The 72,089-nt window shown below is 41.3% G+C and overlaps 1 protein-coding gene and 1 pseudogene across 1 annotated transcript; both read left to right on the forward strand.

Moving 5' to 3' along the window:
• The first annotated feature begins 1,806 nt into the window (after positions 1 to 1,806).
• LOC141287954 (NACHT, LRR and PYD domains-containing protein 3-like) lies at positions 1,807 to 56,978 on the forward strand (annotated as a pseudogene).
• Positions 13,599 to 19,724, forward strand: LOC141287955 (zinc finger BED domain-containing protein 4-like). The gene is made up of 4 exons (XM_073820072.1): positions 13,599 to 16,711; positions 16,876 to 17,387; positions 17,505 to 17,626; positions 17,929 to 19,724. The coding sequence occupies exons 1-4, from the start codon at positions 15,936 to 15,938 to the stop codon at positions 18,436 to 18,438; spliced, it is 1,920 nt and encodes a 639-aa protein (XP_073676173.1). The 5' UTR covers positions 13,599 to 15,935; the 3' UTR covers positions 18,439 to 19,724.
• Positions 56,979 to 72,089: the final 15,111 nt, after the last annotated feature.

The following is a 72,089-nucleotide window of genomic DNA, read 5'->3' on the forward strand; positions in this document are numbered from 1 at the left end:
TTTAGCACCAGCCGCCACTGCTTTTGAGCACCCCTCTCTTTGAAATGATATGGAAATCCTTTGGAGCAAGTAAAATTTATAAGGTTTCTTGGAGTTTGGTTCGATGAAAAACTTACACGGAAAATTCATCTGGATAAAATTAAGAACAAGTGCAAAAATATTATTAATATTCTTCTGTGCTTATCAGGACGGGAGCGGGGAGCTAGTAGGGCATCCCTACAGAGTATATACTGGGCACTTATGAGATCTGTATTTGATTATGGATGCATTGCCTATATGTCAGCAGCAGAAACAAACCTCAAACAATTAGATGTAGTGCAAGCACAAGCCCTAAGAATCTGCAGTGGATCATTTAAATCATCGCCGGTATCAGCTATGCAGGTGGAGATGGGAGAAATGCCGTTAGGTATAAGACGAATGAAGTTAATGTTGCCATATTGGGTTAATATCCAGGCACAAAGTGTTTCACATCCTGTAAAAAGTGTACTGACAGACTGTTGGGAACATAATGAAACAAATTTGATGAGTTTTGGGTGGATAGGTGATGCAAAGGCGAGGAATATAGGACTAAGTCAAGTACAGTATAGCAACGCAGTCTCAATATCCTCCATACCTCCCTGGTTATTCCCCTTTCCAACTGTTGACCTCAGTATACAACAGGAAATAAAGGATCAATCCAAACAATCTCTAGTGTGGTAGTGCGGAATTATATTGAGAGGCATTTGCAAGATTCAGTGTTTTTATTTACGGATGGATCAAAAGACCCAAAGACAGGATATGCCAGTGCAGCCGTGTATATTCCAGTGAATGATTCCTGCATTAAGAAAAGAGTTTCTAATCATTTATCAGTTTATGCTACATAACTATTGGCAGTTTTTAATGGCCCTGCAGTGGACAGAAGAAAAGCGAATGAATAACATGTTATTGCATCTGATAGCTACTCTGCACTAGACAGCATACAATCTGGCAGATCATCTTTTAGGATGAATATAATTAATGAAATATCCCATAAATTGTATAATATAAAGCATATGGGTGCATCAATTCAATTTATTTGGGTTCCTGCTCATGTTGGTGTAGTAGGGAATGAGAAGGTAGATGTTTTGGCTAAACAATCTTTAAAATTAAAGCAGATAGATTTACAAGTTCCATTAAGTAAAGCAGAAGCTAAAGTGTTGATTAGGAAATATGCACAATCGGTATGGCAGGTACACTGGGATGGTATTGAAACAGGAAGACACTTATATAATATTCAGCAACAAGTTGGTCCTGGGAGGAGAGAGAGCAGGAACAGAAATGAAGAGAATATTATAACCCGTCTGAGAATAGGTCACGCAGGATTGAATAGTAGGCCTACATTGTTTAAAATTGGCAAGCACCCAACAGGGGAATGTAATCACTGTAGTCAGCAAGAGACAGCTGAACATGTAATACTTGACTGCAGGAAATACAACAATGAAAGACGGCATTTTATTTAGTCAATTAAAGCTGAGCATAAAGATTTTTCTATAATAGGTATAGTAAAGGAAAAAGCTATATATGATATTATTTTTAAGTTTATTAAAGAAACGGAATTAAGTAAAATAATTTACTCGTTTTTTTTATTTTATTTTTCTCTTGAATTCTCATACGTATTATGTTAATCCTATAAGCATGTTTCCTGTCCTCAGTCCAGTCCAGTCCAGTCTGTGGCAGTAATGCACCTACAAGTTGGTTTGCCAACCGCCAATAAACTCCAAAGAAGAAGGAGAAGAAGGAATGTTGCCTTCGCTTAGTGGACTTATGTAAGGGCTCTCCGTGAAGGGATCAAGTTGCTCACTTTCGTTTGGAATTGGCCCTGAATGTCCAGAGCGTTTCGCCTTTTGAACAGCCAGAAACGGTCCTCTACAATACGAGTTTCAGTAAGTGTTTCTTAAGAACATTTATAAAAGCTAAGCCATTAATCTCGTAGATACTTGAGGTCAAAGACTGCGGTCACGCCAGCCGCGTCTTAAAAACACACGGTCACGCCGGCCGCACTTTTTTTTGGTATGCGCGTCTAATCGAGCACTTACGGTATGGGAGCTGAGAGCGGTCAAAATGGATGTAAAGACGCTGTCAGAACGTTTCCTTTTAACTTTAGCTGATATACACAAACGCATGCGTGTGTGTGTGTGTGTGTGTGTGTGTGTGTATATATATATATATATATATATATATATATATATATATATATATATATATATATAATATATATAATTTATTTCTGGTATTTTATGGATGAAATTGTAGCATCTTTACTCCAGTCTTTAACGTCACCTGATCCTTCAGAAATCATTCTAATATAGCCTACTGATTTGCTGCTCCAAAAAACATTTATTATTATTATGTTGAAAAAAGCTGCGTAGTTTTTTTTTTTTCAGGTTTCTTTGTTGAATAGAAAGTTCATATGGACAACATTTTTTTAAATAGAAATCTTTTGTAACATTATAAATGCCTTTATCATCAATTTTGATTAATTAAAAAAAAAACACAACTCCAAGCTTTTGAATGGTATAGTGTATAATGTTACAAAAACTTTTATTCCAGATAAAGGTTGATCTTTGGATCTTTCTATTCATCAAAGAATCCTGACAAAAATACTCCACTTTTTTAAATATTGATCATAATAATACAAATAAAATTAGCATATTAAAATGATTTCTGAAGGATCTTGTGACAGAGAAGACTGGAGTAATGATGCTAAAAAAATAGTTTGATCACAAAAAATACATTTTAAAATATATTCAAAATCAGTTATTTTAAATAGTAAAAATATTTCAAAATATTACTGCTTTTGCTGTATGTTGGACTGTTGGAGAAAATAAATGGCAAATCATCCAAAAAAAAAAAAAAACACCATTTCCCATTTCTTTTTCCATCATAGGTTTTCATTTTCAGTGAAATTGAAAAGTCATTTTCAAGTGATTTTACTGCATAGTTTTGGAGAAAATAAATGGCAAATTAGCCCAAAAACTAAGCATTTACACCATTTCCCATTTTCAGACATTCATAAAAGTTTTCCTTTATAGGTTTGCTCATTTTCTCAATTGATTCTTGTTCACAGTCTATTACTGTATTAATTTTCAAGTCATTTTACTGTATAGTTTTGGAGAGAGAAAAAAGGCAAATTCACCCAAGCATCCTTGCACTTTTACATCATGTCCCATTTTCAAGTAATTAATGTTATAGTTTTGCAAGAAATTAAGAGAATATCAATCCAAAGTTTAAAGTATATTCTTTCACTTAATGTGCAAAATCATATTTATTACTGAAAACGTTTGGTTGGTCTGTTACAGGGAAACAAAAAAATGACTTTGTTTCATTTTGCAAGAACATAAATATATACACATGCATGCGTTTGTTTATATCAGCTAAAGTAAAAAGGAAACGTTCCGACAGCGTCTTTACATCCATTTTGACCGCTCTCAGCTCCCATACCGTAAGTGCGCGATTACACGCTCATACCAAAAAAAGTGTGGCTGGCGTGACCGCAGTCAAAGTTGGAGGATTTTCTGAATCTGAAAATAAGTGATCGAGCTCCTGAGACACTACAGGTGCCTGACGCATTTATGTTTTCTCTGAAGGACGTGTATTTTTAATATGAGTTTGACATTTAACATTCTTAGACAAGTTAACTTTTTATTAGGTTTAATCAGGGGCGCCGCTCGCAATTTTGGGCCCTATGACAAAATATGAGTTTGGGCCCCCCCTACCACACCAAAGCAGATCTCTGGGGGCCCCTAAAGGGCACGGGCCCTTAGAATCGTCCTAACTTAGCCCCCCTTAGCGGCGCCCCTGGGTTTAATTACCGTTTCGTGCTGTCTGTGGTTTATTTGATCATTTGTTAATACACGACTATCATTGTGTATTTGAGTGAACGCCGCTCTTCATTCTGTTTCCGGATCCGTTCAGCTGAATTATTGTGTTTGTTTGTCATTTCCATTCAGAGTCAGTGCTGGAGATCAGATTCTGGTTCATTATGGATGACACACAAACATCCAGAGATGAAGATGTTTCTCCAGGATGCAGGTACTTTGAATAAACATTGTATTAAATCTCCTTCAATGATACTAGATGCGAGTCTCCATCGGGCTTTTTGTGTCTGTTTTTATGATAAAACTTAAATGTTATTCAAACAAAAGGACCATAAAGCCTCCTCGTGAAGTGCTCTTTGATGAAAACATGTAATTCATGATTATCATCAGACTAAATCTGTTTTGTTATAGTTCATTTCAGCAGAAGCCCAGCTGTGTGTCTCTGAGGAGTGAAGCGTCTATGGGTAATCCATTGAATTTTAAGAGTGGAGATACACAGCCTGAACTCAGGTATCATATTTTGTATAAACATATGATTATGGCATTTTATATCATCAGAATAGTGTTCATAGTATTTTCTGCAATGTGAGAAATTATTTTCGGACATTGTTTATAGGTTTTTTTAAATCTATGTCTGATATTTTAACATATATAATGTTGGTCACACAGAGACACATTTGTGAAAGCACTCAGTGGACTATATGCACTAGAGATGCTCCGATCAGCATTTTTGGGACCGATTACCGATCACAGAATGGCAGGGGAATGGGAATCTTTTATCTATAATCGAGCAGAGTTTGCACCATTTGTAGAAATGAAACTAACCCTAATTTAACTATATTGAAAAAAAAAACTGTAGAAATAGGCTACAGTTAAGATCTTGAAGAACCACCAAGTTAGGGTTGTAGACGATAGTATCGTGTATCGACGATAGTTAGAGATATCGCCAGTTGCTGATGCCTTTGACGATAGCAAGACGATTATTATTATTATCCGTCAAAAAGGCGCCTAACTTTAGCGATGCAGTGCAGAGAGTCGGTTCTAGGATGCTTCAGAAACTTGCCGCTGTATAAACACACGCATAGAGTGGCCACATCGCCTTAACGTGCCGCATGGGGAAGAGATTTATTCATCATACAGTGTAGATAGATAAACTGATTATAACAGGAGGGTTTTTTAAAGTGCACCTCACACTAGAATAGGCTACACTAGTTAGTGATGAAGTTCTTTGATAATGTAAATGATCTTTGCTTGTTATTTGTAGCTGCTTTTTAAGATGATGTAAGGATTATATTATCCAGCATTGCACAGTCATTAGGATAAAGGTAGTAAAATGTGGAGTGAAATAAATACGATATATCAGAATCCGTCTGTATATAGGAAACATAAACATTCACCTCAGTAACATCTTTATACGTTAATTAGATTATGATGTGATAAAATGGCGCTAAACATACGCACATGAATTACACTCGCACCGTTTCTCCTCATTCTATATGAATTGAACTACAACATGAACTGATGACAGCAATCAGACATACAGCGGTAACATTATTGCAATATGACGGGTATAGAAAGATACATTCATTTACATTAAAGCACGCACATTTACCACTCATTGAAGATAGCAGAGAATGAAACCGAAAGTAAAAAGGCAAAACTACAGTCAGCGCTCTGTACACGCACAACTTAGTCACATGCCCAATAACAAGACTACCCTTACTGTACAAAACGAATAAGGAATTTAGTACATAGAGATTATTAAATAACTTAGCACGATAGTGTTGTGTATGGGTGATCTCACAGGCTAACGATAGAACGATATGAAAATTGAGCATATCTCCCCACACTAGTCTTTATCGGTTAGTTTGAAAAACTTCCAGACAGGAGAAATCATGTTGCCACTGGTAAGCTCCGCTCTGCTGTTGTTTACCTGTGTTGCGTGCATGAAAAAGTCGCGCGAGTAATTTACGTCAAGTGATCGGCTTTTTTGATCGGCGCTTTTGGGGTTCGCCGATCAAGCCATTTTTAGCCAATATCGGACGATCAATCGCAGCATCACTAATAGAAAGATACATTCATTTAGGGGAGCGCGGAGCACAACCGAACACTTTTTGAATTTCGCGGTTTATGTAACTCCACGTGGGGTTCAGAGTACAGTTTTTATCCACATTATTTTCACTCGTCTAGTACAAATATATCGCTTTGTTTCATATTTACAGTGTATATGTTTTTCTTTATTTACCTCAAAAGAAAGGAAGTGAAACGTGACAACATGCCCCGTAGGTGGGGTACATTGTAACATCTGAGGGGCATGTTGTAACACGACCATATGACAGCTTAAAATGTTATCTGATCGAATGAAAAAAAATATACACAACAAACTAAAATATTTTGTCAATAAAATACATGCGTTAACTTTTTCAAATAAAGTGATGACGTTTTAAAAAATAAATAAATAATAATAATCTAATTTTGGAGTTTGACAATAAACACATCGCAACAATGCTTTGAACGGCCCTGATCACAACACACAGCTGTACAGTAGTTCAAAACAATGTGGACAAATAGATGAAACACATTTAGACATTCAGAAGAACACTCCACTCCTCCACACACAGCTCTCACAGAACACCACACACATAAACCAGCCAAAATACTTTACATTTCTAGAAATGATAACTTCTGAACATTATACATTGATTGTCAGCCTTTATTCACCTGTTTCTTGTGGTTTCTTATTAAAATCCTTAGAAGTAAGTAGTGTAAATTGCATGGCTAATGTCATAGAATAGCATAGTTTAATTACAGCAGGGCATATTGTCACACAGTGTTACAATGTTCCCCATCTGCGCGACTGGAGTTTAAAGGAGGTAAGTGTCTTCTGCTGGTTTGCGAAGCATTAATAAACTATCTAAAGTGATAAATAACAAATTGGAGATTAAAATAATAGCAGATTTGTCTAATTTTAAATGAATACTAAAAACTGAAATTAAAAGTTTACTTCAGCCATAAAAGTACTTTTACTATGGTAAAATACATATTCAGCGATATCTTCAAAAGACTTTTGAATTTTGGCACTCTTTTTTCTCTGCATAGTGTTGCTATGGCAACTAGTAAATGTAGTAAATTTGGTTATGCTAGCATGTGTGGAAATATTTGAACCACGTGTGTTACAATTAATTTTATTATTTAATGTTTTATTTCAAGCAAATAGCAAATAGTATGACAGCAGCAGAAGTGATAATCACTTATCACTTATCACTTATACTTGAAATGGAGTGGGGAAAAGTAAAACTTATTGAACCCCACCTCAGTCTGTCAAAGAATACAAACAAACAAAATAGCTGCTTCCTTTTTCAACTATCTCTAAAATTATTTATATATACAATAAATAATAGTAATAATTATACCTCATTAAGAAACAGTATTATAGTTGCACATATGCAAAACCACACATACACACTATACATATCCATACAGATATTACCTCGGGTAACAATGAATATCGAATACCACAATGGTAGATGGAATACCACAAGGGTACATAACTAATCCAACACTCCACACAACATGAATACAATCAAACCTCATAATCATTATAATGAGACCAGACCTTTTGTTTGTAAAGACGTTTGAAAATGTGAATGCCTTGACATTGCTTAAATTCAAGCCCCAAATTATTCCACAAAGTAACCCCACATACAGACATAGAAAAACTCCTCCTGGTGGAACCCGCCAATGGGACCACAAAGTTCCCAAAACCTCTCAAACTGTACGACTGCTCTTTAAGAGAAAACATGTTTAGAATGTTCACAGGTAATAAACAGTGATATACTTTAAACATGAACTGTGCATTATATAATTTTACGAGGTCCTGTATTTTTAATAACTTTGATTTAAGAAAGAGAGGATTTGTGTGTTCAAAATAAGCAGCCTTGTGTATAATTCGTACAGCCCTTTTCTGTAGCAAAAAAAGTGGTTGTATTACATTTTTATAATTATTACCCCATACCTCTACACAGTAGATTAAATATGGCTGAATTAAAGAACAATACAAGGTATGGAGTGCATTTTGATCAAGGATATGTTTAACTCTACTAATTATAGCAAGGCTTTTGGAGACTTTAGTAGTTATATGTCTAATGTGGGCATTCCAACTTAACTTCTGGTCTATCGTTACACCTAAAAATTTTATTTCCTGAACATTTTCAATTTGAACTCCATCTATCTCAACCAATTTCTGTGAAATGGCTTGATACTTTCCAAAAAACATCACTTTAGATTTGTCTAGGTTTAAGGATAATTTGTTACTTTCCATCCATTTTTTTAATTTACTTAATTCTTTGTTTATAACGCTAATGAGTCGTTCCAAACTGACATTACTGTAGAAAATATTTGTGTCATCAGCAAACAATACACATTTAACCAACTGAGAAACATTAAAAATATCATTAATATACAGATTAAACAATTTGGGGCCCAATACAGACCCCTGGGGAACACCACAAGCAATGTCAAGACATCCAGAAGAAAGCTCACCCATTTGCACATACTGTACTCTGTCGCTCAAATAGCTTTTCACCCATTTCCCAGCCACCCCCCGTATTCTATATCGCTCTAATTTCTTAAGTAGTATATCATGGTTAATGGTATCAAACGCATTTTTAAAATCAATAAAAATTCCTATTGCATGTTTTTTATTTGTTAATGCCTTCGATATTTCTTCTGTAGCATCAATTATGGCCATTGAAGTGGATCTATTGGGTCTAAACCCATATTGTCCTTCATTAATTAGCTTATGCTTATGTATGAAATTTTCTAACCGTTTGTCAGAAACCTTTTCAAGGATTTTTGAAAATTGGGGAAGGAGTGAAATGGGTCTATAATTAGTAAAGTGATTCCTATTTCCATTTTTGAACAATGGTATAATCTTGGCAATTTTAATTTTTCTTGGCACACAGCCATTTTTAAGCGACAGGTTACAGATATATGTTAGAGGCTTTATAATGCTTGTAATTATCTTTTTTATTAGTACCATACTGATCGAGTGACAGTCTGTGGATAACTTGTTTTTTAATTTTTGCACGATATTCATTATTTCACACTCACTGACAGAAGAGAGGAAAATAGTATGGTCGTTTCTTTCAAAGTTCAGCTCCAATTCTTGATTTGGAATTTTAGCTGCTAAATCAGGACCAATATTTACAAAAAAATTATTGAAATCATTTACTAATGTATTTATGTCATAGTTTTCTCCATTAGAGTCAACAACATATTCCGGGTAATCCGTTTTATTAAATCCTTGCTTAATGATACTATTTAATACTGCCCAGGTTCTTTTTATGTTTGATTTATTAGCTACTAATAGTTTTCCATAATATTGTTTTTTCGCCATTCTCATTACAGCTGTCAATTTATTTTTGTACAGTTTGTATCTATTCTCAGCTTCTTTGGTTTTCGATTTAACAAACAATTTATAAAGATTATTTTTCTTCTTACATGCATTCAGCAGGCCTTTGGAAATCCAAGGGCATTTTAAATTTCTTTTCGGTTTACTAAATACTCTGATGGGACAGTGCTTGTTATACAAGGAAATAATTATTTCTATAAAATTATTGTAAGCCACATCAGTCTGCATCTCTCCATAAATAGTGTTCCAATCATGTGACCTTAATTCTTCATTAAACCCATTAATAGCTTCCTCAGTTTGTATTCGTCTATAATTCACATTACAGGTTTTATTACATTTACTAACATTACAGTCATATATAGTAAAGACTGGTAAATGGTCAGTGATATCACAGATCAATAGACCATTAACAGTATTGTTTAAAAAGTTGTTAGTAAAGATGTTATCAATTAACGTTGCACTGTGAAAGGTGATCCTGCTGGGCTTTGTGATTGATGGAAATGGGGACATACTGTACATCCTATCCACAAATTCACAGGTAGGTTTGTGTTTGTTTGATTTCAAAAGGTCAATATTGAAATCCCCACATAAAAATAAGGGCTTATTTGTAACTTCACAAAACAGTTTCTCCATGCATTCATTAAATAAGTCTACACTTGATCCAGGTGACCTGTAGACACAACTTATGATAATATTCTTTTGCTTTTCATTTTTTAGTTCAATAGTTACACATTCCATCACATTGTCAAGTGCTATTGACAAACTATTTACTATTGAAGACTGCATTGTTTTGTGGACATACAATGCTACACCACCACCTGTTTTGTTTTGTCTATTGATGTAGTTTAGGTCATAGTCATTTATTTCGAAATTGATTCCTTTGTCATCATTAAACCACGTTTCAGATATTGCTATGACACTAAAAGGATGAACAAATGACTCTAGATAATCACGTATTTCACTATAATTGGAGTACATACTTCGACTATTAAAATGGATAATAGACAGTTTACCCTTTGTAGTCAAGTTTGTATTATACTGTGCATTAGTATAATACTTACAGTTAATATTAGCAAAAGAAAGAAAATTATTGTCCGGGTCAATGTCTGTCTCTGTGTCATGATTATTGTATTCTGTATATCTAAACATATTCAGGTCCAGCAGTTGGAGTTCATGGATTCTCTGCAATAGTTCAGTATTATTGTCCTTTAAATTGGACATACTGTTATTATCATAGATCAACTAAGTCAGAGGTTACCTTGATGTATACACGTCGGAATATGCGTTGACTCTTTACGTTCATTGATACTCGTCCAGTTCTTCCAAATGTCTCACGGTGAGAATCTTGGCCTCCTTCGCTGAGCCATTCAACTTAATACAAATTTTACAGTTGTTTACCCATGTGTGTTGGATTTTATGTTGTTTCTTGAGGTCTCTTGCTTTCCAGGCTATTTCAGCATTCTTCTTTGTCAAGTGCTCGTTCAGGTAAACATTTGTTCCCTTGAGTTTGCGTCCTTGCTTCAATAATGCTGTTTTATTCTTCCTATTGACAAATCGAATGATGACTGCGGGTTTCTTGTTGCTCTTCCTGGGTAGAGGGTGGCATGCTTCGATGTAATCCAAGTTTAGCTCCACTCCTTTACTTTGGAGAAAGCTTTCTAGCTGTTGCTCCACTGAGTGCATCTCCAGCTCTGGCTCTTCACCATTGTCCCCAACCACCTTGCGTGCATACGAGCGTGGTTTGATCGGTAGACCGGTGATGACCAGGTCGTTCATACTGGAGTATTGCTCGCGCTCGTTCACCCTCTGCTCCAAATCCACAATCCGTTTGTCTTTGACTTCTATTTGGATGCGTAACATTTTCACCTCCTCCACTAGGGCCAGGAGGTGTTCCTGCTGCCTCCGGACAGCAGTTACTTCTTCGAACAAAAGATCGATGGACTTTTTTACGTCCTCGTTGTTTTCTGACGCGTTTTTCCTATGCCGACTCATACTGTGAATAAGGCGTTTGAATTTGGGATCCGTAAATCATCAAATTTACGCCAGTAAAATGAGTCCAAATGCAATTTACAACCAACACTCAACGCCGTGTAAACACGCGGCCTGACAGGAAGCAGGAAGCGGGAAGTCAACTAACCCTGTGTTAGTTTGTGCGTCGCTCTACCCTACATTCAAGCACGCACATTTACCACTCACGGAAGATAGCAGAGGATGAAGAGCTGATTAGTAGTAAATCTCCATCACCTGCGTTCAGCTGGAGCGGCAATTAAAACACCCCGCCGTAAATCACTGACAAGTGATTTATGGCTCTGTGTATTAATTGCCGCTCCAGCTGAACGCAGGTGAACGCACGTGATGGAGATTTACTACTAATCAAAGTAGCGGCTTCATTTACTAAACGCGCCTCGCAACATCGTGCGATTAATCGTGCAGCCCTACTCTGTACACGCACAACTTGGTCACATGCCCAATAACAAGACTACCTTTACAAAACGAATAAGGAATTTAGTACATAGAGATTATTAAAGAACACTGAGACAACGTTGGAAAATTGAACGTAAATTTTATTCCAAAATAGAACTTATTAGACTATTGTGCCAGTCCCTTCAGTACAGTGCACTTCTTCCAGCTCTCTACACTTTCTTCTTCTTCCTTGCTATCACCAATGCCTCCAGGGCCTTGCGTCTAGCTGCATTTTTCTGCTTTGCCACATGTCTCAGGTGTGCCTGCATTTCTTCTGCTTGAGCAGTGGTCTTGGCCCTCTCAGCACTTCTGCAGGAAGCTCTACAGCCATACTCTGCCTGCCTCTTCTTCCTTTCCTCAATTCTCTTCTCTCTGTAGGATTTATCCTTTTTCCCTGCAGCCCTGATGTTGCGGCAGACAGTTTTGTCCACTGGCTCAAGTTTCACATCTTCCCTCTTGAACATGGTGATTCCTGTCCGCCGCCTTGATCTTAGGGTGTATTTAACTGTTTGCACAGAATTAAAGGTAGAGATCCTCATGTTGGCACTTTTCTTGTCAAACACATCACCCATTAGGCTAAAAGAGGACTCTACTAGTGGCCCATGGAAGATGGAGAAGGCACCTCTGATGACCTGCGTGAGGGCTGGATACTTTCCCACACTTATGACATGGGTCCACCACTTCACAATGTCATCTCCGTCTTCATAGTTGGCCAGGTGGGGGTCCACATTGTACCTTAGGATCTCCATGCTGGGGTCACTCTCTGTGGGCACCAAGTGCTTCATGATAATAGCCAACTCCTTCAGCTGGATAACAGCCTGTGAATGGCCCCTCACCACAGGATCGATGGAGGACATGGCCTGCAGGGTTTTACTTTTCAGGGGTAGTTTGGCCTGCATGTACTTGCCACAATTGATGTACGCCTTGGTAACATTTTCAATAAAATCCATGATTACCTGCAACACATATTATATAAAACACACATTTATATCGGCAATATCATTGTTGCAGTACAATGACAAGATTTAATACTGCTTTTCTCCCAAATGAAATCAGGATTCTGACCTAACCACCATTAAAGAAATGTTTAAATCAGTCCATGACATGAAATGGGTGATTACATTACATATTCATATTTGTCCCATATAATGTATTTAAACATGAATGGTAGCATCATGCAGGGCATAAAAATCATCACTGAATTGGAGAATGTCCAAATCTTCTTAGCAATTAATCAAAATAACATTAAGATGCACAAGATATTAAACACTAGATGTACATTTTCGATAATGTGATATGACAAATTTTCATAATTACGCTTTTGGATTTTTAACCAGTAGGTGGCAGCATGTCCTAGGGGATTATTCAAAAATTAAGTTAAGGTTTTTTTAGCCTTAGTGTAGCATAAAGCGACCTGACGTCTGGATACCCTATACCTTCTACTGTATCATAACAAAGTGCAAAATAGTTCACTTTACTCTGGCCCCCTTTCTCAATACGCACTAAAATGTACTAGGGATGGGAAGATTCCCCGATTCACTCGGTGCATCGGTTTAAAACGTTAACGATGCGATGCATCGGTTTAAAAAGTGCGCATCGGATACAAATTGGCATTTGTATCGCGATGCATCGTTTCTAACATATCTGCATCGGTAAATCCCGATTTATTTCTTTATAATTATTAGTAGACATACAATACTCTTATTATTTAGAAAGTGGAAGATATTGTTAGATTGTTTTCTCCCCTCTGAACTGTTTCGCAAGCACGTCTCCCTTCACTGCTGCGTGAATGACGTAGACTATCACAACACTACATAGACCGGGGCGTGTCCAGAAAGTCACATAGAGCAGGGATTCTCAACCGGTGGCCCGCGAGATGGCTTAAAATTAACTTAAATTTTATCCTAAAATGGTTAAAGCACGGCCTCTTTCGTGTTCTGTGATTGATTGCTTTGGACTCGGCGCAGCAAGCCTCATCGCATACAGACTGAACGGCGGCTCAAAACTTTCAACCGCGGAACGCAAACATCATCAGAGACCTGTAAGGGACTGATTTTTTTGTCCCGCTCCTGCAGAAATGTATGTTATTTTGTCCCACTCCCACCAGCAAAAGCCCACATAAAAGTAACCTATACCCCCGCGGAAAAACGGGTCTCTACTTCATCTCTTGACTGCATGAAACAAACCCTCGCACTAATGTGAAAGTAAAGACGATCAGAGTAATAGTAACAATGACACTCTTGCATATCGGATTCTAGGTACGCGTAAGGCCGCTGTTGATTCATGAACTAGTCATACTTTCGGGGCTCTGATCCATAGTATTTTTGTGTGAAATTTCAAAATATTTGCATAGTTGTCAAAATGAATGTGTAACGATCGGCCTTATTGGTAGATGTTACTTAGATTTAAAAGGGGTCAGATTAGGCTGTGTGAGGTAAAATAAGTGTTTTAAAAAGATAAGACAACGACAAAAGTAAAGTGAAGTGAATAAATAAATGTATTTACAATATTCACAAGGAACTAAAACAACACAGTAAAACCAGAATAACTTAGGCTGTTAAAAGCAGATTGTCCATTCAAATCATACCCTAAAACAGTCCTTAAGAATCCTAGTTGGTTGAAAGCTCCAAGTAAAAAGTGTCCACCGGTGTATATACAATCCAAAGAAGTGTTGTCCAATAAAAGTGATGCTGGAATGGTAAGTCCTTAAAAGAAACTCCACAATCCAGTGTTTGGTCAGTGACCCTGATTGTTTGACATGCTGCCTCCTTTATACTGTTTTGTTCCTGATTCCTGTCATGTGACTGATCACATGACAGGCAGACCCAGACTCATTTAACCCCCTGGGGCCGACGGTCACGCCGGCGTGACCAACCTACTTTTTTTAAGATCAGCGCAAAAGACACTAAAAATGCTCTGTCGGTTTAAGTCATACACATTAGAGATATACATCAATGGAAACTGTAAAGCGTGTACTTTTATTTGGGCACACTCAAAAGAACAGCAGAAAGTTGTGTTTTTTTATTTAGAATAAAGAAAACAAACAGGGTGATTTCTGTTTTCTCTGTCTCCGTGAACTGCTTTTAGAAATGCATCACTTATATCATTCAAACACGGTGAATATTTAGCACACAAACATAAACGTGGTATCTACTGAAAGCTTGAGATTTATGCTTTTAAACAAAGTAAGTTTTATCAAAAACAAATAATCTGTGATAAATTAATCTATATGAAACCAAGGAGATGTCTAGTCTATCCAGTTCCAACTAATTATCTCTAATGTGACCGCGCCCACTATCGCGAAATCTTTTGCCATGCAAATTAGCCATGTGCTACTAGCGAGGCAAGGACCGGATTATCTGTACACGAGGAAACTCCCACATCACCGCAACAAAGCAACATGACTTCAAGTTCATCTTGGTTACAGTTTGTTACTGAATGAAGACATGCTGTGAGGAATAAGATTTATATGTACCTCAATCCTAAGAAGGACGCGATGCGACGCAAACCCAGCAGGAGGAGACATTTACATGAGTAAGTCTTACTTTCATTTTCCTACTAGCTTTCGCTGTTATTTACTTTGACAAAACATGTACACATTTTACTAGTTAGACTTATTCCAAATTAAAATTCCTGACTTTATCAAATGAAACATTATGAAGTACGTTTGATTGCATTGCATCTCTTACAATGGCAGGATATTTATAATGTTCTAGAAAGACGATGTGATTATGACTGTGAGATGCATTTATGACGATATCTTTATGAATGTAGAATCATACTTTATTTATTTATTTTATTGTATAACAGTGTAAAAGTAATATGAGTGCTTACACTGAATGTGTGTTTACATCACGTTTATTAGTAATATAGTGCTAAACGATAATTATTAGTTTCCAGTGTTGGGTGTAACGCGTTACAAAGTAACGCGTTACTGTAATAATATTACTTTTTTCAGTAACTAGTAGTGTAAGGCATTACTCGTCTGAAAAAGTAATATTATTACAGTTTTCCCGAGGTAGTTACTTGCGTTACATTTGCCAGTAGCATCTTCATCACACACAAGGCACACGACAACACAGAGAACAAAAGGGAAGGGGAGGGGGCGAGAATGGAACAGTGATTGGTCTGGATTTGGCACGAGGTATCATTTTCCATCACCGATTGGTCGACACCCTGCAGCCGGCAGTAGAGCGGCACGCGCAAAGATAGATGGGGAAAAAATGGAAGCGTCAACAGCAAGCTCATTTTCAGAGGAAGCTTCTCAGCAAAAGAAACCTAGTTTCGACGGGTGGAGATTCAGTTATTATTTTGAATATGTTCAACGGAAGGAAAATAACTTGACGGTGAAGTGCACACTCTGCCCGGGGAGAAAGCTGCTCTCCACCTCTTTTAACTCTACCTCCAACTTGAAGAAGCACCTCCAGCGACAGCACGGACACATCAAGCTCGTTGCAAAGCGACAGAGTGACATGAACGAGCAGCCCCACAAGCAGCAAAAACTTTCATTTGAACATAAAGTACTACCAACATCAAAATCCGAGATAAATAAGCTTGTTGCCTCCTATGTAGTAGAAGAAATGTTACCTCTTTCTACCGTCGAATCGCTGTCTTTTCGAAAGATAATCTGCAAAATACAGATAGCAGGGACAGACCAGCCGTTTCTCGACAGGAAAACCTTCGCAATGTACATAGATAAATGTTACGCTATGATGGAAAGTGAGCTGAAGAAAACGTTTGAGACCATTGAGTATGTGTCAACGACCGCTGACATCTGGACTTGTCACAACAAAAGCTACATAGGCATGACTGCCCATTGGATTGATCCAAGCAACTTCCATCGTGAAAAAGCAGCCCTTGCCTGCAAAAGAATCAAAGGACGACACACATATGACATTGTGGCCACTGAAATTGAGCAGGTTCACTCATCTTATGGACTGTCGGAGAAGGTCACAGCAACAGTCACAGACAATGGATCGAATTTTGTTAAGGCTTTCAGGTCAGTTGAATAATAGTGTACTTACTTGTACTTATTTGCAAATGTATAAGTTAATGAACTGTTTAATTTGATTGCATTAATCAAGAAGACACATGATATGATTACATTTTAATTGAATAGGCCACACATTATAGTTTTTTTCTTCTTTCACTTCTCACATTCAGGGAGTATGAGCCCAAGCCAGCAGCAGCATCCGATTCAGAGGATGAGGGATCAGGGGAGGATGAAGAAGTGTCATTTACCGACGTACAAGAAGTGCTCTCCACGGAACAAGACCCAGGACACTTTACTCTCCCCCCTCATTTAAGATGTGCCTCGCACACACTTAATTTAATATCAACTGTTGATATTGAAAAATGGTTGACAGTGACAAACAAAACAATTTACAGAAGTGCCACTGCAAAGTGCTCTGCCCTCTGGACTAAGGCCAGTCGGTCTACAGTAGCTGCAGAGCTAGTGCAAAGCCTTTGTGGAAAAAAGCTTGTGGTGCCTACAGTGACGAGATGGAACTCTTTCCACAATGCAGTTGCACGAATAACTGAGATATCCATACCACAGTTGACAACTCTCTGCAGTCAGTTAGGTGTACGAGCCTTTTCCGAGCGAGAGTACAAATTCCTTGTAGAGTATTGCACAGTCACAAAACCGCTTACAAAAGCTTTGGACCGTTTACAAGGTGAGATAAAGTATAGGTTAATGTAAACCTGTGGCTTCTTGCCTTTCCTTTTTTTGAATGTTAAACATTTGAATCAAACAAGTAATTCATTCCTTGATTACTATTCCTTCATTCCAGGGGAAAATGATTGTTATTATGGCAATCTATTACCGACACTGGAGTCTCTGATGTCAAAGACCTTGGCATTGCGTCCCGGCCTCTCCGAGATGATGGCAAAACTGCCTGATGTCATAGTGCAGGTAGGCTGTGAGTGTGTATTTAAGACTTACTGACTGTAACTTTGTGTGATATGAGAGAAGCCTGTCATATGCACAATTGCACATCTCTCCACTATCACAGATGCTTCCATTATCACAGTCTTCTAAATTACACACTGAAATAGGGTCTTAGAGAATGTAAGAATTGTATTCTGGTACTGTGTTTCTGAAGACCTTGTATAGTCAATATGCCTGTTGCATCATTTACATGTCAACTCCTTCCACAGGAAGGTATGTTTTTCCTCTAAGACAAAAATCTAATTTTAGAAATCTCTTTCTTACAGGCCATCAAAACCCGCTTTGCTTCTGTTTTGGAAAGTAGGGAGGGTCTCCTGGCTGCTGTCACTCTGCCGAAGTTCAAGCTGAGGTGGTTGAGGGAAGAGACCAGGAGAGAGGCCTTAAAGACTCTGCTGATAACAGAGTGTCATGCTTCACCCCTGGCTGCCCCCCACAATGAGGAGCATGAGGTCAGGCCATCACAGATTAGTCCAGCATCCAGCAGTAGTGAGGATGACTTTTTTGTGTTTGAGGAAGAGCAGGATTCAGGTTTTTTTGGTCCAGACAAGGAGGTGATGGAGTACCTGAAGTCTGGGTCAGAGATGGGGGTCCTAGAGAACTTCCCCAGAATTAAGAACTTATCTTTAAAATACAATACAGCACCAGCATCCAGTGCTCCAGTGGAGAGGCTATTCAGCCTGGGAAGCCTTGTTCTCACTCCAAGGAGGAACAGGTTAGGAGACAAGCGCTTTGAGAGACTCCTCCTTATGAGATATAACCACTACTTTGACGAATAAGCTGACACATTCGGAAGCTCATATTTTGCACCAGAAAAATGCATTACAGTAAATGCCAACTGTATTTTTCATTTATTTACTTTGAGTCTGTATTTGCTTTAACTTTAACTTGCTTTACCTCTCCTCTACACAGTGCTGGTAAGGCCAGTCTTTTTTATTTATGGATATATTTTTTTGAGGAATTTTTTGTTGTTGTTGTTGTTTGTACTTGTTAATCAATAATACTTGAGTTTTTTCCCTAGATGGTTTTTGTTAAACATTCAAGAAGTTAATATATGTTTAGACTTGTTATAAATTGACAATCAAATTGATTGTTTGCACCAAACGGTGTTTGTTAAACATTGAGGAAGTTAAAGGGATGGTTCGGAGTAGATTTGACTTCAATGCTATGCACTCCGAAGCCCATGTAAATACCCCATCCAAAGTTTTTTTACCTTAGTCAAACATTGAGGGAGATATCAGAGTTTCTCGAATGGCTTGCTACTGCCGTACACGGTACATGTGATGTATCTCGTAAATTGCACCACTAAACGTGCAAGTAATCTTACCAAATTTCTACAGTAGTGTAAATAGGTTATGTACTCACAAAACGCTGCATCGGAAAATTTGTAAGTCCACCATGAGTGTTTTAAAAACAACTTTTACCCGAGAACTACTAGTCTCAAAAACTACAAATGGTGACGAGTCGTCGTCACTTACCTGGATTGGGATAAGCATGTAAAAGTCCACCTACTGTGTCTGTGTGCATGTCAATTTTTTGTCAGTTTTTGAGACTAGAAGGGATCGGGTAAAAGTTGTTTTTAAAACACTCATGGTGGACTTACAAATTTGCAGAAGATTATGTGCACGTTTAGTAGTGCAATTTACGAGATACATCACATGTACCGTGTACGGCTGTAGCAAGCCATTCGAAAAAAACTCTGATATCTCCCTCAATGTTCGACTAAGGTAAAAAAAACTTCGGATGGGGTATTTACATGGGCTTCGGAGTGCATAGCAATGAAGTCAAATCTACTCCGAACCATCCCTTTAATACTTGTTTGTAGTTGATTGCACAAGTACAGTTGTTGATTGTTTGCACTAGACAGTGTTTGTTAAACATTGAGGAAGTTAATATGTTTGGACTTGTTATAAATTGACTATCAAATTGATTGATTGTTTGCACCAGACAGTGTTTGTTAAACATTGAGGAAGTTAATACTTGTTTGTACTTGATTGCACAAGTACAGTTGTTTGTAGTTATTTGTGCTAAACAGTGCCAATCTGTTGTTGGTGTAATAAAGACTCTAAAGAACACTCCTCCTTTGTATGTTCTCCCTCCATCTGATGCATCGCAGGCAATTATAGAGTAAATAAGAAAAAAAAATGTAACTAGTAATATAACTAGTAATATAACTAGTTACTTTCTCCAGGGAGTAATAAAGTAAAGTAAGGCATTACTATTTTTGAGAGTAATATGTAATATGTAATATATTACTTTTTTGAGTAACTAACCCCAACACTGATTAGTTTCTTAGATACTACATGTCCTTTTTTTTTACATTAGTACAAATTCTAGAGTATAGACTGTATTCTGACAGATGATCCTGATATGATTTTTGGTTTGTTTTGTTTTTGTAGTGATCTCAAACCTGCTCAAAAGATGAATCCTGCCCTCTTTCCCTTGAGTCCCTTCAAACTGTTTTCCTCTCAGAGCACTAGAAACTTGAGATGTTCAACTACACTGATATTCTAGTGTAAAACAAGTTTTTGACTTTTTTTGTATTTTTTTAAGGGCACACAAAATAGCAGGTAAGATTTGTTTCATTTGTTGAACAGAATTCAGAAGAAGTTTCCAGAAATGCCACAAAGTCTGTGCACATCTGTGTGGTTAGATGAGGGAGCTCAATGATGTGTCTTTGACCTTCATTATGTATGTTTTGTTTATACAGTGATAGTAAATAAAATAAAAATAATCTAAAACTCCTTTCTCTGAATCTTTTCACATTGTTTCCTTACCTGCTATAGTCAAGTCAGACATTGATGGGGCCATTAGGGAGGGCCCTTTTGTCTTTCAGGTGTGAATTGCTAAATATTCATGGGCCATTGCCACACCTATGAATAATCCCTTTCGATCACAAAACATGTTTTATAAAATTTAAATCAATATATTGTTTTCTCTGAACGAGTGAACGAGATGATTTTCACATCATTTGGTTGAAAAAATTCTAGCCTACGACATCCAATTATCTAAAGTGTTGTAAAGAAATGTCCTGTATGTGCTTCATGGCCTTATTTCAGTGACTTCAAAACTTTAGATTTTCAATAACCACGCATAAACATAGTTTTCTCAAAAACACAAACATGCACATTAATGTTGCTTGCATATTATTGTAGCCCAATATGTGCTGATTACAATGTAATCTGACTTTAACCATTCATATGTTTTTAAGATACTGAAAAAAGCACAAATGTCAGGGCATGTCAAAACACCTCAGGCCCCAGGGGGTTAAAGACATAAACACATTAAAATGGTTAAGAGGAATAAAATGGCTAAGACAACATGAAAACCTATTAAAACTCAAATATACATAAAATCATAATATATCGAGCAGGTTAAAACATGTGTCCTGTGTGACAGTGTCACATAGTCCCCCCCCTTAGCCTACGGCTCCCGGGGAAGAGGCTAGTCCCGTATATGTCCTGTCAGCCATTGTCCATGTAGTGGGTATCCTCTAAAATGTGTGGCTTAAAATGTCTTTGTAAAAAGTTGGATAAAACTAGGCCCTCCCACACAGGCACTAGTCTGCCGGAGGAATCTAAGCAAACACTAGAGAGAGGTGGAATCTGATACCAGCCTGGGCGTCCTAGGGTAGGTGGCGCCGCTCCTCCCAGGATACTGTTGCACCCAGCCACGCTGGTCCGCCAGCCCCCCTGGCGTTTCCTCCTGTCCGGCTTGCGGGTCTCTTTAATGGATGATGAAGGTGCTGATGAACGGGGTTGAGGTGGATGAGGTGGGTTCTTGGTAGGGTTGATGACGGCACAGTCCTTGGCCTCCACACCACACGACTTGCAGCTCTCGATGAATGTCCAGACGTCGCTGCGGACCGAAGGCCACCAGGCAACTCCCAGGATCAGCAGAAGGGTCTTTAGACGTCCATGGTGTTTCTCTGCTGTCCTCTGGTGAAAGTGCTGTACCGTTAGCTGGACCAGGGCCTGGGGGATGACTAGCTGAATCTTGTAGATGCCGTCCCCCTTCTGGATCCGCCGATACAGCAAGCCCTGGTGGTCGAGAACTTCAATCCCGTTGGTCGGTGGAGTGGATGGAGAGATGGAAAGTCCCTGGAGAGTGTCGTCATCACCCTGCGTGCTGCTGAGTTGCTCTCTGGAGAAGGGGAGGATGGAGAAGATGGTGTCGAAGTCTGGCCCGGTTGGAGTGGTGGCACAGGACTCTCCATCAGTGGCTATGTTGATGGTCTTTGAAGTAGCTGAGGTGCTGGGATGGTTAGCCGGAGGAAAGCCAGGGGTTGACGTGGGAGGCACTGGGCTGGTCGTTGCAGTAGGAGGAGAGATGGCGGCTTCTGGACCCTTTTGCTGTTCCAGTTGTTTCGCCCATTTCTTGTCTCTCCTCTTAAAACAGTCGAAGACCTCTCTCTCTAGTGTCGCCACGGCATCCTTAACAGATTCCTCCATTTTGGCAAATTTAAAATCCACAGCGTCTCTAAAACACACTTCACGGTTAATATTACTTTCAACAGAGTCTTTAAAATCCTTCTCCAGTTTTAAAACAATGTTTTTAAGAGCAACTACCTCAGCGCGAAGCTGTACACACTCACATTGATGTAAAACCCGTTCATCATTAAAAACAGCAGATGTATTAAAAGAAGCAGCATTAATGTGGTTTGTCATCATCTTAAAACACTCTTCTCAACACAGCGTTTAAAATCTTTTAACGTTCCCCGTACGGGCCACCATATGTAACGATCGGCCTTATTGGTAGATGTTACTTAGATTTAAAAGGGGTCAGATTAGGCTGTGTGAGGTAAAATAAGTGTTTTAAAAAGATAAGACAACGACAAAAGTAAAGTGAAGTGAATAAATAAATGTATTTACAATATTCACAAGGAACTAAAACAACACAGTAAAACCAGAATAACTTAGGCTGTTAAAAGCAGATTGTCCATTCAAATCATACCCTAAAACAGTCCTTAAGAATCCTAGTTGGTTGAAAGCTCCAAGTAAAAAGTGTCCACCGGTGTATATACAATCCAAAGAAGTGTTGTCCAATAAAAGTGATGCTGGAATGGTAAGTCCTTAAAAGAAACTCCACAATCCAGTGTTTGGTCAGTGACCCTGATTGTTTGACATGCTGCCTCCTTTATACTGTTTTGTTCCTGATTCCTGTCATGTGACTGATCACATGACAGGCAGACCCAGACTCATTTAAAGACATACACACATTAAAATGGTTAAGAGGAATAAAATGGCTAAGACAACATGAAAACCTATTAAAACTCAAATATACATTAGGGCTGCAACTAACGACTATTTTAATAGTCGACTAGTCACCGACTATTGAAACGATTAGTCGACTAATCGGATAATTATTCAATTTTTCTCAAATTTAGCATGAGATTGCTTTAATTATGTGGAAAATTATAGTAAACACAAGAAAGAAGGGGGTACTTCAATGAAAAATGCATATTTTGCTGCTGATAGGCCAATTCATACTAAAAGTAAATAAAAATGCCCTGTCTAAAACCAATTAGGCACAGTGCTCGGTCAGTACAGACATAAATGCATAAATTAAGAAACTCTATAATTTTTTTAATGGACAGGCACATTTGTTTTATAAGAAAAAATAAATTAAAATCAAGTAAACATTTTCTTCCTGTAAACCATCAGCAGCAATAAAACAGTAAACAAAAATGTATATCCAAAACAAAACGTATTGGCTTCCATGTTATTTAAATCTTACCGAGGCCAGCCAAACTCCGTTTCATTCAACTGTCCGACGTGCTTTCTCTTTAAATGTTCGTGCATCACAGAGGTGCTGCCGTGATGCGCAAGGACTGCTTTACAAACCATGCAGGTAATATTTTAATTCGCCGTAGCAGGCTAAAATGCTCCCAAACTTTACGCCTGTTTCATACATACTCAGTCTGCAGTGCGTCTACAGTCCGTGTGCGTTACGTATGCGGTGCAGAAGAAGCACAGACTCGTTTTGCTTTCACACAGAACGCGTTTGCAGTCCGTACATTGTGAACGTTCTAATCCGTTAACATGGGTGTGGGAAAAAAAAAACGCACTGCAGACGGAGAATGTGTGAAACGGGCGTGTTTTGGTACGCGCAGCTGCTGCATTGGACGCCGCCATTTCTGTATGTTATCGCTCAGCATAGAAGCTGCGTATGTGCGACTCTCGGCAGAAAGATGCCTCACTCGGTTGTCTGGCGACAACATCGACAATGAAATTCATTGTCGACTATTTCTATTATCGATTTTTGTCGACAACGTCGACGAATCGTTGCAGCCCTAATATACATAAAATCATAATATATCGAGCAGGTTAAAACATGTGTCCTGTGTGACAGTGTCACAAATGTCTTGTGGGTGTTTTATAATGGATGCTCACCCATAGAGGTGGATCTTGTAAGGGTCAGTGGTGTTTATGCACATATGAGCACCAGCATCAACAGATATAGTATGTATTTGCTGTATTTTTCATTTGTATGTTCATTTTATGATGGATACAAACAGCAGATATTCGGTCAGTCCAGTTCAAATGGACAGGTTTAGTGAGAGGTATTTTGGCATCTCCCTGTTGTTCTGTTTGGCAGGTTCACTTACTTTAGAAAAAGTACTCTGTAGTTGTTTAGAATGTCTGAATTAAAGAATTCAGGAGCTTTAAATCTGTCTAATATATATATATATATATATATATATATATATATAATATAAATAAATATATATACATAATCAAAAAGTCTTGGTTTTACTTGGTTAATAAATAATCAAACTGATTCACTGGCACCGCATCCTCTTTCACATCATCACATAAACTTGATCTAATTAGTTAGTGCTGAATTATCGCATCGTATCGTGATATGGGTGTGAATCGTATCGTATTGCATCGCAATATGTCACAAATGTATCGTTAATATATCGGATCGGATACTTTGTATCGAGATGCGTATCGGATTGGCATTATACCTTAGATGCCCAACCCTAAAATGTACAGTTAAAATGTATGAACAGCAGTGCGGTTTGTTAAGATAAGCCCACACATCAGTTCCTCGCCCTTATGGTGGTAGGTGTTATTGAAAAGTCACTTGGCACTTCTGGTTGCATTCGTGAAAAAGCCAAGATCAGCGGCTCGTTACTGTTCAGACGTCAACAAGCTGCTAGCCTCAAACTAGCACAAGTCCTAACCAAACGTTAGCATTAGGCTACACATTGGAAAGGGGGTAGAGTTATAAGTATCCGGAATACTATTAAACTGCCTGACACAACAAACAAGGTTAAAAAAGGTTAAAAAAAATCCGACTGTATTTTTGCTACAGTCATCTAAAATGTGCTAGCTAGCACTATCTTACAGATGAACCTGGCATAGTTATTATAAAACGTAATGACACATTAGGACTACCTAAACATTACACGATGCAAATGGTAGAAATTATATGATTAGAAGATATCGAATAACATGGTTAATCTTACCTCTTTTGCAAACAGACCAGGCGCGGCACAAAATTCCAGGATCTCGGACTGATGGAAATCCATGTAATGCAGTGAAGAGCAGCCGGCAGCAGATAATAGTGTGCAGCCAATTGGCTGACGTGCACAGCTTTCTGACTCACTGTTTTCTTTTCATATAAGTTTCCTATGTTTCATGGACTGTAACAGCGTTTACTTATTTAGTAATTTTAATACAGAATTTCACGATTCACACATGTCCCCCACACAGCCATGAAAAAGCCGGCATCCGCCAAAAGGTGCGCCGTTTGCATCCCTAAACAGTGATGAAACGCGATCTGTAGAGCAGTTTGTCCGTTTAAGGCTACTGTAGAAACATAACGGTGGCTTCCATGTGAGGGGACCCGCGGTGTATGTATATAAACTACATACACTATAACTATATAAACTTCTAATTCTAAGGTAATAAATACATAATGATTAAGTAAGGTTATTATACACCCCTAAAAAAAATAGTTATGTATATTATATTGCATTTCTGTCTAGAGATAATCTTATATATTACACATTGCACCTTTAAATAAATTAGCATGATAGTATTGTGTATCGGCGATCTCACAGGCTGACAATAAGACGATATGAAAAAACACTAGTCTTTATCAGATACTTTGAAAAACTCATGTTGCCACTGGTAAGCACCGCTCTGCTGTTGTTTACCTGTGCGCCGTGCATGCACGTGTGAAAAAGTAGCGCGAGTAATTTACGTCACATGATCGGCGCTTTTGGGGTTCGCTGATCAAGCTATTTTTAGCCAATATTGGCCGATCATGATTGGTGGCCGATCAATCGGAGCATCACTAATATGCACAGTTACTTCCATGTTTTAGATAAGCCAGCTCAATTATTTCAGTCAAACATTTATTATTTATTATTATCAATTATTTCAGTCATAGAGTTACAGCTGTATATCAGCTATAAGTAGAGCTAAAGAATGCTCTCTGCATATAGTCCATTAATGTAAACATTTTTATAATAACAGTGTAAATGAAATGATCATGAAGTGCTCTTTAAAGTGATTGTTGTATTGTTATCTCTGTTATAGTTCAGTTCAGCAGAAGAGACCAGAACCAGAGTCCAGTTGTGTGTCTATGAGGAGAGACGCGTCTATGAATCAGACATTAGTTTATAAAAGTGAAGATACAAAGACTGATCTCAGGTCTAATATTTCTGTAAATTACTGTTTGATTATGATACAGAATACAGAAAACACATTGTGCTCATTAGTTTATTAATAATGCAGTATTTTAATTTTGCAGTCATGAAGTCCTCAAGACATTTAGATCAAACCTGAAGAAGAAGTTTGGCCGTCTGTATGAGGGAACAGCGACGCAGGGAAACCCAACACTCCTGAATGAGATCTACACAGAGCTCTACATCACAGAGAGTGAGAGTGGAGAGATCAATAATGAGCATGAGGTGAGACAGATTGAGACACAATCCAGGAGAACAGCAACAGAGGACACAGCCATCAAATTCAGTGACATCTTTAGACCTTTACCTGGACAAGACAAAGCCATCAGAACTGTGCTGACAAAGGGAGTCGCTGGCATTGGAAAAACAGTCTCTGTGCAGAAGTTCATCCTGGACTGGGCTGAAGAGAAAGATAATCAGGACATCCAGCTCATATTTCCACTTCCTTTCAGAGAAATCAATCTGATGAAGAACAAAACACTTTCAGATCTTCTTCATAACTTTTTCCCTGAAACTAAAGAAATGGAAATATCCAGTGACAAATATAGAGTGCTGTTCATCTTTGATGGTCTGGACGAGTGTCGTCTTCCTTTACATTTTAAAACGAATGAGACTCTGTGGGATGCAAACAAAAAGAAATCAATAGATGTGCTGCTGATGAACCTCATTGTGGGGAATCTGCTTCCCTCTGCTCTCATCTGGATCACCTCCAGACCAGCAGCAGCTGATCTCGTCCCCTCTGAGTGTGTCCATCGAGTGACAGAGGTACGAGGATTCAATGAGCCACAGAAGGAGGAATACTTCAGGAAGAGAATCAGTGATCAGAGTCTGGCCGACAGGATCATCTCACACCTGAAGTCATCGAGGAGCCTCTACATCATGTGCCACATCCCAGTGTTCTGCTGGATCTCAGCCGCTGTTCTAGAGAAGATGTTGGGTCCAGCAGAGAGTGGAGAGATTCCCAAGACTCTCACTCAAATGTACACACACTTCCTGATCCTTTAGACCAACATCAAACATGAGAAGGACTATGAGAAGAAGCTGACAGATGAAGACATGATCCTCAAACTGGGGAAAGTGGCTTTTCAGCAGCTTGTGAAAGGCAACCTGATCTTCTATGAGGAAGACCTGAGAGAGTGTGGCATTGATGTGACAGAAGCATCAGTGTACTCAGGATTGTGCACTCAGATCTTCAGAGAGGAGTTTAACTTGTATCAGGGGAAAGTCTTCTGCTTTGTTCATCTGAGCATTCAGGAACATCTAGCGGCTCTATATGTGCACCTCTCCTTTATAAACTACAACAGAAATGTGTTTGAGCCAATCACCAAACAGAGTTTACAGTCTAAAGTTAAGGATTGGGTTCAACTCAATTTATCTAAACATGTTTCATTATCTGAGCTGCATCAGAGAGCTGTGGATGAGGCTCTACAGAGTAAAAATGGACATCTGGACCTTTTCCTGCGGTTCCTTCTGGGTTTGTCAGTGAAGTCTCATCAGATTCTCCTACAACAAATAATGAAGCTGAAAAGAAGCTGCTCTGACAGCAATAAGAAAACAGTTAAGTACATCAAGGAGAAGATCAGGATCATTGACTCTCCAGAGAAATCCATCAATCTGTTCCACTGTCTGAATGAACTGGGTGATCATTCACTAGTGGAGGAAATACAACAGTATCTGAAATCTGGAACAATAAAGAGAGCCAAACTCTCTTCATCTCAGTGGTCAGCTGTAGTTTTTGTGTTGTTGAGATCAGAGAAGAAGCTGGATGAGTTTGATATTGATGAATTTGTTGGAGAAAACAATAAAGCTGAAAAACGGAAAGTTCTTCAGTATCTGCTGCCTGTGATTAAAGTTCAGTAAGTATCTCTGAGAACAATCACTTCACTGTTAAAGCAAAGAAAATCAAAATCTCATAATGATTGTATCAGTTATTAGAGCAATCCGGAGGCATACTTGAAACACACACTTTGATGATAACATTATAAATCTTCCATGGTTTATGGATATTATTTTTTACATTTCTGAAATTTTTTTCTAGTATTTAGCCAGTGTCTTAAACATGTAGATGTAGATTAGTTTAATAGTACAAATAAGTTAATATTAACTTAAATTAAATGGGTTTTATTCATGGTAAAGCTCTTTTTTTATACATTTTATGCAGACAAACAAAGCCCAAATCTTATAATAGAAGGGAACAAAGTCCATTAGAGAGAGCTAAAGATCTGAATGTACAGTACAAGGGCTTGAACAGTAGACCTTTATTATGCAGCAATCTCAAACAAAGTGAATATGGAGTTAGTTGGGCTAATTTAATGTTGTATATGTGACCCTGGACCACAAGACCAGTCTTAAGTAGCACGGGTATATTTGTAGCAATAGCCAAAAATACATTGTATGGGTCAAAATTATCGATTTTTATTTTATGCCAAAAATCATTACGATATTAAGTAAAGATGATGTTCCATGAAGATATTTTGTAAATTTTATACCATAAATATATAAAAACTAGATTTTTGATTAGTAATATGCATTGCTAAGAGCTTCATTTGGACAACTATTAAGGCGATTTTCTCAATATTTAGATTTTTTTTGCACCCTCAGATTCCAGGCTTTCAAATAGTTGTATCTCAGACAAACATTGTCCTATTTTAACAAACAATATATCAATGGAAAGCTTATTTACTCAGCTTTCAGATGCCGTAAGAATCTCAATTTCGACAAATTTACACTTATGACTGGTTTTGTGGTCCAGGGTCACATATGTGGTGTGATATGGAGCCTGTGCAGAATCTTGAACTGAAATTAGCCGGAGTCCATATCATGTCCCATTTCTTTCTTTCCTTTTTTTCTGTTCATAGTGTTTAACAAGTATGTTTTCATCTCTCTACAGGTGTCAATGTGAACTGAAAACACTGAGGTAAGATCATCTCTCATAATCACGCATTATTGTCTTCTGTAAATCCTTCATATAAATGTTAGAACCACAAATTAGAAAATTGTAAATGTTTTATCTCTGCAAAAAAAGAAAGATTCTGGTAACTGAAGATAAAGCATGAGTTTTTATATTGTATTGAAAACCAGTTTAAAAAAACTAAACTTCAGTTTTATCCTCTATAACAAGTTAAATGACATTTTCAAATAACAAGTAGAACCTTAACATTTAAATACAGTAAAGTACAATACAATTTATAAATTAAACAATGTTTTAGGCAGATTAAAGTTCAAAAGAACAAAGTATAAAGAACAATATTAAAGACTCAGAACATTTTCAACTAATAAGGATATACTTTCTGGGCTGGCATTATTTAGTCCAGATTAAAATGTATAAATGTAAACAAATGTTTGAAAATAAATATTAAATATTTAGTTTTGTTTGAAAATCACAAATACAAAATGCAGAATGGCTGTTTGAAAACATGTAAATACTGTTTGACTTGTGTTCGTCTCCATGACAAGCAGCGTCTCAAACAGAGGGTTGTGCTGCTTTGTAGTAACTGTGCTATCTGTGCTGTTCATTCAGCTCCACCTGCTGTCAGAGACTCAATCTGCATTTACATTCAGTCTCTTATGCTGCAAACATGAGAAGAAACTATTGTGTGTTCTGAAAACTAGTGATGCATTTATTATTCTTTGGACTAGGGGTGTGCGTCTGAATACTGTACAATGCGACACATTCACATCAAATGTAAACCCAGCTAGAATTGTTTCATGTTCTGGGAATGTTTTCAGCAGCAAGTTTTATTTGAGTTCCCAGAATGTTTATTGAACATTTTTACATCATTATCCTCTAACATTTTAATAAAGTTTACCATTACACTTGATCTGGACTTACATTGCTCAGATGTCAAATGTTGGTTGAAAGTGAAAATCCAACATTTGTTTGATGTCAAGCTCCAGCGTCATTAAATATCTCCAAAAACAGCATTACCAGCTTCACTTATAAACCAGATTGAATTTTTTGTTCTTAAATGTTGATGTCTGTTTGAAAATAATAGTTTGATTTGATTTCCCCATTAATAGGCATTTATTGTAGTTGGGCAATGTGACTATACTAGTGTAACTATGTTAATTATGGCTAAAACAACAAGAAAAAAATGTGATCAGATGATATTAGCTGTTTACTGATAGATATCATCATGTAGTGATCTGGCCGTGATCTAGTCAGATTTATATTTTATCTGTAATTTTCAAAACACAATGATCACAAAACACTTCAAACTACAAACTACTGATTGTTTAGACACACACAGAAAGAATCTCATGAATCTTAACAATGGTGACTCATGCCACAATGCATTCTGGAGGCCCTAAATGAGTTTTGTATAATGCACCCAGAATGCATTGCAGCAGGAAGCATGTCACCATTGTTGAGATTTATACACTGATTATTGATGTTTGTGACAAAGAAGGTTGTTTTTGGTCTAAAAAAACAAACAAATCCAGTATTTCACAAAATTGGAATATCATGACAAAGTTCAACATTGTAGGCTCCCTGTGTCCCAATCTTGTCAGCTAATTGTGACGAAACTGAAATGATGAAGGAAGCAAATGCAGGTGAATGAGAATTTATTGAATGACAGAACGTGAACACAGTCAGGGATGAAGTCTCTCGGCTGGGTGAGGCAGGGGTTAGATGGCAGGCAGTGAAGTGGCGTGAGTCCCGTGGTGGTGTAATCCAGGTGCTGATCAAACGAAGACACAACGAAATCCAAACACGAACAATCCACACTGAAGACCGACACACACGAAGACAGAACCAACACTGCGACATCCAGTTGAACTATCGGACGAGGAGTGAGAGAATGAGGTGAGTATTTATAGGCTGAAGGTAATGGAAAACACCTGTGCCAGACTGATTGGCAGCTCAGCTGAGCGAGCACATGATCACATGACAAACCAACAGATCACGAGACGTGAGAACACGGCAGATCCGTGAACTGTGACAGTACCCCCTCCCCTAGGAACGTCCCATGACGTTCCCAGAACCCCTTACATGTTGATTGTAATCATCAATAAGAGAGTGATCCAGGATGTCCCTGGCAGGTACCCAACTTCTCTCCTCCGGACCGTAACCTTCCCAGTCCACCAAGTACTGGTATCCACGTCCCCTCCGCCTAGAGTCCAGAATGCGATTGACCGAATAGGTGGTCTCCCCATCTATGAGTCGCGGCGGTGGGGGAACCGGGGCTGGCGGATTAATACGTGCGAAAAACACGGGTTTAATTTTGGAAACATGAAAGACGGGATGAATCCTCCTGTGATCTTGGTGACAGGAAATGGGCCAATGAATTTAGGAGCAAGTTTATTAGACACGGATCGGAGCGGAATGTTCTTGGTAGAAAGCCACACTTTAGAGCCGATGACGTATACGGGAGGCCTCGACCGGTGGCGATCAGCTTTGGCCTTGGTGCGCTCTCCCACTTGGAGTAGAGTCTCGTGGGCTCTAGTCCAAGTGCGATGACACCTCTGAACAAAGGCGTGGGCAGAGGGGACCGCGACTTCGGATTCCAGACTAGGAAAAATTGGTGGCTGGTACCCTAAACTACATTCAAATGGTGATAGGCCCGTAGATGATACTGGTAACGAATTGTGGGCATACTCCACCATTGAGAGTTGTTGGCTCCAGGAGGAAGGATTTCTGGTGACCATACATCACAACGTTCTCTCCAAATCTTGGTTGGCTCTCTCAGTTTGACCATTGGTCTGAGGGTGGAACCCCGAAGAGAGACTAACAGTTGCCCCCAGTAATTTACAGAATTCTTGCCAAAATTTGGACACAAATTGGGGTCCCCTGTCGGAGACCACGTCCGTCGGGAGGCCATGTAACTGAAAAACATGGTCAACTACAGTCACCGCTGTTTACAAATGGCAGAGGCAGAGGGTAATTTGGGCAAGGGAATAAAGTGGGCCGCCTTCGAGAACCGGTCCACCACGATCAAAACTACCGTGTTGCCCTGAGAGGGCGGGAGGGCGGTGACAAAATCTAGAGCGATGTGGGACCAGGGTCTTGAAGGGACCGGCAGCGGTTGAAGGAGCCCATCAGGGGGTCTGTTAGAAGTCTTACCAATGGCACAAACTGAGCAAGCCAAGACAAAACTGCGAACGTCACGAGCCATGAGAGGCCACCAAAATCGTTGCTTGACCACATGTAAGGTTCGATTAACTCCTGGGTGACAAGCAATATTAGAACAATGTCCCCACTGAATAACCTCGGACTGTAATTCCTCTGGCACAAATAAGCGGTTCGGTGGACAAGCGACCGGAGGCGTTACCCCTTCTAAGGCTGTCTTAACCTTCGCTTCGACCTCCCATGTGAGAGTTGAAACGATAAGCGTCTCTGGAAAAATGCTCTCGGGAGTGGACGGGCAATCGGAGTGGTCAAAAATTCGCAATAAAGAATCGGGTTTGACATTTTTGGAACCCAGGCTGGAACGAAAGTGTAAAGTTAAAATGTCCAAAAAACAATGCCCACCGAGCCTGCCTAGAGTTCCTAGCAGGTCTGATATATTCGAGGTTTTTATGATCGGTCCATACAATGAAAGGTACCCCCGACCCCTCTAACCAGTGACGCCATTCTTCCAATGCCAACTTGACTGCCAACAACTCTCGATTACCAATATCATAATTTGACTCCGCAGGTGACAGACGATGGGAATAAAACGCGCAGGGATGCATTTTGTCGTCTGTGGCCGAACGTTGGGACAGGACTGCACCTACCCCCACCTCTGATGCGTCAACCTCCACCACGAACTGACGTGATGGATCAGGGGTAACTAGAATGAGGGCCGAAACGAAGCGGCTCTTCAGTTTGGCAAACGCAGCTTCCGCTGCGTCTTACCACCTGAACATAGTTCTGGGGGAGGTCAAGGCGGTCAGAGGCGAGGCTAGTTGGCTGAAATTGCGAACAAAGCGCCGATAGAAATTGGCAAACCCCAGAAACCTCTGTAGGGCCTTACGGGAATCTGGAGTTGGCCAATCCACCACAGCCTTAACTTTCTCAGGATCCACACGAACTCGTGGCGTGACTGGCGCAGCGGGAAGTTGCAGCTGTTGCATACGCTGGGTCAGCTCGGACACCTGCCCCACAAGAGCACGGATCGCGGAACCAACATCGCTCGTGCTCTTCTCCTGTTTCTCCAGCCGAGAGATGCAGTCCTGAACATAATCCTCCAGAGTGGGTTGTGGGGTGCCTGCTGCTTCCATGATGGTCCGATAGTTCTGTGACGAAACTGAAATGATGAAGGAAGCAAATGCAGGTGAATGAGAATTTATTGAATGACAGAACGTGAACACAGTCAGTGATGAAGTCTCTCGGCTGGGTGAGGCAGGGGTTAGATGGCAGGCAGTGAAGTGGCGTGAGTCCCGTGGTGGTGTAATCCAGGTGCTGATCAAACGAAGACACGACGAAATCCAAACACAAACAATCCACACTGAAGACCGACACACACGAAGACAGAACCAACACTGCGACATCCAGGTGAACTATCGGACGAGGAGAGAGAGAATTAGGTGAGTATTTATAGGCTGAAGGTAATGGGAAACACCTGTGCCGGACTGATTGGCAGCTCAGCTGAGCGAGCACACGATCACATGACAAACCAACAGATCACGAGACGTGAGAACACGGCAGATCCGTGAACCGTGACACTAATTAACACAAAACACCTGCAAAGGTTTCCTCAGCCTTTAAATTGTCTAAAAGACCACTGACTTGACGGTTGTGCAGAAGACCATTATTGACACCCTCCATAAGGAGGAAAAGTCTCAAAAGGCAATTGCAAAAAAAAAGCCGGATGCTCACAGAGCACAGTATTAAGTATATTAACAGAGTGTTAAGAGGAAGGTGCCAGAAAAGGTGCACAAGTGACATGGATGACCGTAGCCTTGAGAGGATTGTCAAGCAAGGGTGGTTCAGAAATCTGGGGGAGCTTCATAAGGAGTAGACTGAGGCTGGTGTCAGTGCATCAAGAACCACCACATACAGACGTCTGCATGACAGCGGCTACAGCTGGAGAATTACATGCATCAAGCCACTCCTTAACCAAAAATAACGTCAGAAGCGTCTGTGCTGGGCTAAGGAGAAAAAGTACTGGTCTGTTGCCCAGTGGTCCCAAGTCCTATTTTCAGATGAAAGCAAATTTATCATTTCATTTGGAAATCAAGGTCCCAGAAACTGGAGGAAGACCAAAGAGGCACAAAAGTCAAGCAGCTTAAAGTCCAGTGTGAAGTTTCCACAGTCAGTGATGGTTTGGGGAGCATGTCATCTGCTGGTGTGGGTCCATTGTCTTTTATCAAGTCCACAGTCAATGCAGCTGTCTACCAGGAAATTTTAGAGCACTTCATGGTTCCTCCTGCTGACAAGCTTTTTGGAGATGATGATTTTAGTTTCCATCAGGATTTGTCACCTGCCCACAAAGCCAAAACTACTAGTACCTGGTTTAATAGCCATGGAATAACTGTACTTGATTGGCCGGCAATCTCGCCTGACTTAAACCCCATTGAAAATCTATGAGGTATTGTCAAAAGGAAGATGAGGGAACAGAGACCCCGAAATGCAGATGAGCTGAAGGCCAATATCAAAGCAACTTGGGCTACATAACACCTTAACTGTGTCAAAGGCTGATCACCGCCTTGATGCTGGAATTAGTGCAAAAGGAGGTCCAACAAAGTACTGAGGACATAATACAATACATTAACACACTTTTCAGAAGGCCCCCGGGTCCTCCATACCCCGCAGTCAGGGCTAGATGCGGAGTAGTTTCTGACTGTGCTCCTGCCGCGTCTCCTTCGCCCCGCAGGTTGTGGCAATATCTCTCAGTATTTTTCCAGCGGTCAGCCAGAAGGCTGCTGTTTCCCTGTGTATCCCTAAAAACCTTTATGGATATATTGAATTTAATTTCATTTCCACATGGAAAGAATTCTTGTGCGCCGCCCCCCAACCCCTGCTTCAGTTTCAACTGGCATCCCTGTGGAACCCCCTCCATTGGGCCCCAGGGCGTTGGGAAGGTTACGTATTATATCCGCCTGCTGACACGTCCGCCTGTCAACAGGTGGTGTTGTGTTTAATTATCATATAAATGTGTCTGTTGCTCCTGTTTTTGACCCAGCAGTCATTTACTAGAGGTTTAGCTGAATCTGGTTCTTTGATTAATACTCCTTTCCCTACTGCTCTCTACTTATTTCTGTCCTTGTTCTGAAATAAAAATCAATAAGTTTTTTTTAATTATTATTAAAGGTGGTTTTGTTTCATCCTGTACCGCAATATCAGTGGATCATACAGTGATTAACAAAAATGACAAATGGAGAACGTCTTTCCTCTGTTATTATTAAACTTCCAATATGAATTGAGATTTTTGTAGCACACGTGTTGAAAGATTTTTGAATGTCTTTATTATTTTAGAATTAATTTATGATTGTGATTTGTATCTGATCTGAACAGATCTAAGAGAGTGAAGAGTGTGTGATTCTTCTCTACAGGTTGAGAGATTGTGGCATCACAAATGAAGGTTGTGCTGCTCTGGCTTCAGCTCTGAGATCAAACCCCTCACACCTGAGATATCTGGATCTGACTAAAAATAAACTAGGAGATGTAGGAGTGAAGTTGATCTGTTCTGTACTGGAGGATCCTCGCTGTAAACTGGAGAGACTGTGGTAAGATCATATTTGGCTCACAGATGAAACACAATGTAAAGTATGTCTGAAGTGTTGAGTCTCTTTCTGCTGCTGTGAGTTCAGCTGATTGAGCTGTAAATGATTGAACACATGAGCTGCTCCTCCTGATACTGCAGGACTGAGAGTCACACTCAAATACACAATTTTACACACAATCAACATTTCAATCTCGACTTTAAACAGACTTGAGCTCAACACAGAACTGAGAAATGAAGAACATGCTGGATTCATTCTTACTGTTCATTATATTCATCTTTTTGCAGTAACTCTTTTTAAAATATTGTTTTAACTGTAAACACACACACACATGTTTGTTTAAATGAGGACATTCTGTAGATGTCTGCTTTTTTATATACAGCTGGTTATAAATACTATAACCAAACCTAAACCCTCAAAGAAAACTTTTTTTTAACATTTTGAAACATTTTTAATGTATTTTTCTTAACTTTAAAATAGGCTTCAATTTCTTTAATTTGATATCAGGTTTTATAAGCTTTAACTCACTTCTCAATTAAAAAATGGTTAAGACGACACACACACACACACACACACACACACACACACACACACACACACACACACACACACACACATTTCTACTTTACTGCACAATGCTACCTTTGGGTGCACCTCTTTCTGAAGGGTCTAGAGACAAAAGAAAGATATGGCTGCAATGCAGAAGAAGGTCTCTTTACACTTAGCAGTTGATATTCTCAATAAAAGCCGTCTTAAAAGACCTGAAACTTTACCATTATTATAGTATTTTTTCTCAATTTTAGGGACAAACTAATTCTGACCAAGCCATAATTTAAGGACTATGGTGATACATAAACTCTGGTTAAAGGTTGTATCAGCGATTTCAAGCCTGAAACATAAAGTGTCAAATTCAGCTGACCTTTCTTCATGATCCGCTCGCTGCCTGCCCCATAAATCGACTGTAAAAAAACACGTCTCTCTGGTCAGCCTAGGGTCCAAGATATGCCAAAAAAACAATCGGTGCTATCAACTTTTCCACAGAAAAACAAACAGTGTTCCAACCAATCACCGTCAGGCGCCTCCCTCACATCCCTGCACCAGTAGGAAAGTCCACAACACCAACCCCCTGATGCTGATTGGTTGGAACAACATCGAATTACCGTATTATGTGCTTATGATACGACAGCGCTGCTGTTCATTGTGTCTTTAAAGTAGGTTTGTAGCACTTAATAGCAAAGAATGTACATAAAGATCGATTTAAGAACTCTCTTCAATACAGAAACATGCCCTGTCTGAGTTATTTTTCATGTTTAAAATACGGGCAAGAAATATGTTTTCTCTGAATATCCAAACCATTGCAAATGTGATTTTTTAGAACAGTTCAACAAAAAGGTAATATTTTAAAGGTGCCATAGAATGCATTGAGAGAATATTTAAAATTGTTCTCTGATATCTACATAGAAGGTATATGGCATAGGAAAGAGCAAAAAATCTCCATAAATGGTTTTACAGGTCCATTTACAACCCTAGGATTTGCCCTTATGCTGCGTTCACACCAAGCGCGAATATGCGTCTGGCGCGAGTGATTTCAATGTTAAGTCAATGGTAAGACGCGTCTACGCGCGTCTGGAGTTCTTGCGGCGCGAATTGGCGTTTAGCGCGGCGCGGTAGACGTGAATTCGCCTCATTCGCGCGTCTAGTTCGCGCGAATGAAGCGAATTGAGCGTCTGGCGCGAATTGTGCTTTTTGTGCATCACGCGTTTGACGCGAATTCGCGTCTGCCGCCCGAGTTAAAAAATCTGAACTTCTGCGTCAATTCGCGCCGCGTTAACCAATCAGGAGCCTGCTTGATGCTGTGGCGGCAGGCCCGCCCGGAGTCACTCATTCAAATGAAACATGAATACTAAATGCCTAGTGCGGTTCTAATGCACAACAAAGCAAGTGTTTTATCACATATATGACACATATTCATTTTGTATTGAATGCTATTTAATCCATATCTAAATCTTAATTATATGAAACATTATTATAGTGTAGTGTGTCTACACTATAATAACAGAACAATAATAACTATAATAGTGTGTATACTTTAGTGTGTCTGGACAGTGTTGTGTGAGGAAAATAAAGAAATCACAGGACAGGTTAAATACTTTTGGAGGCTGGCTCCATTTATCATCAAAACAAAAATAAATAACAGATTTTACAGTAATAACTTGAACAAAAAAATGGCACAGACCTATAGAATTATTATACATCAAAAGAGGAATGACATAAACGAGTAGTTCACTTTTAAAATGAAAATTCTGTCATCATATACTGCTCCAACGCAAAAGTTCCACCGCTCCTGAAATCCCCTCGCTCCGATGCGGGAAAGCAGGTCATCGAACTGGGCGCGGGACAGGCGGAAGTACCGCTGAAAGCGGCCGTCATCCAGGAGCAGCTCCTGGAGCAAGTGATGAAACTCGCCGAACTGGGTTCGCCTCCGAAGGTTCTGGTGGACCCAAATACGGCGACGATGATCCCTACGCCGCTATTCTGCTCTCCAGAGCAAATACAGAGCGGTGACTCTCTCGATAAATGACCGATCAACAACAGAATCTTGTAAAAAGATGGGCGCCAACGGGGTTTGAAACTTTCGCCTCTGACGCGCGTGACGCGCGTAAATTTCGCTTCAAACTTTTGTTTTTACGCGCGTCGATTTCGCTCTTGACGCGCGAATGAACACAAAGTGGTCCCGCGAATAACTAGACGCGGCAGGCGCGAATTTAGACGCATATTCGCGTTTGGTGTGAACGCAGCATTAGAATGAAATGCTCTGTTTTTTGGAAGCTTCATTAATATTAATGAGCTCTACTCTGATTGGCTGTTTCACAGAGCTCAATAGCTCGCACATGGATAAAAATATATATTTCATTAAAAGCTTCAGCCACTTTTAATATGCGGTTTGTTGAATCTGCCGTTTTGAATCGCTGACATTTTAGTCTCATGATGCTCATACTGTGATGCATGTGCTCTGTGTAAAGTTACAATGCAGAGGGAGTGCTTCTTACCACACAAGTTGAGCTCGTCAGTGATTCTCAAGATCTGTAAATCATTAAACATCATCAGCGCAGTTATTTCTCCATCATTCACCATCATCAGCGCAGTCATCTCTCTGTTTATGTGGTAAGTGAAATCCTATGTATAGCAATGTAACAGGCAAGCACTAGCATTAAGCTAACCGTGTCCCTTGAGTGACTCGCCTTGTTTTACTGATGTGCTGACGTTACTGATGATTGGGCGATGCAAATTTTGGAGGCGTAACTATTAACGATCTCCATCGACTGTTTCGTAACAGTCTATGTTATGTTGGAATTGACCTATTTTTCGGTGGTCTTTTGCAAATACTAGATTTATATAAGAAGGAGGAAATGTTGGTGTTTGAGACTCATGGTATGTCATGTCCATGTACTGAACTGTTATTATTTAACTATGCCAAGGTAAATTCAGTTTTCCATTCTATGGAACCTTTAAATGTTGCCTACATTTTAAACACAATATTATCAATAGTTTTGTTTGTTATATTTTCAATTAAAATATTGAGAAAATCATCTTTACAGTTGAAAATGAAGTTCTTATCAATGTATATTACTAATCAGAAATTAAGTTTTGATATATTTACAGTAGGAAATTTGCAAAATATCTTCATGGAACATAATCTTTACTTAATATCGTAATGATTTTTTCACTCTAAGACATTATGACTACAGTAGTCAACATTTGAAGTGGATCAAAACCTTAGATCAAAGTTGTCCTAAAACCAAATCAATAACCATTCTTGTCTTAGGAACAACTTAAACTTTTTTGATCCACTTCAAATGTTAGCAATATAGCTGTATAGCAATTATCAATGACTTGAACACAATAGAAACACAAACTCCATTTAAATGATACTCTGGGGACACAAACATACACAAACTAATAATAATCAAGAGATTGGATTGAGAACCATAACAAAAATCACTCCACTCAGTTTTGTACCAAGTTGCCATTTTTTTAATTGATGAATGAATATCTAGCAAAAACATAACAAAAAATATTAACATGCAACACTCTATCAAATGTATGCATTATAATGACCTTATGTTAAATGTACAATGTTCAAATACAACAACTTTCTCTTAACAATAGCAGCTGATTTTTGGGTATGTAGTCAACATCGCTGTAATCTGTCTCACTGTTGCTGCTTTCTGAATATTGAATGAGAGAATTAACATTTAGTACAAAATGTTACTATTATGTTCAAGGGTTACTCCACCCCAAAATAAAAATGTTGTCAATAATCACTAACCCCCATGTCATTTCAAACCCGTTCCAAAGCCTTTGTTTGTCTTCTGAACACAAATGAAGATATTTTTAATGCATTCTGACAGCTCTCTGACCCTCCCATAGACAGCAATGTAATGAACACCATCTACATCCAGAAACACAGCAAGGAGATCGATAAAATAATCCACGTGACATCAGTGGTTAAACCGAAATTCTATGAAGCTGGTTCTACAGTGGATACGTAGATCACTGAAAAGCTACGCAATTTCGCGTTCAAAATCGAATGTGATTTATCCGCTATTTTGAGTGCGAAATTGTGTGGCTTTTCAGTGATCTACGGCTCAGTGTTTTAAATACCGCACCATCTGAACGTACGTGATGGCGATTTACTACTAATCACAGAACCGGCTTTACTGATGAGATATGCATGACAATCGCATGCGAAATATCTTGCAGCCCTACTACAAGAATACTTTTTGTATGCAAAGAAAAAAAAACTATTCAACAATTTATCTCCTTCGCATCACCCTAGTGCCATTATGGAGAGAATCACAATGTTCTGGTCACATCTACATCATACGCATACGTCGTGATACTCTCTATAATGGTGTTAGGGTGACACGGTGAAGAAGGATTATTGAATAAAGCAGTTATTTTTGTTTTCCTTATATACAAACTGTATTCTTGTAGCTTTGTAAAATGAAGTCCATTGATGTCACATGGACTATTTTAACAATGTCCTTACTATGTTTCTGTGCCTTGGCTGTAGTAGGACCCTTGCTGTCTACTCAGGGTCAGAAAGCTCTCAGACTTCATCAAAAATCTTAATTAAAAGATGAACAAAGGTCTTACGGGTTTGGAACGGCATGAGGATGAGTAATTAATGACAGAATTTCCCCTTTAAGTTTCAATGTGTTGTGAATACTTCACATATAATTATGATAAATCATCTGAGCATGTGAGTTGTTGCATGACGAGTTACATACCTGCCTTTTTCTTGATGGTCTTAAAGGGCTAGTTCACCCAAAAATGAAAATTTTATGTTTATCTGCTTACCCCCAGGGCATCCAAGATGTAGGTGACTTTGTTTCTTCAGCAGAACACAAGTCAGAATTTCAGTCATATAATGGCCAGACCTTTAAAAGTAAAAAAAACATGCACAGATAAATCCAAATTACACCCTGCGGCTCGTGACAATGCATTGATGTCCTAAGACACGAAACAATCCTTTTTGCGAGAAACTGAACAGTATTATTTTTATAATTTTTTACCTTTGATACACAGCAATGTCCATCTGTCCTGAGCACAAGCTCATCATCCGGTCTGTTACATGTTAAAGCGCACTGGCGTAATATACGCAAACACCGGAAAGGGAAATTGGTGAAAAGTCAACAGTCCCAGTTCGCGCAAGCAAACGTAATCTTTTAGCTTTAAATCAGTTTAAACAATCAGAATAAGTGCAAGTAATTACCATTTTGAATAGCCACTATACCCACAATCTCTGTGCACTGTGTAAACAGTGAGTGTTGTATACATGCGCTTACGGTTCACAGTCACAGTACTGTTTTGCGTCATTGAGCAACATGACAGTGTTTCTTTCCACATTTTTACTATACTGAAGCAAGAGCAAGAGTTTGCATCTCACATGAACAGATAAACTCAATCTCCAGAGTTGCTGTGAGTGTTACTTAATGTGAATTTACCGTTTTATTTGAGAAAACGTCTAGGTGTTACGTAGGTAACCCTCGTTCCCTGAAGGAGGGAATGGAGCCGTTACATATGGGAACTCGCTTGAGAGTCCAATCATCTCTGAGCCTTATTCAAAAGGCCAATGAAAATTGGTGAGTGGCATTTGCATGCCAAGCCACTCCCCGTACATACGGGTATATTCAGTCATTCAGGTTTTCGCTGAGGAGCCGAGCCCAGGGCTCGCAAAATCGCTAGCCTGACGTCCCGGGGCTATTGTGTTTTAAAGTCGGGCAACCAACATGTTTCATCGGCCTGCCCGACGGGCTATCCTGAAGTAGAGGGCTTCTGCAGGTCCTTAAAAACTCCTCAATTTAGTTGTATCAAATTTAAGGCCATAAAATGTTGTAAATATGTTAAATATTTTAATATTTTAATATTTTAAGAGGTCTTGTTGGGGACGGAAAGACGAGAATCGCGATAGGGCTGGATTAAACTTTAAGAGGCAAGGATGTCATTGAATAAATATGCTCACTGCACATTTCAAAGTCAAAACGAGGCACTGATGTCTTTATATGAATGTATCTGAAGGGAACCAACTGTCCTCAGAAACGTGTCGTTGGCATTTTCATTTCATGTCTGATAAAACTGCATTAATGCTGCTTTGCTTTCAGCCGTCACTAGGGAAACCGTAGTATTTCAGCACTACTAAAGCGCCCCCTCGTGACAGAATTAATTTGAACGTCCAAATTTTCAGCTGTTTTTGGTCAGATTATTGAAAATCTCGACCAATGTTTTTTTATGCAGCAAACACAGAGTTGTAAATGTGAAAGAAGTTAATGTGCTTTCTAAAAACCTAAGCAATTAATACATTATGTTTTAAATAAATGCAATGCATTATATACTTGATTTATTCCTTTTAATGGGATAAAGGCTGAAACGCCAAAGTATAAGATTTTTTTGTAAAATGTAATTTTATGGCTTAATACCATATATCGTCCAACCCCACTCATACTGTTCATTTTACTTACTAAAATGATTTTCGGGCTACCAAAATCTGAAGAGTACCTGCCCGAAGGGCTACCAGAGATTTAGAAATTTTGCGAGCCCTGGAGCCGTAGCCCGGCGTCAGTGTGACATCAGGGTCGTGGCAGGGGATGTAATGTCTCCATTCCCTCCTTCAGGGAATGAGGGTTACCTACATGTTAGCATGCGCTTCGTCGTGAGCATCTTGAACTGCAGCCTGAGAAGGGACCGATTCAGAGCTCGGAGATCCGGGATGGGTCTTAACCCACCGCTCTTTTTGGGCATGATGAAGTAGGGACTGTAGAACCCTGACTTCATCTCGGCTGGAGGGACAGGCTTGATTGCATCCTTCGCCAGTAGGACTGCAACCTCCGCACGCAGGACAGCGGCATGCGTATCCTAATGGACAGTAGTAAATATAACGCCTCTGTACCTGGTCGGGCGCCTGGCGAACTGAATTGCATAGCCGAGACGTACTGTCCGTATCAACTGCGAGGGGGTGGGGAGCTGAAGCCAGGCTCCCAGCCGAGTCGCCAGGGGTATCAAGGGAGCGTTGACCGACATGACCGTGGTGGGGCAGCCTTGGGGGGAAGAGGGAAGGGGACTGAACCCAGAAGGATGAATGTCCTGGAGAAGAGTCAGACTGCCATATGCAGCGCTTACCTTCTTCCCTGGTTCCCACGCTGGCGATATCAGGCTCCGAGTCCAGTTCCGAGGAGGTGAAGTGCTGCTCGAAAGGGGAACTCGGGGCCGAGGCCCCAGAGGTGAGTAAATTAGCTCTTTCTGTGAAGTTGTGGGTACCGCCAACCCATGGGTCGACGGCAGCATTTGAGTACACAGCAGCTCCCGGCCCTCCACTGGGAGCGGGGGCGTTGGTGTCATCGTCCCCCGAAGAGCCACTTCCTTCACCTCTGGGTTGCCCGCGTCAGGGACATTTCACAGCTTTCCTGCGAGTGTTTTTGGCCGGTCCCTGAGGCCCGGGCGGCGCTGCTCTCCCGCGGCCAGCTCGACGTCGGGCCGCCAGTCTCGCATCATGAAGCTCGGCAGGGGACGGAGCTGTTGGTTTTGTTTTGGGGGCCGCAGGAGGGCGCCCTCAGCGACGATCAGGCGGAGGTTGAGGCCCGGGCGGCGGGGTGGTAGCTTCGTGGCAGGGCAAGATGTGTTTCATGGCCTCCGTCTGCTTCTGGACTGCCGAGAACTGCTGGCCAAAGTCCTCGACAGTGTTGCCGAATAGGCCGCTCTGGGAGATAGGAGCGTCGAGAAAGCGTGCTTTGTCGACATCTGCCATCTGAGCCAGAGTCAGCCATAGGTGTCACTCCTGGACCACTGCTGTGGACATCACCTGACCCAGGGACCGCGCCGTGACCTTCGTCGCCCGGAGGGCGAAATCGGTGAGATCCCGGTCAGGGAGGAACCGCGGCACAACTGTGCACTCAAATGGATGAGGCTGCTCGCTGTAGGCTCGAGCAGAGAGGCTCCGAAGTGAAAATCTGAATGAATGACTGGCTGCATGCCGCCATCTTATATACCCATATGTATGGGGAGTGGCTTGGCAAGCAAATGTCAATAAAAAAAATAAAACTCTGGTTTAACGTGTAACAGAACTATTTCAGTCTTGTATTACTTTTGTACAGTAAAATTTAGGTGTTTATATATCCCTATTTCTGAATTCAAGGCCGGGCGGCGGGGTGGTAGCTTCGTGGCAGGGCAAGATGTGTTTCATGGCCTCCGTCTGCTTCTGGACTGCCGAGAACTGCTGGCCAAAGTCCTCGACAGTGTTGCCGAATAGGCCGCTCTGGGAGATAGGAGCGTCGAGAAAGCGTGCTTTGTCGACATCTGCCATCTGAGCCAGAGTCAGCCATAGGTGTCACTCCTGGACCACTGCTGTGGACATCACCTGACCCAGGGACCGCGCCGTGAACTATTTCAGAACTATTTCAGTCTTGTATTACTTTTGTACAGTAAAATGTAGGTGTTTATATATCCCTATTTCTGAATTCAAGGACTTGAATTTTCGATCTCTGCATGTGGGCAGGAATAAAACACCCCCTTTCCTCTGATTGGTCAACCAAACATTAACCCGTGCCGTCATCAGTTCTTCATCAGAAATGAAAGCTGCTCATAAATATAAACTGGTATATGCCTCTATTTCGTAAATTAATGGTTTAAAAAAAATCATAAAATAACATTGAGGAACATAAAATAGCATTGAGGAAATACTGCTGTTGTAAAATTACATTATATACATATCAATTATAATTTTTTACTATATTTTATAAGCACCAGATTAATTATTTTTTATTTATATTATATGTTGTATATATCTGTCACTCATGCGCTGTTCTGGCTGTATGTGAGTCTCTTCCCCCACACTACAGAGACTATAAACATAACAACGATTAAATACAGCCTGTGCTTTAAATATTTGCCAATTGATATTTTTTTAATTGAATGAAGAATGAATTTATAAACAAAATATAAACATGGCAGCTTGATTTCTGATACTTTTAAACACAGTTTATTGTAAAGTAACTAAATTAAATCAATGTAATAATTGTAGTAGCAGTAATAGTAATAATAATAATAAATAATAATAAATGTTATTTTTATTATTATTACTCACCTAATTCTCATTATAAGCAGAGCCCGTCCTCATTTTCTAATAAGTTGATGTTTGCTGTAATGGTTCTCCGGTGGTGGGGGAGGGGCAACGACACATCTGTCCTTCTGCTTTTCGGAGGAAATATGTGCTTTTATATGCTCATATGCCTTCATGTGTCCTTCTCCTGCCGTGTTTCACACTGTTCATACACCATAAACTACAATCTTTAAGTTACTGTACTGTGCTTTCCTCCCATTTGTCTCTGATCTCTCGATAAGTGTCCGTTATGTGGAGGAGGGGCGGAACTGCAAAACTGACAATATAAGATTTACAGTTAGGAACAAATGATAATGGATGTAAAGCATGAGAGCTTCTTCTGGTGTACATTATTCTTTTTTTTAATTAAACACAAAATAATGGATTAAATTATTCATTTATCTTTAATTTAAGTTGATTATCTATCTACTCATTCATAAACATTAGTCATTTTATAATTATTCAGAAATGCATGGCCTATTGCTGGCCGCTGATTGGTCAGAATCCCCAGAGTGTGTATCTCAGAGAGGGTGCAGTTCTCCTAGAGGGTGCTGTGTTATACTCAGTTTGTTGGGGGAAGGAGGGGTATTTACACACTTTCGGTACACAAATCACATAAAAATACAATCCGCCAGGATCCTAAAGGGGAGCCAACTCCGGGGCGGACTCAATTTCTCACCACACCTGACATCAAACTGAGAACTCAAACAAACATATAAAGGGGTGCTAATTACAAAGACAGGACAAATTGACAGAAAAAAAAAAACAAATGTGGGCATACGGACTAAACCAAAATAGAATGACAGGGCTGTTACATATTGAGAAAGCCTGCCACCATAGAGCCTCCACACATAACAAATCCCACTTTAACCCCTGACTGTCACAACAATTGGATTAGCTTCCTGAAATCTGGAGAGATGTGCAAATCAAAACAACATTAGTGCAAATATGAAGCAGATTATCATTGTGTTATCAGAGTGGATAATTGCCTTCAATGGTGCAGTGCAGGTAGGCTAAATGTATGTTTAATTTGCTAGCTTCTGACTAGTTAATGTAAAATGATTATAAATGGTATTAGTTTGGATTTTGTAATTTTGTAGTTTGTAGACACTCTCGTTTCTCTGATACGGGACAAAATTGAACCAGGAGACTTTGCCACAAGACAAAACAGTTGTCACAAGGCCCATTTTAAGCCTTTACTCAGTTTTGAATTTTTACTCAATTTGTGCACATGCACGTACGTGTGAGCGCTGTGACAAACTCCACTGAACAAACTAAACACACAACATAATAGTCTGTCAGATCTATAACATTGGTTGTATCTGAGTGTAGTCTGGTGTGTATATTATTTGAAAATATTTGCTGTGTTTGTATGTAAACACTATTTTATAAGGGTTAAAGTAGTTTTGAAGAAGTGTTTGCTGTTGCAAGAGATGCATAATGTTTTTGTGTGTATGTTTTACTGTTAATCTGTTATCTCCTCTCCTGCTCTGAGACCAGAGTCAATAACAAACTACAGACACTTTAACTACAATTCACATTGTGTGATTGTTCTCTACAGGTTGTGGGATTGTGGCGTCACAGATGAAGGTTGTGCTGCTCTGGCTTCAGCTCTGAGATTAAACCCCTCACACCTGAGAGAACTGAGTCTGTCTGTGAATAAACTAGGAGATGTAGGAGTGAAGTTGATCTGTTCTGTACTGGAGGATCCTCACTGTAAACTGGAGACACTGTGGTAAGATCATCTCTCTGATAGTCACGTCTTTGTCCTCAGTAAGACGTGTGCTTTAATGTAAAATCTAAACTAAAATCTGCTCGTGGAAGAAATGTTGAGTAAACACACTAAATCTGAACACAAATGACTCTGATGACTGAAGATGAAGTTGGTTTCATTGATCTTCATCACATCTCATGACCTGCTGCTCCTGTTTTTGACCCACCAAACATTTACTGGAGCTTCAGTCTTTCTGCTAGTTTGATTAATACTGAAATGACAGATGAACATTAATGTGTAAAATAGTGAGTCAAAGCGTCTGAGATTTACTGCAGAGGATGAATATCACAGAGATTTAGAGTTCAACAGACAAGAGTCTGAATGTGTTTAGTTTTAACTCACTACTACAGTGATCAATGAGTGAATGAAGGTTAGAATCACTTTAGCTTTCAACATTATCAGACCCTCAAAATGTTTAAACATGAAAATTAATTATTAATTTACACTCTTAAATACACTAGAATGGAGCTACATACTGTATAGAAACATGCATCTGTGAGAATCAACACACTGGTTGAACACAGCAAAATTGAAAATGTTAAATTCACACTCATAGTGTAAAAATTAACTTTTTTTGTGTTTTTATATAGGTCCACACTAAATAGACTTAAAACTAACACTTTAAATAGTATTACTTTTTTAACACTTGCCTAGTTAAAACAACACTGTAAGTGTTTATCATTAACACTAACTTGGTGTAAAAAAGGGGGTAAAACACTAATAGTGTTAAAACTACACTAGATGTGTCAATATCTCAACACCAAGAGAGTTATTTCCACACTAATATAGGAATTTATACCAACCCTGATTTGTCATTAAATTTAACCTGCATCTAGTTCACCTAAAAATACATGATGTGTGCATTCAATAACAGCCAAGACATTGTATCAGTTTGAACCTTTATTTTCAACATTGAGACAAATTTGCCATCATAACACCAGTGTAAACTCTACAAATTAAAAGACATGTAGAACTTCAAAATGTTGGTTGTTGGATATACTCTCAACTTAAAATATATTTGTACTTTAAATACATGGTGCTCTGAAATATGTTTTGTCAAAAGATTGTAAATGCGTTGCATGCAATTCCTTTACTCACTGGTATAACTTTGGAAAGTCCACTGGAAAAACATGCAGACATACCCATTTAGCGTTAGCCTTACCTTAGCCTTATCAATGGTAAAGCTTTCGCTGACCAATGCCTGTTGATTTTGCCCTGCTCCGTCTCTTTATGGTCAGCTGAAGAGAATGAAGGAATGATCACTTGTGCTGAGGATTGAGAATCTTGTGGGTGACTGAAAGAGAAAAGAAAAACAATTTCATGATTCATGTCTGTCAAGGCTTAATTCATACAGGCCTACAGATAAGCATTTGACACTATTATATTGTAGAGGCTTAAATAGAATGTGTTAAGTGTTTATATATTTAAGTATATTTACCATCAGGTATGCCAGCAGAAACAAAATCTTCTGACAACTTAAATGTGGATGCCTTTAGTTTGTGTTCTCTTCCACGTTGGTGTCTGTGTCTTTTAACTGAAAAATAATTTTAACAAAAACATGAATACACACATCATTTATTTATTTTGTCATATTTAAATAAAATATCAGTGATTTAAAAGTAAATAGGAAAGCTTTGAAACCTGGAAACAAGCCCTGTAGATGTTTTAGTATCAGCTTAAACATTGCTATATGACTGGTTTTAATTAGTCAGTTTCTAAGCAGTAGTACTTACCTTCATTGAGAAACACTTGGAATGCACAATCGTAAAGCATTTCCACAGATTTCTTCACTCATTGATACTGAATTTTCACCTGCATGATGACAGCTGTTGGTCAAGAAAAACGCAAATATTCATTCATTTTAAATAAAGTCCAGCAGGCAGCTACAATTAGAAGATCCATCTGTCATCTCTCAAACAATATATACTCCCTGCTAACACACATTGTAACAGTTATGTAATGTGTTGGTCATTTTTGGTCATTTCATGACCGTTGCATGCCTGTAACTTTATTACCATCAAATTACCAACTCACAACGTCGTCAGTAAGTCTTCCTAACTAGGGTTTGGGTATCATTTGAATTTTAGCGATTCCCAGTTTCAATTCCAATTTAGTTAAAAACAACAACAAAAGTCAAACATTAATATATCAAACATGTTTATTTTCTGTGCCATTAGTTTCAGCTTAAATAACAAACAAATACCAGCACTAGGCTGATAAGAACTGAGCTGCTCAGCTACACATGTTCAAAAAACTTAAAGGGTCACAACACCCCCCTGTTTCAGAGGTGCTTTTTCACACCTCTGGTTTGAAAAACTTTCTGAAAAGGGGCGTTGTTCACTGGGGGTAAGGGGTGGGGTACAGTGTGGAGACAAGGCGGAGACTGCATTAAAGTGAGAGTGACAATAAGTGAATAAATTCAGCTAATTTGCACACCGACACCGAGAGCAGCAGCTACAGTGGTTCTGAGAGCAGTGTGGAAGTGTGGTTGGTATTACACGCTATTGCAAAGTCGTGCTATTTATATGCAAAATGCGAGAACGGGTTGCGAAGTGGAGAACTTCTCCTCAACAGGATCCCCACACTTTGATCAAAGTGAAGACAGTGCAGGTCCATATTTTTATGTCGATATTTTAACAGTTCATCTAATCGATTTTTGCTGTGGACCCAAAGGAGTGCAGCGTTGCATTTTGGTGCAATATGGACACATGACACGTTCAGAATTAATACATTTTAATAGAACATTGCGAGTTGGAAGAGGCACACCTCAGCGTTAGTGATACACACAGGTCTGTTAAAAGCAATACTTTTAATCAGGGAGCTTAACATTTTTTAACAAACAAATCACTCCCAAATCAGAAATTAGCAGCGCCGTAATTAGTGAAGGGTAGGCTATTTAAATAAAAGAAGAACGAAAAAAGTTGCGCGGTGTTTATATATATTTATATCTGAATTATTTATAAATAAATAAATAAATATATAAACATTTGCGTATATTGGCCTATATATAAACTACATATGTATAGTATTTTGAAACTCAAAATAAATGAGGCTCAAACATTATTAACAAACGTGCGTGCATTAAGCACTTTCGTAAATGAACAAGCAGCCTACAAAACGCTAAAATAAATCTGATAAATAATGCATTTAAATAAGAAAGTAGCCCAAATCGGCTATTAAACAAACATTCATTGCAAAAATTCCTAAAACCTCTCACGGATCTTGTCCGACAGCTCATCAGAATTACTGGCTGAATTACTTTTATCTTGCTCTTCCCTATTACACAGCTGCTGTTTTTAATAGCAAAGTGATTACATTTATTTTGGTTTATTTATTTCGTAAAGTGGATTTTGAAATATATTTGGAACACTTTTTGCTTGTTAAATTTGAGTTTTCTTTTTTTTAAAGCAACGACCAAGCGGCCAGCGACAGATAGATCAATTTAACCCTCTCAAGTCATCAGGATTTAAATTAAAATACATGGAGATAAAAAACGTCTAGGTTACGTAGGTAACCCTCTTTCCCTGAAGGAGGGAACGGAGACGTTACATTGGGATCTTGCTTGAGAGACCAATCATCTCTGAGCCTTATTTAAAAGGCCAATGAAAATTGGCGAGTGGTACGTGCGCGCCGGCCACGCCCCCGGACATACGGGTATATAAGATGGCCGCGCGCACCACTCAGTCAGGCTTTTTGCTGAAGAGCCGGGAGAGCCCGGCGTCAGCGCGACGTCAGGTCGTGGCAGGGGAATGTAACGTCTCCGTTCCCTCCTTCAGGGAACGAGGGTTACCTACGTAACCTAGACGTTCCCCTTCAGTCGAATCACTTCGACGTTACATTGGGAACTTAGACCCATGGAAAAGGCAACGAACCTGGCGCCGCGTTACGCCCTACCCACGTGCAGACAGGCGGACGTGTCCGCAGGCGGGTACAGACGCAACCTTCCCAACGCCCTGGGGGCCGAATAGGGGGCCCCACAGGTGTGCCAGTTGTACTGAAGCAGGGGTTGGGGGGGCCAGGCGAAGGTGTTGGGTGTCGCCCAACCCGCAGCTCTGTAGATGTCTGTTAGAGAGGCGCCATGAGCCAACGCGTAGGACGAGGCAACACTCCGGGTGGAGTGGGCTCGAAGTCCTAAGGGGCATGGCTCTCTCTGATAGAGATAGGACAGGGAGATGGCCTCAACCACCCAGTGGGCCAACCTCTGTTTAGAGACAGCATTCCCTTTCTGCTGACCTCCAAAACAGACAAAGAGTTGCGGGCTGCGTCTAAAGGGCCGAGTGTGGCCCACGTATGTACGTAGAGCGCGAACTGGGCACAGTAGCGCAGCGGTTGGGTCTGCCTCCTCCAGGGGCAGACCTTGCAGGTTCACCACCTGATCGCGGAAAGGCGTGGTGGGAACCTTGGGCACATAACCGGGCCGGGGTCTCAGGATAACGTGGGAATCGCCGGGCCCGAACTCTAGGCACGTTTCATCGACAGAGAAGGCTTGTAGGTCCCCCACCCTCTTGATGGAGGCCAATGCCGTCAGGAGCGCTGTCTTAAGTGACAGATATTTAAGCTCGACTGAGGCGAGTGGCTCGAAAGCTGATCGGCTGCACGGTTGAGTTCCCCTGGAATGTGAATGGCACGTAGCGATTTCAGCCACGTTTGACTCCAAAGGAGCAGATGGCGGGCAAGTTGTGACATGCGACGGGAGCGAAGACCACCCTGACGGTTGATGTAAGCTACGGTCGCCGTGCTGTCGGTGTGGACAAGCACGTGTTTCTGACGCAACACTGATCAGAAGCGGCGAAGGGCCAGAAACACTGCTAACAACTCGAGGCAATTGATGTGCCACTGCAGTCGAGGTCCTGTCCAGGAGCCCGATGCTGCTTGCCCATTGCATACAGCACCCCAACCCGTGGTGGAGGCATCCATGTAGACCACGGTATGTCTGGACACCTGTCCTAGGGGCACCCCTGCCCGTAGGAAAACAGGGTCGGACCACGGACTGAATAGGCGGCGACACTGCGCTGAAGCGGTCTCATATGAAGCAAGCCCAGCGGCGTAACCGTGGCTGCAGCTGCCATATGCCCCAGGAGCCTCTGAAATGTTTTGAGAGGAACCGCTGTTTTGTGCCTGGTTGATTCCAGGCACTTCAGCACCGACAGGGCGCGCTCGTTGGTGAGGCGGGCTGTCATTTCGACCGAGTCCAGCTCCACACCGAGAAAAGAGATCCTCTGCACTGGGGAGAGTTTGCTCTTTTCCCGGTTGACCTGAAGGCCCAGACGACTGAGGTGCTGGAGAAGCCAGTCGTCGAGATAGTTGAGGATGCGAAAACCTGTCTGCCAAAGAGGGGACAGGGCTGCCTCCGCGACTTTCGTGAAGATGCGGGGAGAGAGGGACAGGCCGAATGGGAGAACCTTGTACTGATACGCCTGACCCTCGAAAGCAAACCGTAGGAAGGGTCTGTGTCGAGGAAGAATCGAGACGTGAAAGTACGCGTCCTTCAGGTCGATGGCTGCAAACCAATCCTGGGGGCGGATGCATGTAAGCATGCGCCTCATGGTGAGCATCTTGAACGGCAGCCTGAGAAGGGACCGATTCAGTGCTCTGAGATCCAGGACGGGTCTTAACCCACCGCTCTTTTTGGGCACGATGAAGTAGGGACTGTGGAACCCTGACTTCATCTCGGCTGGAGGGACAGGCTCGATTGCATCCTTCGCCAGTAAGACTGCAACCTCCGCACGCAGGACAGCGGCATGTGTCTGACTGAACAGTGGTGTATAGAATGCCTCTGAACCTGGGGGGACGCCTGGCGAACTGAATCGCATAGCCGAGACGTACCGTCCGTATCAACCACTGCGAAGGGCTGGGAAGCTGAAGCCAGGCTCCCAGCCGAGTCGACAGGGGTATCAAGGGAACGTTGACCGACGTGACCGCGGTGGGGCAGCCTGGGGGGGGAGGGGGACTGATCCCAGAAGGATAAACGTCCTGGAGAAAAGTCTGGCTGCGTTGAGCAGCGCTTACCTTCTTCCCTGGCTCCCGTGCTGGCGACATTCGAGTCTGATTCCGAGGAGTGGAAATGCTGCTCAGGAAAGAAACTCGGGGCCGGAGCCCCGGAGGTGAGAAAATCGGCTCTTTTTGTGACTTTGTGGGTACCGCCATGGGCCGGCGGCGATGTTATGTGAGTGCACAGCAGCTCCCGGCCCTCCACAAGGAGTGGGGACGCAGATGTCCTCGTCCCCCAAAGAGCGGATTTCTTCACCTCTGGGGTGCCCGCATCAGGGACGCTTCATAGCTCGCCTGCGGGTGTTCTTCGCAGGGCCCTGAGAGGCGGGCGGCGTCCCTCTCCCACGGCCAGCTCGACGTCGGGCTGCGAGTCTCGCCTCGTGGATCTCAGCAGGGGACGGAGCTGGAGTTGGTTTGGGGGCCGCGGGAGGACGCCCTCGGCGACGAGCAGACGAAGGCTGGGGCCCAGGCGGCGGGATGGTGGCTTCGTGGCGGGGCAGGATGTGTTTTATGGCCTCCGTCTGCTTCTGGACCATGGAGAACTGCTGGGCGAAATCCTCCACGGTGTCGCCGAATAGGCCACCCTGGGAGACAGGAGAGTCGAGAAAGCGTACTTTGTCGGCCTCTGCCATCTGGGCCAGGGTTAGCCATAGGTGCCGTTCCTGGACCACGCAGGTGGACATCACCTGACCAAGGGAACGCGCCATGACCTTCGTGGCCCGGAGGGCGAAGTCGGTGGCGGCGCGGAGTTCTTCAAATGTCCCTTGATCAGGACCACTCTCGTGCAGCTGTTTAAGTGCCTGCGCCTGGTACACCTGGAGTGTAGCCATGGCATGCAGGGCGGTGGCAGCCTGGCCAGCGGCGTGAAAAGCCCGACCCGCGAGAGCGGATGAGAGCTTACACGCCCTGGAGGGGAGGCGAGGGGGACCCCGCCAGGTGGCAGCGCCGCGTGGGCAAAGATGCACCGCCACGGCGCGCTCGACCTGGGGGATCGCCTCGTATCCCCGGGCTGCCCCGCCATCGAGAGTGGCGAGGGGAGAGGAGCTGGAGCGTACCCTAGAAGAATACGGGGCACGCCACGATTTTGACAGCTCCTCATGCACCTCCGGGAAGAAAGGGACCGGGGGAGAGCGCGGCGGAGCCGCCGGAGGCCTCCCCAGGAACCAATCGTCCAACCTAGAAGGCTCATCAGAAACCTCCAAACCGATCCCCCTGGCTGCCCGGAGGAGCATAGCCGACAGTTCGGCATCCGCTTCAGAAGGAGCAGCGACCGCGGAGGGGCGCTGCGCCAACGGGGCGGACGCCTCACCGTCTGACTCTCCCTCTGATGTTGCAATGGACATCTCTTCCTCTGCAGGAGCACCGAAGGAGACGCTCGGCCCAGGGAGAGGGGAAGCGTACTGCTGCGGGAACTCGACGGGGTCACGTTGAGATAGAGAGGTCCGCAGGGCTTTTCGGGCTGGCGGAGCACTCTCTACCGTAGCTTGAACGTCCCCCCGGGCCTCGTCGCGGTGGCCGAAAAACATAGGTCAAAAAAGAAGCCATAAAACTCTAACTCTATAGGTCAAAAAAGAAGCCATATCTAAACATTATCCAGAAGCGCAGGCGTTTTCTCTGGGTCAAGGCTCATTTAATATGGACTGTGGCAAAGTGGAAAACTGTGGTCAGTGGTCTGTGGTCAGACGATTACAACATCATGGCTGCGTAGAAGAAGGATCCGGGTACTGAAATGGCCAGCCTGCAGTCCAGATCTTTCACCCATAGAAAACATTTGGTGCATCATAAAGAGGAAGTTGCGACAAAGAAGACCTAAGACAGTTGAGCAACTAGAAGCCTGTATTAGACAAGAATGGGACAACATTTCTATTCCTAAACTTGAGCAGCTTGTCTCCTCAGTCCCCAGACGTTTGCAGACTGTTATAAAAAGAAGAGGGGATTCCACACAGTGGTAAACATGGCCTTGTCCCAACTTTTTTGAGATGTGTTGATGCCATGAAATTTAAAACCAACTTATTTTTCCCTTAAAATTATACATTTTCTCAGTTTAAACAATTGATATGTCATCTATGTTGTATTCTGAATAAAATATTGAAATTTGAAACTTCCACATCATTGCATTATGTTTTTATTCACAATTTGTACAGTGTCCCAACTTTTTTGGAATCGGGTTTGTAATTACATTTGTGTTAATAATTAGTTTTTATTATTATTTTAACTTTTGTTTCTTTTTTTATATTAGTATTACAAACTTTGGTCACCAGGTCCATCCTTATATCACTATGAAACAATATCTCACATTCAGCTCTGTGTGTCTGTTCAGTCCAGAAGCACATGACAGTTTCAAACGGCACCATTGAGCATCAACATGCAGAAATCTCATTCTATCAGCAGCAGTATGTGGCAATGCTTGTCATTATATCTCCTCTCCTGCTCTGAGACCAGAGTCAATAACAAACTACAGACACTTCAACCACAATTCACATTGTGTCATTGTTCTCTACAGGTTGAGTAAGTGTGGCATCACAGATGAAGGTTGTGCTGCTCTGGCTTCAGCTCTGAGATCAAACCCCTCACACCTGAGAAAACTGGATCTGACTGGGAATAAACTAAGACAATCTGATGTGAAGTTACTCTCTGATCTGGAGGATGATCCACGTTATAAACTGGAGACATTATACTACTGTGAGTATATTATTATATTATAGTATATTATAGTCTTTTGAAATATAGTATATTATATTATAGTATATTATTATTGTGAGTATATACAAATAAAAGTAGACCCTTTACAGATTCGATTGATGTACTGCTTTTATCTGTACAATCAGAAATGACCGAGTAATTGAAGTTCCTTTTGGGAAACTGCCACAAAACACGTATATGCGTTTGTCGACCCCAGGGGGTTAAGTATAAGTATAGTCCTCATATGTGTGTAATATATAGAGAATATAAGAGAATATAAGCTAATAGAATTCAGCTCCACTTTAGTCTCTGTTCTTCAAACTGTTTAATAAGGGTTTAATTCTGTGATGTGACTGATCTATGAATATATGAATATTTTCATCTCTTCTAGTGTCTGTGTGTGTAAGTGATAATGAGAAAATTATTGATCATGATCAGTGTTTTATTGATATCTCTGGCTGTAATATGAATATAGTGTTTTTCTGAACTGGATCTGCTGATGTGATGTGACAGCAGTAATGTCTCATACTCATATCTGACTGTCTGTGTGTTTTATTGTAGGACTCTCAGTATTCAGTCCAGTTTCCTCAGGATCAGCTGATGGTGAATAAGAGATGTCACAGTCACACAACCAACAGACACTGAACACACAGAGACTCACTGCATCACACTGTCATGTGTGTCGTCTCTAGATATTGACTACAATAGATGCTGTAACACTCAATACACACTGCAAACAAGTAATCAGTGATCAAACTAAAAGCCTTTAATCAACATGGACATGCTGTAAATAAGAGATCTGCTATATAGACAGTTTGTATTATTTATTATTGTATTAACTTTATTATTAAAGTTCTTCACATTCTTTTACCTGTTTTATGCTTTTTCTTCCTGCCTCTGGACTAGACATGTGCCAGTATAACACGATAATGAACGCACACGATATTGCTATTGTGGACACTTCAAAATACAGTGACTGAATACATTTCCCATCAACTGGTTAAAATACACAAATATATGTTGCGTCACACTCTGATATAAACAAGCCCAACGTGAATGGGAAGCACATGGTAGCCCATTTCCACCATGTATAAAAAAAAAATCATGCCTTAAAGATTAGAAATTATGACATACTTATGTCATAATTACGAGATTAAAAGTCATATACAGGCAAGCAGAATGCAGAGTCTGAATAATAATCTGAATACTAGATGTGTTTTTCATATCACTTTCTCCTTCCACTAAGCCACGTTAAGTGTTTTCCCACTGACGTCTTTTGAATTTGTTCATTAACAAGATATGTTCTGTTCTGATTAATTCACTCATACATTAAGTGACCATTTCTGCTAATTACATCTTTATGCCAGTAGGTGGTGACAAATTAATGACTTTTATGTTTTTTTGAGTGAGTTATTGAGTCACTGAATGATTTTAGACCTTCATTTGGACACTGCAGACATGAGAGGATTAAACTAGTTAAATCTGTTCAATATTTTCGAATACGTTTTTTATTTTGAACTTAGTTTTAGACATTCTGCTTTCAGTGTTTTTTTCTCCCTTTTTTAAGTTTGGATTAATATATGTGTATAAATAGTTACATTAATTGAATTTGTAATTTGTGAGTATAAGTGCATAATTTGTATTTAAAACATTAGATAACCAATTTCTCACAAAGCATCATCCTTCAGTAATCCCAAAAACTAAAATTGCTTGTTTTAGTTATCAATTGTTATAATACTTTGTCCATATATTTCATTTGTCTTTTTCAGGCCTGCTTTAAGAGGTGTAACATTCAGATCATATCAGTAAACTTGCACATGCTGTTTACGTCATTACGTTGGTATAAGTGTGAGGTGGAGGGATATGTTCACTATGTTTTGGGAGCATGGGTTGATATGCGATCCCCAGTAATAAAGCACTGTATGTAAAGCTCAGTCTGATCATTTGTAGTGTGCTGGCCAAACGGTACTCATAAATACTATGGCGACGAGGATCCACAATAACGAGAACACCCCCTGGACAGCGGACGGTTGCGTGGGGAAGGAAGTTCAGAGTGAAAGCAACCGGCTGTAACGTAAGTGAGCCAGCTAGTTAGCAACCAGACAGTTAGCATGGCGCTAGCACGCAGCCCGTCCGTACCACCATTTGATACAGAGAGCGAACCCAGCTCTGTCGGACCGAGGTGGAATAAGTGGCTTCAGAGATTCAAGAACTACACTACAGCTATGAATATAACCGGGGACCCAAGACTGAAAGCCCTCCTGTTGCATCTAGCTGGCGAAAGAGTGCACGACATATACGATACAGTGGTGGCGGAGGCAGACAAGTATGCAGACGTTACAACAAACAAGTACTTCTTGCCCAAAAAGAATGTCCAGTACGAAGTGTACATCTTCAGGAAAGCTGCACAACAGCCCGGTGAGAATTTAGATGCATATAATAAGAGACTTCGCATGCTGGCAAAATACTGTGAGTTTAGTGATGTGGACAATGACATAAAATCACAGATAATCCAAAGCTGCACGTCCTCCAGGGTGCGCAAATATGGTTTGAGGGCTCTAGAACTTTCTGAACTGCAGTCAAAATGAATCGAAGAGGGTTCTAATCCCATTACCACTGTGAATCAAATACACAGAAAACCCCACAAGAAGACGTACCACAAACGTCCAGCAGGTGGCAGCAACACACAATGCAGAAACTGCGGGGGTGAGTGGCCACACAAAAACGAATGCCCCGCAAGGGGTAAACAATGTAAAGCATGTGAGAAGCAAAACCACTTCGCAAAACAGTGTAGGTCAAAATCACAACATATAGAGCAGCAAGCAGAGACACGGGGATACAAGAAAAGCTATAGAAGGAAAGTCAATCAGGTGGAAACACACAGTGAACCAGCTCAACCCATGTCATCTTCAAGCAGCGATGAATCCTATGCATATACTGTTAAAAGCAATAGCAACAGTAAGCAGCCGCTAACACAAATCAAGCTATATGGAGACATAGTGCCAGCTCTAATTGACTCTGGTGCTGCTGTAAAAATCATCAGTGAAATGACATACAACAAGCTGAGTATCCAGCCCCGCCTCCTGCACACAGATCTCAGAATACTTGCCTATGGGTCCAAAGACGCACTGCCCATCCTAGGGAAATTCACAGGCTGCGTGGAGGCGAAGAACAAGACCAAAACAGATGGGATGTTCTATGTGATTAAAGGTGGTGGCTGCTCCCTGCTCAGCAACCAGACAACTGATGAATTGGGGTTGATCAAAATTATACGCACTATCAGCCTTCACGCAGTGAACCTCACAGTAGCAGATGAGCTCGTGAACAGCCACCCTGAGCGGTTTGATGGCATTGGTAAGCTTAAAGATTTTCAAGTGACACTACATATAAACCCAGAGATACAGCCCACATGCCAACCACACGGCAGAGTTCCTTTTCATGTACGTCAGAAAGTTTAAGCTGATCTACAGAGACTGGAAGTCGAGGACATCATAGAGAAAGTGACAGGCCCAACATCCTGGGTCTTGCTCATCGTAACGCCACCAAAGCCCAAAGATCCAGACAAGGTACGCATATGTGTCGACATGCGCCAGGCAAACACAGCCATCCAAAGATAATGTCACCTGACTCCCACTGTGGATGACGTCATTCATGAACTGAATGGAGCAACCGTATTCTCAAAGCTGGATCTGACATCGGGATATCACCAGCTGGAACTACATCCCAACAGCAGGTACATTACCACATTCACAATGCACCTGGGCCTGAGAAGATACAAGCGTCTCAACTTTGGCATCTCTTCAGCCGCAGAGGTGTTTAAAAACACAATCCATCAGACACTTCAGGGCATCGCAGGGGTGAAGAATCTCAGCGATGACATCATCATCTATGGAAGGACACAGGCTGATCATGACAAGAGCCTAACAGCTGTGTTCCAGCGACTCAAAGAACATGGCCTCACACTAAACCAAAAGAAGTGTGAGTTCAATAAGATGCGACTAGAGTTCTTCGGGTTCATTTTCTCCGCTGGTGGTGTCTCAGCAGATCCCAAGAAGGTCGACGCCATATACCAAGCCAAAAAGCCGAAGGATGCTGCAGAGGTCAGAGGTCTTTTGGGCATGGAAAATTACTGCTCACGCTTCATCCCTAATTTTGCCACAGTAACAGAGCCCCTCAGAAAGCTCACAAGGAAGAACACGACCTGGCAGTGGGGCACAGAAAAGGATGCAGCACTAAGCATACTGAGAGAGAGTCTCACCAGCGAGACCACAATGGCATACTTTAACCTGAACAGAGAAACTGAGCTCATCATCAACGCTAGTCCAGAGGCAATACTGCTGCAAAAAGAAAAGAAACACGTCATCGCATATGCAAGCCGAGCACTCAGCGACGTCGAGAGACGCTAATCTCAAACAGAGCGTGAAGCGCTCGCAATTGTATAGAGCAGCGAACACTTTCATCTCTACATCTACATGCAAACGCCACTGCAGAGAGGTTTATGAGAACACTTGGAAAATGCCTCCGTGTTGAGAACATCCCCTGGAAGCAGCATCACTACACATTCCTGCGTGAATACCATTCAACACCACACAGCACAACAACAACATCACTCGCTGAGTTGTTGCTCAAACGCAGGATACACACAAAGATGCCTTCTGTGAGCACACTCACCGGATCGGACAAGGATCTCCGCAGGAGAGACCACAAGGCCAAGGCCAAAATGAAGGTGTACTCGGACACTCACCGTCACGCTACACATTACCCTTTCCAACCTGGTGACATGGTGTTGTGCTCTCAACCCAGGTGCAACAAACTCACAGCAACATACAACCACAAGCCGTACAAAGTAACCACAGTCAAAGGCTCTATGGTCACCGCTGAGCGGGATGGACACAGAGTGACAAGAAAAATCATCCTTCTTCAAAAAGCTTTATCCTGGCCTGCGAGACACATCACCAGCAGAAGAGGATGAAGAAGTAACTGCCGACACAGTCCCAGTGTTGGCAAAATACCCTGTTAGGCACTGACAGCCTCCACAGTACCTCAGAGACTTTGTCACAGCCTAAAAAAAAAATGGGTAACATGGACTGAGTAGGCACTTGATTTATTATACTGAAGCAATCTATTTGTTTGTTTCATAGCGTCTTGTTGTTGATTACAGACCAAGTGAATGTTTAGTTGTTGACTACTCAAGTAACTGGAAGAGGAAACAACGTAACTGAGTTCATGAGTTCCAAAAAAAGTGATGTAACATTCAGATCATATCAGTAAACTTGCACATGCTGTTTACGTCATTACGTTGGCATAAGTGTGAGGCGGAGGGATATGTTCACTATGTTTTGGGAGCGTGGGTTGATATGCTATCCCCAGTAATAAAGCACTTTTTGCAAAGCTCAGTCTGATCATTTGTAGTGTGCTGGCCAAACGGTACTCATAAATACTACAAGAGGGTTGGAAAAGTCATCAGCCCCTTAATTAATACTTTGTAACACCATATTTTGCTTGGAAGGTGAATGATCTGCTCATCTTCACCTCATTTCTTTCAGAGAGAAGCAAGTTTTCCTCAAGAATTTGGATGTATGTGGCAGCATACATTTTCCCTTCAATCCTGACCAATCGCCCAGTCCCAGCTGAAGAGAAACGCAAACATAATGCTGCCACCATCATGATTCACAGTAGGCTTGGTGTGTTTTGGTTGGTGTGGTGTTTTTCCCTAAAATTAGCACTTGGAGTTCAGTCCAAAAAGGTAAATTCTGGTCTCATCAGACCATATTTTGAAGCTATCAGACTCTTCCAAATGTGTTTTTCAATAGCACAAATGAGAAAGGCTTCTTTCGTGTCACCTTGCCATACAGGCCAGCTTTGTGTAAAGATTGAGTTGTCACATGCACAGACTGACCAGACCCAGCCATAAAGCCTTGTAAGTCCTTCAAAGTTGCCTTTGGCCTCCTGGTAGCTCCTCTTATCAATGTCCTCCTGGCTCTGTCATCCACTTTGGACGGATGGCCTGATCTAGGCAATGTGCTGGTGGCGCCATACACTTTCCACTTCTTGATGCTCTGAACAGTACTCTGAGGAATAGCCTTTGAAATGGTTAAGTAGCCTTCTTCTAACTTGTGCCTTTCTACAATTTTATCCTGGAGATCTTTTGAAAGCACTTTCCCATCCATGGTGAATTCTCTGCCGTACCATGCACTACTAACAGAGGAATCTTCAAGGAACAGCTGGTTTTATTCTGAAGTAATCAACACCACTACTATTGATGCCAAGTTGATTGCTTGCATCTGATCAAGTTTATAATGGTATACTCTAAAGGGCTGATCATCTCTTTACCAAACCAGGCATTTCACTGATTATTTTTTAATAATATTTTTTAATAATTTCAATTATATTTTTACTTTAATTAAGAGGGTTATAATGTGTACATGCAGCTCAAAAAAGTTACTTAATTTATTTAATTTTCCAGGGTATAATGTGACAAAAGGTAAAGGTTTTCACAGGGTATGATGGTTTTCTATAGGTACTGTATATACAGTGCACCCTTCACTTTTTTCAATTTTGTTATGTTGCAGCCTGATACTAATTTTTTTTAAATTAATTTATTTTCTCATTAGTCTACACTCCATACCTCATTATGACAAAGTGAAAAGAGAATTTTAGAAATGTCTGTAAATTTCTAAAAGAAAAAACTGAAATATCACATTTACATAAGTATTCAGACCCTTTGCAAAAACATTTGAAATTTTGCTCAGGTGCCTCCCAGTTTCTACACCTTGATAGGAGTCCACCTGAGGTACATTAAATGGATTGGACATGATTTAGAAAGGCAAACACCTCAATATAATAGGCCTCACAGCTGAAAATGCTCAAAAATGCTGCGTTCAGGCCATATCATAATTACTGTAATTTTGAGATGAAAACACGTGACGTTGTACTCGGAGCTGTTCACGATCTCGGACTCAGAATTATGCTTTTTCTGTGGCAATCAGGCGGTACAGTGGTCATGTAGTCATCCCAGTTCACAAGTTGTAATTACAAGGAGGCGGTTCAAGATGGCGCTGTAGCAACATGTAGATCGATGAGCTCCGCAAACTCGAATAGGAAAATTGCTTGTAAGGCATTCAGGAAACGACTTTCTTACTCTGTTTTAACCTAGAAGATTATTTAGACAATAACTGCCCTTGAAGTGAGTGTGACACAGTGGGCAAGTCTGAAAAAAGGAAGAACAGGAGCATCTCAGGTAAAGGCTAATCCGGCTAGTAAAGCAGATACTGCAATGCCGCAAGTTTCTGATTACATGATTATGCTGTAAGGAGTGAAATTATCTCCTCATGGAATTAAAATACAGTACGAACAAATGGCATGCAACAAAACAATAAAACTAATCTGGAGAGGAGATCTTCAAAGAGAGCAAACAACCCCACCCTGACCTCTTCGCCCCTCACTCTCACACCTCTCTCCCTAAAAGCTTTTGCTGAAAGTCACTAAGAAGATCCACATGTTATATCTTGTGAATATATTGTTTTTCCCCTTCATGTTTGGGTTCATTCTAAAGGTCTCTGTGCGATTGGTAAAATGGTCTCAATTTCATAGCAGTCACATATACTGTAAGAAAGATTGAAAACTTCCATAGAATTGGGTTTGCTGCTAAAGGGTATGTTCCCTTCCAGGTAACTCAAGCTGCGTCGAAACACTGTGGGAACGCCTCTGCGTGACCGCGTCCTGAATCATGTGTGCAACTAGACCAATAGGAGTGTGAGACGTCACGGGCATCATGACATTACCGACCGGGAAGCATAAAAGTATGTTATGTGGAACACAGCGCTAGCTTCTGTCGTTTCAGCAAGCGCTCTGTGTCTGTGTGTATGATCACTCTCCGTTTTGTACAAGTTAGTACAGCTTTTGTTTTGAGAGTGATGTCTTCGTCCAGAGGAGATAAGCAGCAGCACTACAAGTTGTGTGTGCCTCCTTGCACTCGCTTCTTTACGAGTGAGGACACACACAGCTTGTGTGTTGCTTGCATGGGTGCACAGCATGTAGCGTCAGCTCTCGAGGGGGCTGATTGCCCGCATTGTCTGCGCATGCCATTGCGAGTGCTTCGTTTTAGTATGGCTGTCTTTGAGAAGGGAGTCTTCACTAGTGCTCCTTGCGGGTCTGGTCCCGCTTCAGTCTAGGCGGAGCGGCGATTAAACTCGTGGGGTTCGCAATTAGATTTGTCAGAGGGAATGGAGACGGGCGAGTCCCTATCTCTTTCCTCACCTGCTAGATCTGCTGCCTTCTCTTTGGGTTCGGAAGCCCGCTCTGCGGTTTCTTCTCCCCAGAGAGAGGGCTCGGCACTTCTCCTCTCTACCTCCGAGGAGGTTGATGTGGAGGGTGTCGATGATGAAGCACCGTACTTCCAGTCCCCCCAGTTTGAGGAGCTGTTGGAGGTGGTTTCTCGCACTGTGTCTGCTCTAAACCTAGACTGGCCGGCCTAGAAACAGGCTGAATCGTGGAAAAGCAAACTCGACGAGCGTTTTCTGCGATCTTGGCCGTCACCTCCCCGCAGGAGCATTCCATTTTTCCCCGACCTCCACACTGAGGTGTCGAGGTCATGGGGAAAACCGTTTTCAGCATGTCTCTACAGCCCGTCTGCTTCTCATTTCTCTCACGTGGCGGGGCTGTCAGAGCGCGCTTATGCCGCGGGTGGAACAGACGCTTGCGGGCTATCTGTCCCCCGACGCTGCATCCTCCTTGAAGGCTCCAACCCTTCCCTCTAAACCTCTCAGAACTACTTCTGCTCTGATGGGGAAGGGTTATGCGGCAACAGGTCAGGGTGGTGCGTGTCTGCACACCATGGCGGTGTTACAGGCGTACCAAGCCGACCTGCTGAAGCAGCTGGATGAGGGTGATGGATTTCAGCCTGAAGATCTGACTGAGCTCCGGAGAACCGCTGATCTGTCTCTCCGTGCCACCAAGGAGACCGCTCGCTCCATTGGGCGGTCTATGGCAGCTCTGGTGGTTGCAGAGAGACACTTATGGTTGACTCTTTCCAACAATAAAGAGAAAGACAGAGTCTTCCTCCTGGACGGGCCGCTTGTGCCCTCGGGTCTGTTCGGTGACGCCGTGAGCGCCATTGTCGACAGACACCAGAAGGCGCAGCGTCAAGCGTCGGCGTTCCAGCGGTTTCTCCCTCGTCGTCCTTTAGCTCAGGGGGCCGTTGGGCGTCAGCGGGCCCCTAGCTCCTCACACAGGGAGGCACAGAAGCAGAGCATCGCCTCCCGTCTCCCCCCTCAAGGTAGGGAGCGGGAAGCCCAGCGACGCTCTAAGCCAGCCTCTTCGAAGCCCCAGACTGACCTGCGGGAAGTTCTGAGGGCTAAGAAGAGCACGGCTAAGAAACCCTGATGGTTGTGGCCCAGGGTTAAGGAGGACAGTCCCCTCTGGGGAAGAGCGGTTCACACCTCATCATACAGTGCCCGTCTCTCCTCAGTTTCCTCAGGGGGTTACTCTGCCAACCCTGCCACCCCTGGTGTCTCAGATCGCAGCGGCCCCCAGCGAGCATATATCTCAGTCACCGCCCGGTACCGTAGCGGTGTCAGGAGGCTCGCGACCTCCACAGGGGTCCCTCGAACAGCTAGCCATTCTTTCAAATCCAGAGGTCAGTCTCGAGAGGCTGATTCCCCTAGTAGACTTTTTGGCAGCGTGGAAACTTCTGCCAAATGTCTCTCAGTGGGTCCTGCACACTGTCACACCGTCAAAATGCTGACGGTGAAACGGTTGTCTCACACATCAGGTCTGAGGACTGGTTTGTGACTATAGATCTCAAAGATGCCTACTTTCATGTCTTCATCCTTCCTCAACACAGGAAGTTCCTGAGGTTTGCTTTTAGGGGAGAAGCATACCAATATCGGGTTCTTCCTTTCGGCCTAGCACTCTCACCTCGCACTTTTACAAAGTGTGTGGATGCAGCTCTGGCTCCTCTGCGACTCCAGGGCATCCGCATACTCAACTACATAGACGACTGGCTGATTTTGGCCCAGTCAAGACACATGGCGGTTCAACATCGAGATGTTGTTCTGTCACACATGAAAGTGCTGGGGTTAAGACTAAACGCCAAGAAAAGTGTGCTTTCTCCGTCTCAGAGAACCACTTATCTCAGTGTGGTGTGGAACTCTACCACGATGCGGGCAAATCTCTCCCCCACTCGTGTCAGTTCAATTTGCACCCAGGTCGCGAGAGTGAAAGAAGGCCGGTCACTCACTGTGAAGCAGTTTCAAAAACTGCTGGGTCTGATGGCAGCTGCGTCCAACGTGATTCCTCTTGGCCTGCTGTATATGAGACCCTTACAGTGGTGGCTCAAAGCCAAGGGGTTCTCCCTGAGGGGAAACCATCTTCGCATGATCAGGGTCACGCGGCGATGCCTTCGTCTAGTACGTCCACAGATGCCTTGCTCTAGACATGTGGAGAAAACCTTGGTTTCTGACTCAGGGCCCAGTGCTGGGAGCTCCTGGTCACCGTGTTACACTTGTGACGGATGCATCTCTCACTGGTTGGGGAGCGGTCATGAGTGGCCGCTCGGCCCACGGTTTGTGGAGGGACTGTCATCTCATGTGGCACATCAATTGCCTGGAGATGATGGCTGTGCTTCAGGCTTTGAAGCACTTCCTCCCAGACCTAAGAGGTCACAGCGGTGGTCTCTTACATCAACCCCCAAGGAGGTCTGCGTTCGCACCCCTTGTACAAGCTGGTGCACCAGATCCTTGTGTGGGCCCAAGGGAAACTCCTCTCGCTAAGACCAGTGTAGATTCCTGGGCGTCTCAATATGGGAGCAGACATTCTGTCGAGGTAGGGACTGAGGCCCGGGGAATGGATGCTTCACCCCTTAGTAGTGAAGCAGATCTGGAGAATTTTTGGCCAGGCTCAGGTGGACCTCTTCGCGACTCAAGAGAATGCGCAATGTCCCCTCTGGTTCTCTCTTCATCATCCAGCTCCTCTGGGACTGGATGCTATGGTACAGACCTGGCCGAGGCTACGTCTGTATGCATTTCCCCCGATCGCTCTGCTCCCGGGAGTTCTGGCGAGAGTACGCCAGGACGGGGTCCGGCTTCTTCTAGTAGCCCCGTACTGGCCAGGACGAGTCTGGTTCTCAGATCTGATATCCCTTCTAGACGGCTCTCCTTTGCAGATTCCCGTCAGACTGGACTTACTCTCACAGGCACGGGGAGAGATTCTCCACCCTTGCCCGGAGCAATAGAAGCTGTGGGTGTGGCCCCTGAGGGTGCAAAGCTCGTAGCTTCAGGTCTCTCAACTGAGGTTGTAGAGACTATCCTCCAGTCCAGAGCTCCCTCTACGAGGAAACTGTATGCCTTGAAGTGGAGACTTTTCACTTCTTGATGTGGAGACCGCCAGTTAGACCCAGTTAACTGCCCAGTTGGTACAGTTCTGGAGTTCTTACAGGCCCGTCTCTCCGCCGGGTTGACCCACTCCACCCTGAGGGTGTATGTGGCGGCCATAGCTGCTTACCACACCCCTCTTGATGGCACCTCAGTGGGTAGACACCCTCTTGTTACACGTTTCCTCCGCGGTGCGCTGAGGTTGAGACCTCCAGCACGCTCTCACGTCCCTCCTTGGGACCTAGCTGTGGTGCTTGAGGCTCTGTGTAAGCCTCCTTTCGAGCCTTTAGAAGAGGTCTCCGACCGTCTTCTCACTCTGAAAACTGCCTTTCTGCTGGTTATTACCTCCCTCAAGAGGGTTGGGGACCTTCAGGCCCTCTCAGTGGCCCCTTTGTTTCTAGACTTTGCGCCTGCCATGGCCAAAGCCTTTCTGTACCCCAGGGTGGGGTACCTTCCGAAGCAGTGTTTTTGACAACCATCTTAGATTTAGTCTTAGTCTTAGTCTTTTGGACTAAAATGCTTCTTAGTTTTAGTCAAATTTTAGTCACTTCTATATGTGATAGTTTTAGTCCAATTTTAGTCGACGAAAAGTCAAAAAGGTTTTAGTCTAGTTTTAGTCGACGAAAAGTCAAAAAGGTTTTAGTCCAATTTTAGTCGACGAAAAGTCAAAAAGGTTTTAGTCTAGTTTTAGTCAAAAAAGGGAAAAAAGTAGTCTTTTAACAAATTAATGTAGGTCAGTAAGTATTTTGCTGTTGGGTAGTGTCACTTGTAAGTTCTGAAAATAGCAGATCTATAGTTCAACACAATGTGAGCTTCCGGATCAACTATTTTCACCAATAATTACAATAATGAAGGAATGTTTTAGAACATAAAAGACAAACAAGGATGGAATGCTAAAACGGCTTGCCATACTAGTATAGCAAAGAGTATTTAATGCTAAAACGGCTTGCCATAGCATCAGATACTTTTTAAGTTTTAATTGGCATGCACAATAAGCGGAAATGTCATGCATTTTAAACGTCTGACGGACCACCCACTAACATTTTCGTCTATTCTCGTCTTGTCAACGAAAACTCACACACGTCTCGTCATGTTTTAGTCATCAACGAGCCATTTTTATCTCGTCATCGTCTCGTTATCGTCATGAAAAAAAGTGGTGTCAACGAAATGATTTTGTCATCGTCATCGTTGACGAAAACAACACTGTTCCGAAGGTCCCCACGGTATCACCACGGCCTGTTGTGCTACAGGCCTTTCATCCTCCTCCCTTTCGGGAGCCCGACCATGCGAAGCTGAACTGTATGTTTCAAGTGCGAACACTGGACGCGTATGTCCACAGAACTGCCCTGTGGAGGAAGGCTGACCAACTTTTGGTCTGTTACGGCCCTCCGAGGAGAGGCCGCCCTGCTGCTAAGTTGTGTATGAGAAAGACTAAGTAAACTACACTCTTTGTAAAAGCAAGCAGTAGGCGGCTGACAAAGAGGATATTAGTCCTCTACAACCTCTGATTAGTAATCAGGCTGGCGAGTTTGTGTTGTATGATCCACGTAACGGCCGACGTGAGATATACAGCGACATTGGGTCCCTGATGAACGGATAATTGAAAATATGGAATGTCTAGAATGATCAAATATTTAAATTAATACACAATCGATATTTGTGATCACCTTTTAATTGGAAATACAGTCTAAATTTAATGATCATTTAAAATTGGAGTCAGATTAATACGGAGCCAGATTAAAATTGAAACTAAATCTTGAAGCGCTGTAAAAAGACTGTACATGCAATAAACCTTCAACCAGATCGCTGGACTTTGCTTTCAGGCCAGTGAATCGATCCTTTCAATGCCACTCTGACATGGACTCTCATGAATTTGTGTTATGTGAGGAGGAATTCCCTGCACTTCTCGACACTCCATACAAGTCTCCTGCATCCAAACAACGAAAAACGGAGCGGTTGGATGTTGCTGACATTCTCTCTCAACTCTGAGCTCTTTCACAGTTAATAAACACTCGGTCTGATTCTCTGGAAAATACAAGAGCAGTTACTTCCATAAAGGAGGTAATCACTGAAAATACCAGATAAATTACAAATGTGAAGAAAGCTGTATCATGAGTGCTGAAGTTAACAGTCTGAAAGCCAAGTGCGGAGTGGTGGAATCTGCACTGGGCAAAATGGAGCTGAATACCATGGAGCAAGCTGGAAAGTTACTCGCGACGGTGTAATTTACAACTGTATGGTATTCCAGAAAGAGAAAGAGAGGATGTGCATGGAAAGGTCATTGAGGTTTGTCAGCATCTCTTACCAGAGGACAAACTTCCTAATGCCATTGACACAGTACACCGGTATTATTATAGAGGAATTATTCTCCAGTTTGTTTCCTGTTTCTGCCGTGATGCTGTATTGCGTGCAGCAAAGGAGTCTACCTTTCTACGGGAAAATAACATGAAAATATCAGAGGACTTTCTTTCTCTCTTGCGGATAAAGAAAGAAGAAATAAACTATGGCCAGCAGAGGAGAAAGCAAGAAAAGATAACAAACGTGCCTACTTTATTTGGAGGAAGGGCCTTTGTAGAAGGAATCAAAATATTCCCTCCAGTCTGAGACTTAATATTCCGGATAAACTTTTTGAGAAACTTATTTTAATATGTACTGGGACAGTAGCTTAACAATAGTCTGTTTAATTTAGAGGTCTGTGGCTTTTGGGGATATTGAAATTTGAATTTATATATTTAATTAATTTTTATGGTAAGTTTCATTCTGTTTCTAAATGTAATTTTATGGAATTAAGCTGGTATTATGAGGTAAACTAAACACAAATTAATGCCACCCTATTTTTAATTTGACTTTTGATTTTAACCTTTTTTGACATTTTGATACTTGAAACATTTTGTTTTTGTAAGACCTGTTGCTCCAAAAAAAAAAAAAAAAACTTTGTTTCTTTGGAAATACTGTTGCCTATGTAAAATTGAAGGTCAGTTTGATAATGCTATTATTTTAGTAATTGAATCTGCATTATAAAAAGGGGTTGTTTATTTATGTTCTGAAAAATTGCTGTTCTATAGTGTAGAGATATGCACTTTGATATTTGCACTACTTAATTTTTATTGGTTCAGAGTTTGCTGTTCTCATCGTTCTGAGTGTATTTTTGCAAATACGTATATGTGTTTTATCTACTTTTATATCAGAGATTTATTTCTCTTTTCATGTCACTATCTCTAATTTCTTTGAATACAAGAGGGTTAAGAAACTTTACAAAAAGGAAAGCAATATTTTTATATCTTAAAAATTTTAAAACTGACTTATGTTTTTTGCAAGAATGTCATTCCGCCAAAGATGATTGTAATTTTTGGAGATCTCAGTGGGGGTCAGATTTATGGATGGCTCATGGAACAAGTAATTCAGCTGGGGTTTGTATCCTTAAGAATCAGTTTAATGGGAAGATTGTACTCTAATTGTGACCCAAATGGCCGTTATATTTGCCTTGTAATAGAAACTTTACTAATTTAATGTGTATTATTGTTCAAATTTATGGGTTTAATCAACACAAAGAGAACGAAAAACATATTGATCAAGTGGAAGAGCACGTTTTGAATTTACTAACCAAATACCCAAATTCATTTTTAATTTTTGGAGGCAACTTTAATGTGGCTTTGGATAGCGTCTTAGACAGATGTCCTCCAAAGGCAGCGGATAATTCCAATCTTTATTTTAAAGACGTTCATGGAGTGCTTTTCTTTAGTTGACAGTCGGAGAGAGACTCATCCTTCTCAAAAGTGTTTTACACGGTGCAATAATTCACTTTCAAAACAGTCTCAAATTGATGTGTGGCTCATCTCTAGAGATTTAAATAATACTAGGACTGACATTATTCCATCACCACTTTCTGATCACAAATGCATCTCTTTATTCCCTTTTCAAATACTGCCAATTTGCATAGAACTACCTGTATTGGAAATTAAATATTTCATTGTTTAGTTATAAAGAAAAAATCGATGTTATAATTTGCAGTTGGGAAAAAGCAAATAAAGCAAATAATTTTGGTAGTGGGAGTTAGCAAAATATGAAATCTGTAATTTTTTACGAACATTTAGCAGTAAATTGGCAAAAAAAGAAAAGAAATGGAAGTATTATAATCTATAAAATTTCAGATGTTTTGTCTAAGTCTGTTTATCTGATGCTGAAAAGGTTGAACTTCATTGAAATATATTAGATGAGTATTACAAACAAAAAGCTGAGGGAGCATTTGTTAGATCACGGAAAAGATGGATGAGCAAAATTCTTCAAATTTTTTTTATATTGGAAAAGCAACAAATAATAAAAAAAAAATGTTTGGAAAGCTTATGATTGATGAAACTCTCTGTGAAGATCAGAAAGTCATCGCTAATTTTTGTGCCAAATTTTATAATGATTTATATACATCTAAATTGAACAAACAACATGCACTTGATTTTTTTTAATCATTATCAGACATAAATAAATTGAGTAATTATGATCAAGCTTTTGTGAGGCTCCCGTTACTTTAAAAGAAGTTGAGGAAGCAATTAAAATTAATGAAAATCTCCCGCACAGACATCTCACATCAGAATTCTATCATATGTTTA

Source organism: Garra rufa, chromosome 16 (assembly GCF_049309525.1).
Source record: "Garra rufa chromosome 16, GarRuf1.0, whole genome shotgun sequence".
Lineage (NCBI taxonomy): Eukaryota > Metazoa > Chordata > Actinopteri > Cypriniformes > Cyprinidae > Garra > Garra rufa.

Excerpts from the sequence above, each read along its gene's own strand:
- LOC141287955 (XM_073820072.1), top strand. The coding sequence starts at position 15,936 with ATGGAAGCGTCAACAGCAAGCTCATTTTCAGAGGAAGCTTCTCAGCAA. Across the intron at positions 16,712-16,875 it reads AATTTTGTTAAGGCTTTCAG|GGAGTATGAGCCCAAGCCAG; the intron begins GTCAGTTGAATA and ends TCTCACATTCAG. Across the intron at positions 17,627-17,928 it reads TGCCTGATGTCATAGTGCAG|GCCATCAAAACCCGCTTTGC; the intron begins GTAGGCTGTGAG and ends TCTTTCTTACAG.